Raw genomic sequence first — 72,089 nt, forward strand, 5'->3', positions numbered from 1 at the left:
TGGCTCCACCAGAGAATACCTTCTTAACTACAAATGGCCCTTCGTATGTGGGAGTCCATTTGCCTCTAGAATCACCTTGTGGTAGAATGATACGCTTTATTACCAAGTCGCCACTTCGGAATTATGGTGTTTTATTTTGAACTGCGTGCAGAGTTCAGTAATCATCTTGTTGTTCAAATTAGCACCATTATCAGTGATAGCTCTTTCAGGAGACAGCAGGTTTCTCAAATGTGTATTTGATAAGATCCATCTTAGAAATCAATAAAGCGGTATGATTCAACATATACTGTCTTAGTCGGCGAGCAGCCCAAGCCAAAGCACAGCAAGCTTTCTCGAGCTGTGAGTATCTTGTTTCACAGTCGGTACCTTTTGCTAAGGTAGTATATTGCATGCTCTTTTCGACCAGACTCGTCATGTTGCCCCAGCACACGCCCCATTGCATTTTCTAACACGGTCAAGTACATGATTAGAGGTCCTCCTTCAACTGGTGGCATCAGAATTGAAGGTTCTTGGAGATACTTCTTGATTTTGTCTCAGTAATTTGGAGACGGATTTGCAAGTAGCGGTCAAATGGGAGCTAAATCGGGCGACGCGGTCCAGATTTATGATTTCGATCGATGCCCCATGCGGCTGAATAGCCTTTTCTTCTTACAGTAGTCTGGCAAGCTCTCCAGGTACTTCACAATCTTCCTCACTTCCATCCTCGGCTTGGTAGATCGGATTTTCAAAGTCATAATGAACAGTAGTAGAATTATTATCAACAGGATCCATAGTGGATATGGGTCTGCGAATTGTTACGTGAGTGTGTGCAAGAAAGCATAGCTTGTTTGAAAAATGACAAGAAAGATAAGGAGCGCAATATTTGAATGCAAAAAGGTCCATTGATTTATTGAATGTGAATATGCTTATGAAAATGACAAAACCTTTAACAAAATTTAATACATTAAAATAAGCAATAACAATTACTCCTGACTAGAGGAAATCAGGATAGTGTCTTTAGCCTTCCAATTGTCGAGTCCGTCACCAATTGTTGGGAAGATCCAGCTATCCAAGTCATAATCGTTATCAGTATCTTCCACAGCATTGACAGTCTCGTCATGATTAGGCAGAGGAGCAATGATGACATTAGGAGTCTCCGGAGGATCAGAGGTAGCCGCCTGTATCTTTCCACTTCGAATGCCGCTTTCAACATGTTCACCTGTTAATATAAGTTCAGTGAAACCCAATGAGGAACTCCTCAATAGATGGCTGTAGAATGGGCCAGTCAGTGTGCTCATGAACATGTCCACTAACTCTCTGTCAGTCAGAGGAGGTTTGACTCTGCCAGCCAAATCTCCATTTTTGAGCATATTCTTTGAAGCTTTCTTTAGATCCCATAGTCATATTCTGCAACTGTAACCGAGTAGGTGCTAATTCAGAATTATACTGGTAATGCTTGTAGAAAGCTGTCGCTAAGTCAGTCCAGGTGTGGATGTCAGAGCTCTCGAGATGATAGTACTATTCTAACTGTGTGCCAGACAGACTCTCTTGGAAGAAATGGATCCATAGTTTCCTATTAGTGGTATACGGCTGAATCTTTCTCACATAAGCTCTCAGATGCATCTGAGGACAAGATGCCCCATCATACTTAGTGAAAGCAGGGACCTTGAATTTGCGGGGAATGACCACATCAGAGACCAGACCTAAGCTTTCGAAATCCATTTGACCCTCCATAGCTAGCATGCGTTCTTCCAGCAAGTTATACTTATCATCTTTTGGAGAGTACTGTTCATTTTCATAATCTCCATCGTCGTCCTCATGGTTGAAGAGATCAACACTCTTCTCCTCCGAATCATTCTCTGTCTCCTCTTCTTGATCCTTCGGAATTCTAATCTTGACTCCTGCAGCCTGTCCCTTAAGCCTTCTTCCCGGGTTAATGTAACTCACAGGTTTCTTGTCTTTTTTCTTCTCGAGCAAGAGAGCCTTCCGTTCCTCCTGCCCCTTGGATAAGCTCAAGATCATCTCCTGGAATTGAGCACTCTGAGCCTGGAGATCTTTGACAGTTTGTTTGAGGTCCATTTTTCTGTTTGGAGGAAAACCGTGAGAACACTGATCCCTTAGAATACCTGTTATGCAATGTTATGCTATGCAATGTATGAAATGTTTTCAATGTTTAAAGTCCTTGAAATGGTTAGTACAATGCCATGATGTCATGATGTTATGATGTTATGATGTTAAGTAAGTAACAAGCACAAACAAGTCACACCACAATCATTCCTAGGTTTTAAGGCTTGCATGAGTTCCATAGGTAAGTACCCTCCCCACTGAAGTTTGGTTGGTTCAACCTGTCCTAGAATAGTAACCGGGTTCTAGAAGGATCTCAAATCATTGACCTTCCTTTAAGTCCACTTCAGTGCAACACCAAGTGGTTGACCGAAGCTTCCCTAAAGTCCAATCTCAAAGAGTGTAGTATCGAGTCTCAACCAACCTCAGTCGGAACCGAAGTCAGTTATCTCACTACTTTCTAATGGCTAGGATGAGTCAATTAGGGTTCTAAAGGTCTGGTTAATGCTTTGATGACACCACGCGGAAGCCAAATTTTTCCTCAAGTAAACATGAGGAACATCAGGACATCCAAAGTGTCACATTAACCGTAGCCATCATTTTAACCATTCCAGTATACGCCGGATAGTCGCGATGATCTATTGCTACTTACCTAAGGTACACTAGATCCGGGTGTAGGATCTTTCACTCAAGAATACCCAAGCAATCCCTTAAAGTAAATCAGACAGTTTGAATAAGTGATCTTGTTTTTAAGGTAACCTCTCTTTAGTAGGATCCCCAGCAGAGTCGCCAGTTCTGTCATACGGTGAACTGACTTTGATGTGATTTTCTTTGGAAAGCAAATGTCGCGGTTAGCAAGAGTCGCCACCGACTTTTCTTTTATCCAATAAGGAAAGGTGGAAAAGAACAGGAAAGACCTTAATTAGATTTTGGGTTCGGGAGGTACATTATACAAAGGGAAGGTGTTAGCACCCTTTGTATCCATGGTTATCCATGGGCTCTTAATTGCTTGATCACTTATGTTTGTCTGGAAAAAGTGGTTGTGAATTGTTTAGAAAATATTTTGAAAGGAGAATTTAACTTTGTAATGATTCTTGTACGAATGTATACAAAGTGGTTATCTCGTTTAGTTTTGAAAGTGGTTTAGAAAAATATAACTCAGTAATGATTCTAGTATGAATGTATACCAAGTGGTGATTTTCCAGTATTTGTGAAGTGTGAAAAGTATTTTTAAATTGTGAGTAAGCAATTAAGAGTTATACCTACCCAAGGTCTTGATGGGCATTTCCTATCCTTGTGAGGGTAAAACCGTCCTTATTATTGAGAAATAAGTAGTTTTATCCTTTGGATGTGAAAGGGTCATCGTGGGGTCATCGATTGGTCATTGAAAGCAACGGTTGTAAGGATACCTTAGCATTCGAAGGGACTATCATCATTTAACCGTATGCTACACCGAAGGGTCATCGAGGGGCAAAATCATATATTCGAAGGCAACATCCGAGGGGCTATGGTTTATTTTAGAGGGACATGATGATTTAATCGAAGGGTCTTGGCTAAGGGTATCCCCACATTCGCGGGACATGACCGTAATACCGTAAGGCAACAAAGAGAGGTCCAAGATCACATATTCAAAGGCAATATTTTGCAATTAAGTATTTAAGATGAATTTCCACATTATGATCAATTAGGGTGAATCTCCACATTAAAATTAATTAAGTAATTAGGATGAATCTCCACATTAAAATTAATTAGGCAATTAGGATGAATCTCCACATTAAAATTAAGTAATTCAGAATCCATCTCCATAAGGGTATCCCACAAATAAAGTGGAATACCTAGTCGGCCGTTTCTTCGGGAATATGTAAGCCTTTACACAATTCAGCGCACGGGTTAGAACATCGAGATAAAGTACAATTGAAAATTGCACCACAAAATAAACACAACAGTCATAAGGTCAGGCCGAATAATGCAGAATTACAATAGATCTTGATTAGATAAACATAAGGCAGAACAGAAAAGAAACAAAACAGCCACTGTCCCGTTCGCTCCTGTTTCGCCTAGCGAAGGCTTAGCGAGTGCTCGCTACAGGCTCGCTTAGCGATGTGCTAGCGAGCGGCTACGGGTTTTGAGTTTGATAGCAGCATGATCTCCGGAACCCTGAACTCTATGGCATTTAATTACAGGAATAGAATGGACAAACATTCAGGATATTCAGGCATACTTAAACTCACATGTGAAATCAAATTACATATCCGAAAATTTAATCATGATGCCTTATGTATGTAGAGATTACCGATTAAAAGCATAGAACAGTAGTGATGCGCAAACCTGTTTGCAACTGAGATGTGATGTTGAAGGGACTGATCACTCTTGGTATCAGACGTAGTTGGGCGGAGGTAACTTCGGTGCGGATGAGCGGCCTTCAGGGTTTCTTTACTCGGACTTCTCTGAGTTAGTCTCCAGGGTTTCTATGCCAGGGTTTCTGTCCGTCTTCGTCTGTCCATTTTCGTGACTGAAGTGTCGGTATTTATAGTGATTGTGGTGACCTAATGGGCTCAGAATGAAGCCCAGAATTTCTGGTGTTCGCAAGCTTCGCTAGGCGAGCGTTGTAGCGAAGGGTTCGTTAGGCGAAGGATTTGCTCGCCTAGCGAGCATGCCAGTTTGGGCCATTTTCTGGATTGGGCCACTTGTGAGCTGGGCTTTTATTCCTTTGAGATCAGTGTCTTGAACAATGAGTTTGAGTGCCTTGAAGAATGCCTTGGAAGATTAACGGGCAAATTTTGGGGTATGACAGCTGCCCCTGTTCAATATTCTTGAACCGAGAGAGTTAGGATGGCAAGTATGCCATTCGTGGTCTGGAGGTGGAAGATTATTGAACACTAGAATGCCCCAAAAATTTGCACTTGTCAATTAGTCTTGATGGAGATGGGCTTAAAGATGCCATCCAGGAAGTTTGATGATGAGAGCTTCAGATTGTGTCGTACGTCCGACCAATTTGAAGACATGGGTGCCACACCGGGTCGTACGCTAGACCTGATGAGATAAGGATCCGAATGAGTTATACACCGCTGGAGATAAGCATCTGAATAGCAGAATGAGTTGTCCATTAGGCCGGCGATTTCGCTGGGGAGGAAAGATCAGAATGGATCGTCCGCTAGATCGTATCTGAGATGCAAGACCAGCCGTCCATTAGGCTGTATCTGAGGATGAAAGGGGAGTCGTACGCTAGACCATGCTTCAGAATGTACCGTACGCTAGGCAGCATATGAGGGGATGAACGTCCAAATGGGTCGTACGCTAGACCGTCTCTGAGCAGCAGAACGAGTCGTCCGTTAGGCCGTTTCTGATGATGAAAGGGGGGTAGTCATACGCCAGACTACACTTCAGAATGTACCGTATGCTAGGTAGCATCTGAGGGGATGAACATCCAAATGGGTCGTACGCTAGACCGTCTCTGAGCAGCAGAACGAGCCGTCCGTTAGGCCGTTTCTGATGATGAAGGGGGTAGTCATACGCCAGACTACACTTCAGAATGTACCGTATGCTAGGTAGCATCTGAGCAGCAGAATGAGCCGTCCGTTAGGCTGCATCTGATGATGAAAGGGGTAGTCATACGCTAGACTACACTTCAGAATGTACCGTACGCTAGGTAGCATCTGAGCAGCAGAATGAGCCGTCTGTTAGGCTGCATCTGATGATGAAAGGGGTAGTCGTACGCTAGACTACACTTCAGAATGTACCGTACGCTAGGTAGCATCTGAGAGGGTGAGTATCCAAATGGGTCGTATGCTAGACCGTCTCTGGATAGTTGAAGAAACCATACGTTAGGCTGAATCAGAATGAGCCGTACGTTAGGCTATATCCGATGATATTTGTTATATTTGTAGTACATGTCTGGGATGGGCTTAAAGATGCCATCGTTAAGAGGATGTCAGAGCTAGTCAGAATGAACGTTCATATAGACTATATCTGAGAGCTGTATTTGAATCTTGAGCATAATCGATAAAGATGTCCGTCTGAATGGACCTTTGTTTTGACGGTATCCGAAGGGTACTTAACCTGAAAGATAAAGTTAGCTTCATGCCATGTTATGATGCATGAGATGTTTTATGCTTATGAAGATGAATGCGAACAGTGTATGTATGCGTATGTTGTGAAATGATGTAATGAAGGAATTATGCGTCTGAAAAGTTCTTCTAGGGGAAAATAAATCCCGAGATTCCGGTCGGAGACATTTGTGTTGATGACCCTTGCTCAGCTGGGGGTATGTGATTTTTGTCTGATGGTAAAAATATTCACCAGAAGCCTGGCTGGGGATAGAAGAGATGACTAGTCTGTCTGGTGATGTCGACCTCTTCTGGGAAATGGCTGGTTTTTGTTGGGGAAAGGATTTGTAACCGGATTCATCGGAAAGCATGGTTCGACCTTATCCACGATCCTAAAGTCTTTTAGTAACTGCTATTGCTATTTTATGCATGCATTTTTGACAAACATCGATCATATTCAAATGCACATATTAATTCAAATTAACTCAATGGACGTTTACGCAAACAAAACAGAGAAAGTAAAACAAAAGCATTTTTTTTTTTGGAAACAAAATTGTATTGATTTTGAAAGAGGGCCTATAAACAGGCAATTTGTGTACAAGGAGACAGAAATCCTAGTAAGAGGAAATTGTCAAGGAAACAAAGAGAAAGCTATGCAGAAAAAGTCCCCTCGATTTTAATTCCACTACTGTCATTATGTCTTCAAGCCTCTCATCTCCTGCTGTCGGATAGAAGTGATCGGCTTGTTCAGTCCCTTGAACTTGGGTGAAGCTGACCGAGAATGGGACATAGTCATACACTTTAATCCCTAATTTTTGCCTGGACCGCCTTTTCAGGTTTTCAGTCCACCAGGATACCCTTTTTTGCCCAAGCCGCCTTTTCAGGTTTTCGACTTGCCGGGTGTACATGCATAGTATTTTTTAACTATGTCCGCGTTCACGGGATGCGGGGACTCTTCGTCATCCACTGTAGCAAGCATCATGGCTCCACCAGAGAATACCTTCTTAACTACAAATGGCCCTTCGTATGTGGGAGTCCATTTGCCTCTAGAATCACCTTGTGGTAGAATGATACGCTTTATTACCAAGTCGCCACTTCGGAATTATGGTGTTTTATTTTGAACTGCGTGCAGAGTTCAGTAATCATCTTGTTGTTCAAATTAGCACCATTATCAGTGATAGCTCTTTCAGGAGACAGCAGGTTTCTCAAATGTGTATTTGATAAGATCCATCTTAGAAATCAATAAAGCGGTATGATTCAACATATACTGTCTTAGTCGGCGAGCAGCCCAAGCCAAAGCACAGCAAGCTTTCTCGAGCTGTGAGTATCTTGTTTCACAGTCGGTACCTTTTGCTAAGGTAGTATATTGCATGCTCTTTTCGACCAGACTCGTCATGTTGCCCCAGCACACGCCCCATTGCATTTTCTAACACGGTCAAGTACATGATTAGAGGTCCTCCTTCAACTGGTGGCATCAGAATTGAAGGTTCTTGGAGATACTTCTTGATTTTGTCTCAGTAATTTGGAGACGGATTTGCAAGTAGCGGTCAAATGGGAGCTAAATCGGGCGACGCGGTCCAGATTTATGATTTCGATCGATGCCCCATGCGGCTGAATAGCCTTTTCTTCTTACAGTAGTCTGGCAAGCTCTCCAGGTACTTCACAATCTTCCTCACTTCCATCCTCGGCTTGGTAGATCGGATTTTCAAAGTCATAATGAACAGTAGTAGAATTATTATCAACAGGATCCATAGTGGATATGGGTCTGCGAATTGTTACGTGAGTGTGTGCAAGAAAGCATAGCTTGTTTGAAAAATGACAAGAAAGATAAGGAGCGCAATATTTGAATGCAAAAAGGTCCATTGATTTATTGAATGTGAATATGCTTATGAAAATGACAAAACCTTTAACAAAATTTAATACATTAAAATAAGCAATAACAATTACTCCTGACTAGAGGAAATCAGGATAGTGTCTTTAGCCTTCCAATTGTCGAGTCCGTCACCAATTGTTGGGAAGATCCAGCTATCCAAGTCATAATCGTTATCAGTATCTTCCACAGCATTGACAGTCTCGTCATGATTAGGCAGAGGAGCAATGATGACATTAGGAGTCTCCGGAGGATCAGAGGTAGCCGCCTGTATCTTTCCACTTCGAATGCCACTTTCAACATGTTCACCTGTTAATATAAGTTCAGTGAAACCCAATGAGGAACTCCTCAATAGATGGCTGTAGAATGGGCCAGTCAGTGTGCTCATGAACATGTCCACTAACTCTCTGTCAGTCAGAGGAGGTTTGACTCTGCCAGCCAAATCTCTCCATTTTTGAGCATATTCTTTGAAGCTTTCTTTAGATCCCATAGTCATATTCTGCAACTGTAACCGAGTAGGTGCTAATTCAGAATTATACTGGTAATGCTTGTAGAAAGCTGTCGCTAAGTCAGTCCAGGTGTGGATGTCAGAGCTCTCGAGATGATAGTACTATTCTAACTGTGTGCCAGACAGACTCTCTTGGAAGAAATGGATCCATAGTTTCCTATTAGTGGTATACGGCTGAATCTTTCTCACATAAGCTCTCAGATGCATCTGAGGACAAGATGCCCCATCATACTTAGTGAAAGCAGGGACCTTGAATTTGCGGGGAATGACCACATCAGAGACCAGACCTAAGCTTTCGAAATCCAGACTGGGCGTCTTTTGACCCTCCATAGCTAGCATGCGTTCTTCCAGCAAGTTATACTTATCATCTTTTGGAGAGTACTGTTCATTTTCATAATCTCCATCGTCGTCCTCATGGTTGAAGAGATCAACATTCTTCTCCTCCGAATCATTCTCTGTCTCCTCTTCTTGATCCTTCGGAATTCTAATCTTGACTCCTGCAGCCTGTCCCTTAAGCCTTCTTCCCGGGTTAATGTAACTCACAGGTTTCTTGTCTTTTTTCTTCTCGAGCAAGAGAGCCTTCCGTTCCTCCTGCCCCTTGGATAAGCTCAAGATCATCTCCTGGAATTGAGCACTCTGAGCCTGGAGATCTTTGACAGTTTGTTCGAGGTCCATTTTTCTGTTTGGAGGAAAACCGTGAGAACACTGATCCCTTAGAATACCTGTTATGCAATGTTATGCTATGCAATGTATGAAATGTTTTCAATGTTTAAAGTCCTTGAAATGGTTAGTACAATGCCATGATGTCATGATGTTATGATGTTATGATGTTAAGTAAGTAACAAGCACAAACAAGTCACACCACAATCATTCCTAGGTTTTAAGGCTTGCATGAGTTCCATAGGTAAGTACCCTCCCCACTGAAGTTTGGTTGGTTCAACCTGTCCTAGAATAGTAACCGGGTTCTAGAAGGATCTCAAATCATTGACCTTCCTTTAAGTCCACTTCAGTGCAACACCAAGTGGTTGACCGAAGCTTCCCTAAAGTCCAATCTCAAAGAGTGTAGTATCGAGTCTCAACCAACCTCAGTCGGAACCGAAGTCAGTTATCTCACTACTTTCTAATGGCTAGGATGAGTCAATTAGGGTTCTAAAGGTCTGGTTAATGCTTTGATGACACCACGCGGAAGCCAAATTTTTCCTCAAGTAAACATGAGGAACATCAGGACATCCAAAGTGTCACATTAACCGTAGCCATCATTTTAACCATTCCAGTATACGCCGGATAGTCGCGATGATCTATTGCTACTTACCTAAGGTACACTAGATCCGGGTGTAGGATCTTTCACTCAAGAATACCCAAGCAATCCCTTAAAGTAAATCAGACAGTTTGAATAAGTGATCTTGTTTTTAAGGTAACCTCTCTTTAGTAGGATCCCCAGCAGAGTCGCCAGTTCTGTCATACGGTGAACTGACTTTGATGTGATTTTCTTTGGAAAGCAAATGTCGCGGTTAGCAAGAGTCGCCACCGACTTTTCTTTTATCCAATAAGGAAAGGTGGAAAAGAACAGGAAAGACCTTAATTAGATTTTGGGTTCGGGAGGTACATTATACAAAGGGAAGGTGTTAGCACCCTTTGTATCCATGGTTATCCATGGGCTCTTAATTGCTTGATCACTTATGTTTGTCTGGAAAAAGTGGTTGTGAATTGTTTAGAAAATATTTTGAAAGGAGAATTTAACTTTGTAATGATTCTTGTACGAATGTATACAAAGTGGTTATCTCGTTTAGTTTTGAAAGTGGTTTAGAAAAATATAACTCAGTAATGATTCTAGTATGAATGTATACCAAGTGGTGATTTTCCAGTATTTGTGAAGTGTGAAAAGTATTTTTAAATTGTGAGTAAGCAATTAAGAGTTATACCTACCCAAGGTCTTGATGGGCATTTCCTATCCTTGTGAGGGTAAAACCGTCCTTATTATTGAGAAATAAGTAGTTTTATCCTTTGGATGTGAAAGGGTCATCGTGGGGTCATCGATTGGTCATTGAAAGCAACGGTTGTAAGGATACCTTAGCATTCGAAGGGACTATCATCATTTAACCGTATGCTACACCGAAGGGTCATCGAGGGGCAAAATCATATATTCGAAGGCAACATCCGAGGGGCTATGGTTTATTTTAGAGGGACATGATGATTTAATCGAAGGGTCTTGGCTAAGGGTATCCCCACATTCGCGGGACATGACCGTAATACCGTAAGGCAACAAAGAGAGGTCCAAGATCACATATTCAAAGGCAATATTTTGCAATTAAGTATTTAAGATGAATTTCCACATTATGATCAATTAGGGTGAATCTCCACATTAAAATTAATTAAGTAATTAGGATGAATCTCCACATTAAAATTAATTAGGCAATTAGGATGAATCTCCACATTAAAATTAAGTAATTCAGAATCCATCTCCATAAGGGTATCCCACAAATAAAGTGGAATACCTAGCCGGCCGTTTCTTCGGGAATATGTAAGCCTTTACACAATTCAGCGCACGGGTTAGAACATCGAGATAAAGTACAATTGAAAATTGCACCACAAAATAAACACAACAGTCATAAGGTCAGGCCGAATAATGCAGAATTACAATAGATCTTGATTAGATAAACATAAGGCAGAACAGAAAAGAAACAAAACAGCCACTGTCCCGTTCGCTCCTGTTTCGCCTAGCGAAGGCTTAGCGAGTGCTTGCTACAGGCTCGCTTAGCGATGTGCTAGCGAGCGGCTACGGGTTTTGAGTTTGATAGCAGCATGATCTCCGGAACCCTGAACTCTATGGCATTTAATTACAGGAATATCATGGACAAACATTCAGGATATTCAGGCATACTTAAACTCACATGTGAAATCAAATTACATATCCGAAAATTTAATCATGATGCCTTATGTATGTAGAGATTACCGATTAAAAGCATAGAACAGTAGTGATGCGCAAACCTGTTTGCAACTGAGCTGCGATGTTGAAGGGACTGATCACTCTTGGTATCGGACGTAGTTGGGCGGAGGTAACTTCGGTGCGGATGAGCGGCCTTCAGGGTTTCTTTACTCGGACTTCTCTGAGTTAGTCTCCAGGGTTTCTATGCCAGGGTTTCTGTCCGTCTTCGTCTGTCCATTTTCGTGACTGAAGTGTCGGTATTTATAGTGATTGTGGTGACCTAATGGGCTCAGAATGAAGCCCAGAATTTCTGGTGTTCGCAAGCTTCGCTAGGCGAGCGTTGTAGCGAAGGGTTCGTTAGGCGAAGGATTTGCTCGCCTAGCGAGCATGCCAGTTTGGGCCATTTTCTGGATTGGGCCACTTTTGAGTTGGGCTTTTATTCCTTTGAGATCAGTGTCTTGAACAATGAGTTGGAGTGCCTTGAAGAATGCCTTGGAAGATTAACGGGCAAATTTTGGGGTATGACAACTGATCTCTCATCTCGTCTAATTTGTCATACACATTCGGGTTCTCAGAGGCCTCGGAATGGTAGATAGTCTCGTCAACACGGACTTGAGGAATGGGAGCTGGAATAGGAACAGGTGGGTGGCACCACAGGGACCGGGCTAGATGCCGGCTGAGCTTGCACTTGCGGATGATATCCTTCGGGCATGAAATTATGGGGCATCCCCCAAGGGTAACCGGAAGGCATAACATTGACTGATCCCATAGCAGGGGCTGGTATAGAGGTAGGAGCTACTTCAGGTGCTTGATTGGACGCAGACTCTTGCACATTTACAGCTTGCTTTTGAGCTTGGAGCAGAGACTCCACTAGAGCAGATAACTAGCTGACTTCTTCTTTGAGTTCTCTGTTCTCATTCTCTAGTTGTTCGGCTATTACTTTGACATTTGCACGAGTGCGGTATGGATGCGTCAGCTTGTCTTCAAAATAAATGAAGAGCAAAGATTTAGACCACTGTATCAAGAGCTCGGAACTAAAACATGCTTATGCATATGATGCATGCAATGCTCGTGCATATGCTTTTGTTTTTTTATCAGAGAAACTTTATAAGGATCTATTTGCAAATATTTTGAAAATATTGAACTTTTTGAGACATGTGTGGAATACTCATAGCAATATAATATTTGGAAACTTTTTACACCAAATAAGTAGTACAGTTTCGGTAACCAAATACAATACAAGAGAAAAGGAGAATAAACATCCTATGGAGCCCTAGAAGCAGTCGTCTAAAGTCTTCGAGATTGGAAGATACTTCGCACGAAGCTTCTTCACCTCTCTCTCATAAGCTGCTTCCATGTCGGCCTTCTCCTTGGCGAGCTGATCATATCTCTTCTTCTAAAACCTAGACAAGTGAGGCAGAAGAGAAGTAACCATATCATCAGGCTCATCAATAACCTGATGTTATAGAAACTCGATCAATGCATCCTTATTCTTGAGTTGCTGAAGAAGCTCCCCACGCTCACGAACCCAAGCACGCGAACAGTCTTCGTCTCTCAACTGCTCTACTCCTTGATTAGGGAGGGTTGAAGGTCCAACCATAACCATAGGGGTAGGTCTCGGATACTCATACGGCATGCGGTACTCGAGGGCTCTCTTCCTTACCCAAGAGGTGTAAGGCTCCAAAGCAACACAGTTCCTCGGGCCAAGCTCATTCCTCCCTTTCCTATGAACCTTGTGCCAGGAGTGGACCATCTTATCCTTCAGGTTTTTGGGATCTTTACCCTCTTGAAAGAATAAGCCTTCCAACGAAGTGTTGTTAGGTTTATCCTTTAAGGGGAACCCAAGCTGACGGCAAGCCAAAGCAGGGTTGTAGTTAATTCCACCACATGTACCAAGAGGTACATTGGAGAACTCAACACAAGAATCAATAATCTTAATGCCATCATAAACATGATTATACCAAGAGATATCATCATTAGTGAGAGACATAAGTCTCGTGGACCACCGTAGATATCCCTTGTTCTCCTTGAAGGCAAGCGTCTGAGGCAAGTGCGAAATAAACCACTTGTACAACAGAGGCAGACAACATACAATGGAACCACCACCCTTTGCATTCCTCATATGCAAAGAGAAATAAGTGTCACCCAACAGAGTCGGAACGGGATTAAGTGAAGAGAAAATCCTAATAGTGTTCACATCCACGAAGTTGTCGATGTTGGGAAATAACACTAACCCATAGATGAGGAGTACAAATATGGCTTCAAAAGCTTCCTTACTCATGGCCTTCCCAAACAAGGTAGCTTTGGCAATCAGAAAATCAGACGGGAGACCTTGAATTCCACCCTTGGTAGTCATATTAGCAACAATGTCGGATACCTCCACGTGAAGCATGTCAGCAATCTCTTGAGAAGACGGAATCTTCTCCAAACCACTAAATGACAATCGATCAAGAATAGGTATACCAACATGATAAGCGTACTCCTCCAATGTAGGCAAAAGCTAGAAATCCGGAAAGTGAAGCATCGATACAGAGGATCGTAGAACTGCACCAACATACTCATCAGACCCTCATCCACCTTGGTAAAGAGAATAGCTAGAAGCTTCCCATGGCGAGCTTTGAACTCCAAGGGCTCTAATACATAAGATGTCAGACGCCTTAACTCTCTCAAGTCGGGTTGTCTGAAACTGTACTTCTTCGTAATCCTTCTTTGCTTATCCATGTCTAAAAATTTGCAAATAGACCTTTTAAGTTCCTTGCAAAAATCTTATTATCGATGACATGAATGCGGATGAATGCATGGATGCATGGATGCAACAAACACACTCAAGAATCAAGCAAGTCACACCACACAAAGGTCACGGGATGGCTCAAGTCATCGTCAATATCAATCATCTATCTTGGTGGATTAGATTTTACACCATATCAACACCCAAGATCCATTGATTTTGAGGATATACGAGAACGGATCGACCGCGAATCACGGGTTTGTTGTGAGTCACGAGCATGGAGTCTCGTTTAAGAACCACCCAACGGGAGTGTACTACGGTTAAACCTGACAATCATGTTCTAAAAGGTTCCCATAGTCATCATCCCATCTTTCGGATATTATCGGATAAAACGACTACTCGTCCTCCAAAAATATTCTCGAGAGGGACTCTTATGAGTGTAGTATCGTGTAACAATCGCATCAAGTCTTACACTTGAATGACCTTCGCACTACGTCTTAAAATAGGCCAAGATGGGCTAGGTATCTAAGGTCCTTGGTTTCTAGGGTTCATATTGGAAAGAGTAATGCCTAACCACGACTACTCGTGTGACACTAGTGATCCCAATAAGACCTCCACCAAGTGAATGGACTTGCAAGTTAACTTGTTAAGGACTAACTCCACACAAGTCAACAAGACTATGCCATTCTCTTATCATAAGTGCACTCGAGTTCGGGTATAGAACTCATCTCACAAGAAACCACCAAGCATACAAGCAATTAATATATCAAGCAATTCATACATTACAAACAATACATTCATCCCAAATTTGCATAAAAATATGCCATAAATAAATATAAACATACAACATATACAAGCAAAAAGTAGGCTAAACCCACAGGGCTTGGATCCCCAGCAGAGTCGCCATTTTTCGGTAGCGGGGTTTTTGTTACCTTTAGGTTAATTGACTAAACCAAAAGTCAACATACAATTCGAGTCGCCACCACACTTTTATTTATCCAAAGGAAAGGCTAAAAAGCAAACAAAAGCCAAGTAAGAAGTTTTTCAAATCAAAAACTAATAAAAATGTCAGAGATCTAGGTAAGGGGGTTGGTTATGGAATGGGAAGGTTTTACGCACCCAAAACATCCTCAGTACTCTAAGGGAACCCTTTTTGCAAATTTGTGTTGTATGTTGGTATTTGTGAAAAGATTTGTGCAAAAGATTAGAGGGATGAGAAGAGAATAGATTATATTTACAAATTTTATTGTTTGAATGGATGAACCCATTGCCTACGTACCATCACAAAGGAGGATCAAAACCTCGTAGTTTGTAGTAAAAATTTCAAAGATTGGTGAATTGATTTTAATCAAAATCCTTAAGGTCTTTTGTTATCAAAGGGAGAAAACTCAACCTAAACCAACAATCCAGCATGCGAGGAAGGCTTCAACATGCTAGTGAGGGGTTGACCCTATAATAAGCATGGAAGACTTATAATCCAACACTAAGGATGATGTGAGATTTACATCAACCACTATGATAACTCAAACCTATGACTAATGTTTTTTAAAAGAGTTTAACAAGTGGCCATTGGAACCACAAAACAACCTGAAATGGGTTATATTTACAAGTTGAATTTATTTACAAAATGAGGTCAAAGTTGGATTAAAGTTTATTTACAATGAGTATTTATGAAAATGGTTTTGAAAAGTCAAAGGCCTAAGGCCTAGGTTTCTAATTTGAAATAAAGTCAAAGTTTTGAAAATGATTTTTTGGCTTTGTTAGAGGGAGGAGAGGAGAGAAAGACTATTCCTAAAGTATACAAAGATGAGAGGGGAGAGATAAACCTTGGAGTTCCTTTTCTTGGAGTCATAGAGATGACTCAAGATATTCCTTTCCTTTGGATTTAGCACACAAGGCAAGCAATCAATAATTTAAATTCAAGCTCCTAGGATCTCCATTTGGCTTGGCTCTTAACTTGGCTACTCATGGCAATGGTCCTCTTTTCCCAATCTTAAGAAGAGATTCCTATCACACAAAAGCACACATTAAAAAGCTCACAACATAATAAAGGGAATGGACAAAGAATAAGTTTGAGGAGAAGTCCTTTGGGGTCAACTTTGAATTTTAGCATTCTAAAGGCATGAGGCCTAGTTGCTCTTCAACATATTTTGCATTCTAAAGGCATGAGGCCTAGTTGCTCTTGAACTCTTTTAAGCATGGGTGAATCCTAATTCTAAGTCCTTTCTCCTTTTGTATTTTGGTTCACATCAAAACAAACACAAAATAACATAAAATAGCAATATATTTATATACAATAGTGGGCTCAAATGAGCAAAAGAAGATGACATAAACATAAAATATGTGCTCAATTGAGCAAAATGAAAATCAAGATGAATAATGAGCAAGAAATAAATGACATTAAAAGTAAATGACAAGAATTTAAAAGCTCAAATTAAACTTAGTAGTTAGTAGAGTTATGTTAGCTTGTCATAAGACAATGTAGCGCTATGTTAAGCAATCGTAAGTGGACTAATATAGTAGTCACACCTATCTGAGGCCGGTCAATAAGAATATAGGCAAAGAACACAAGTTAGAGGTCATGACTAGTAAGCCAAGCTCCATAAACTTGCCATGCCAAACAAGAGGGGAATGGCCTTGTATTGTCTTTTGGTTATTTGCTTGACCAAGAAGTGACCTATCTTTGACACAAAAGAACTCACTTGATCATGGATCAAGTTGAGTTTGGTTTCGATCAAAGAAGATTAAACTTCTATTTGTCAAGACCAACCTCAAGACTTTAACTCATTGGCCATTGAGGGAAAGAAAAGGATGAAGATGAAAGGGAGGGGGGCAAGAAGACAACAACCAATCCCAATTGATCAAGGGATAACTCATCCTTGATCAAATTCATTCATCTCTCTAGGTGATGATCCTTAAGGATTCTCAAACCACAAGATCCAATGAATTTGATCAAAGTTTAATCAATTCAGCCTTGATCAACACCAAACAGAAAAGGAATGAATATAACAAGTCAAGAAGTCAATAATATTTTTTTGGTAATTTTTGAATTAAAAGAAAATACAAATAAAAAACAAACAAACAAAGTTGAACCTCAAATTCAATTCAAAACAACTTCAATAAGTCCAATTAAATTTTCATAGGTTCAACATAGTCAAACAAACTTTGACTAATTTTCTCATAAATTTTTCAAGCCAGAAAGCAATTAAAATCAATTAAAAATAACCAAAAATAGTTTAATATGAATTACAATCTCAAATAATCTCAAAACAAACAAGAAATTGTTGAGACTATTTTTCATTGACTTATCATGATCCATAGATGCTATGAAAATATTTTTTGTATTTTTCTAAAGTCAGAAAGTATTTTAAAATGAATTAAAATCATTAAAAACCAAATAATTCATGAAAAATATCAAATGAGGCCAAAAAAATAATTAAAAATCATAAGATGAAACTAGATTTTTCAAGAAAATTTGTTAAGTTGGTCTCATAAAATGAGGTGGCGTGTTACACGGCCTGGATCTGAGGGTGCATGATGTACTCAAGTCAGTAGCGAAACACAATGAATTAAAAAAGTAATTAGAATGGATGCACAAGATTAGATCGTGAGGGAGAGATCCAATGGCTGTGATCAGTACACATGGTGGTGGTGGTGGAAACCACCACCTTCTCCGACCAACCAAGCAGAATCCGGCCAGAAATTGCAGGAAAATGAATCTCATCAAAAATGAAAAACCAGGGCATGGAAATGAAGCTTATGTGATGTAGATCATCACTGTACCATTAGATTCCTCTCATTCTTCCTATATTGAGATAAAAATGAAGGAGAAAATCATGGTGTCCACACGGATTGATCTTGAAATGGAAAATTAAATGCACCAAAAGTTTGCCTCAAGTATGAGGACTTCAGAGAACCACAAAAACACAAGAATACTACATTGAATTGTGAGTTTCAGATCCAAACAGTTTGAGCTTATACCTTAAAAAATGGTGAGTTTCTGGCCACGAATCCTTCAAGCTTTTTACTCCTTTTTGATCTCTGAATATAGGGAAGATGATTGGCTAAGGAATCTAGCTTTGAAACTCAACTAATGTTGCGGAATTTCAAGCTCGAAAATATTGAAAAAATGGTGAGTGATTCCTTTGGTGAGGGTTGTGGTTTCAATTCCGCAGCATGTGGGATCTCCAAAGGGTTTTTAAATGAAGGAGAGGAAGCCCTTATTTATAGGTAAATACATTTGATCATCACACTTTGCTCATGTGCATGGAAATTGCAATTTTGAATGCATGGGCCTTTGTGGACGTGTGAGAGGCCCATGAATGGTTGAGGGGACTTGCTGAGCTCATATGGAAAGCATGTGGTCGTGCACATGGAATGGAAAAGGCTTGCATCTCAAGTTTTAACATAAAATGTCAAAAATACACATAAATGAAGAAAAATTCGAATCTCTCAAATGGTAGATCCAAATGACTATTGTGAACAATGGTTGGAAAGCTCTTGAAATAAGGAATAAAAGTCATGTTGGGAAAAAAAACATTTGACATGTGCAAATTGATCAAAACTGGCTTGGAAAGTTCAAGTGTAAAACACGTTCAAATCACTTTGAAAAAGTCAACCAAAAGTAAGCTTGGTTAAACCCCTATGACCTCATGATACAAGCTTCAAATGAACATATTTTCAAATATCAAAGTTGTAGATCTTTTCAATATAGTCAACTTAGACTCAAAGTTTGAATCATTTGGATTTTCTATGACAAAGTTATGGGCATTTGAAGTTGGGTAATGTTTCAAATTCAATGAATTAGGTCAAAGATGACCTATAATGTTTTGCAATGAAACATGTATTTACTTTAGGATTATGAAATTTTGTAAAACATAATATTTGAAGTAGACATCTAAATCTTTCCAATGCGTTGGTCCCAACTCAATATCTTAAAAATTGAGAAATATATGCCCTTGGCAAGTTGACCCAAAATTAGTGTTTCAGCCAAAATGACCTATAATGTTTTGAAATGAATGATGACCTTCCAAGATTCAAATGGATTTTTTATTAACATGAAATTTGTTTATATGGTTCTTAGGAACATCTTTACTTTTATGGTCATATTCATTTGACAAACACATCAAAAGTTATAGCTCATTGAACCTTAGCTTAGTCAGATGACTTGATTGGTCAACTTTTCAAAGTCAAACTTCCAATCTTGATGAATAAATGATTGAGGGGCCTCAAATAGGCTCATATATGCATAAAATGATAAATTAAAGAACTTCCCTTGATTAAATTTGATCATAGGTTGAGATTGCTTCATGGGCAAGGCACAGTCAAAGCACAGTGAAATTAAAGTTTCCTTGGGAAACAATCTCCAAGCCCTTTGGGTTGTCTTGATCAAATTGGCAAATTGAGATACTTGGGAGACATATATGATGATTAGGAACTTTGTAGACCATTGTCATGCTTTTTCTCATCTTCATCTAGCCATTGCATTGGGCTTAGGAGCCTCCTAGGAGCATTGTGGAGCACATGATCACTTGAGTTTCAAAACAAAAAGAGTTAGTAACATATTTTTGTGCTTTTGGTTAGTAATCAAATAAGAAAAGAAATAACATACAATAAAAGCATGCTTGGTGATCTCAAATCACTCAAACAAGTCCCAACCCTAGGGTTAAGGAGTCAAACATGCTATGATCCTTGAGGCAATGCACTTGTGCAATAACATGATGCCATGAGGGATCTTAGGGTCAAAATTAGGGTCTTACAGATGCGGGTTATATAACCAATCATCACCTTGAGGTGGTGTATTTTGATGTGTGTGGACCGATGTAAGTTGACTTAATTGGTGGCAATGGATATTTTGTCACATTCATCGATAATCATAGTAGAAAGTTATATACATACCTAATTAAGAGAAAGGATAAGTTATTCAAAGTTTTTAAGAATTTCAAGTCATGGTTGAGAGGCAAAGCGGTCACAAGCTCAAAGTTCTCAAAACGGATAATGGAGGCAAATATCTCTCAAATGACTTTGAGAGGTTTTGTGATAAAAAAGGGATAGTAATGAGGTTCTACCACCTTATACACCACAGTAAAATGGTGTTGCCTAAAGAAAGAATTGGTCGATCATGAACGTGATGAGAATCATGTTAAAGGGGAAGAACTTGCTGAAAGGGTCATTAGGAGAAATGGTATCCATGACTGCTTATTTGTTGAATAGGTGTCAAACAAAGAAGCTTGAGAAGATAACACCGAGGAAGCATGGTATGGATTTTAACCGAACCTGAATCACTTGAGAGTTTTCGGTTCCGTAGCGTATCGACATGTTCTGGGGAAGCTTAGAAAGAAGTTTGATGATAAGGGAGAGTTGATGATACTTGTAGGGTATCACTGCACCGGTGGTTACGATTTGAATGATGCAACGAATAAAAGCATTATGACCAGCCGATACGTCATTTTTGACAAAATTAAGGAGCTGCAACAACCTGTAACTAGTTACCAAAAATCTGTAACCAGTTACAACAATGTCAAATTAATTTCTCCAGAGTTTGATAGTGCAGCCCCCCCCCCCCCCCCCCCCCCCCCTCCATCTGTCGAAGCCCGAATTGAAGAGAATGTAAGAAGATCAACAAGGCAATGAGACTTGCCTCCAAGACTCCAAGATTGTGAGATGTTCCAAGACAACAAAGTCAATTATGATGATGATTTCATCCATTTTTCACTTATGACTGAATCCAAACCCGTTAAGACGGAAGATGCCTTGAGTGATCCAAAATAGATTTGTGCTACAAAGGAGGAGCTGGAACCCATTGAGAAGAACAAAACTTGGGAGTTGGTTGATCTACCAGACAGTAAGAAGCCAATTGGTGTAATATTGGTGTACAGAGCAAAGACAAATCCCATGGGTGAAATAATCAAGCATAAGGATCGATTAGTTGAAAGGGGAGTTTTGCAAAGAGAGGATGAGCAATATGTGAATCCAACTCAGTATAGGAGGATGATTGGATCCTTGTGTTACTTGTGCAATACGAGACCAGACTTGGTGCTTAATGTCGGTATTGTGAGTAGATTCATTGAGAGACCGAAGGTGTCTCACCTAGAAGCACTCAAGAGGATTCTAAGATACATCAAAGGATCTATTGGCTGCAAAAATCTCTTTCCTACAGCGGATACGAATAGAAAATGCATGCTCGGCTTTATCAATTCCAATTGGTACGGAGATAAATATGATCAAAAGTATACAACTGGATACATCTTTATGTTCGGTGAAACACCAATCTCATGGTGTTTGAATAAGGGACCGGTAGTAGCACTCTCTTCTTGTGAGGCCGAGTACATTATTGCTTCGTGTGTGTGTATGATAAGTAGTGTGTCTAATGAATCTATTGAAGGAGTTGAGCAATGATGAGGGTGGCGCTGTAACACTCGTGGTTGACAAAGTTTCCTCTATAAATCTTGCTAAGAATCCAATTTCACATGGGGGAGCAAACACGTTGATATGAGGTTTCACTACTTGAGGGAACTTGTTAGTGAAGGAAGGTTGGGATTGGGATATTGTAGAAGTGAAGACCAAGTGTCCGATTTGCAGACCAAGGGAGACACAATTGAAGTTTTCAAGAGGTTAAAGAAGAACATGGGAATGGAAGACTTGGATCACTTGAATTAAGGTGGTTTATTAAGTGAAAACAATAATTCAAGTGTTGTAAATGGTTACCATGGGTGTGTAACCGGTTATAGTTAGGCGAAATTCATTTCTCGACTGAAAATAGAAAGTTGACTCGAGGGTGTAATCGGTTACGCATTCGCAGTTGTGACTGGTGTCGTACCCCAAAATTTTCCCTCCCCTTTTCACTTTTCATCTGACCCGTGACTTCAGATTCATTTGCATTCATTCATATGCATCATGCATTCACGTTAATTAAAATCTCATTGATTCAAAGCTGGGAGTTAATTAAAACTAAGGTTTTGTTTAAGTATTGGAGTTTGGCTCATCATATAAGGGGAAACCCCAATGTCATTCCCTTTCAAATCTTGGTTCAAGAAGACTATAACCATGACATACCTTTATGCATTCAAAACCCTAGCCATGTAGGCTTGATTATTATCCATCTATCTAGGAGGTCATTCAATTTGCATCATTCATTCAATAGCCTAATCATTTGCATTGTACACTTAATCTCATTTCTTGGCTAAGCTGACTTTTGGTCAATTGACGACTTTGTGGTCAACCGGTTGACCAAAGTCAACCAATCAAATTTTGATTGTTTATATAGCATCATGTTAAACCATTTCATTATTATCATGTCACTTAGGACCATTTGTTAACTAACTTTTATTGTAATAACTTTTCCATTTGCAATGCAATTTGAGATAAGAAAGATTATTGCACTTTCATATGTAGACGTAGTGGAGCATTGCACGTCATAAGCCAATCACATTTCCATACAACTTTCACTCAAAACCAACACTACACTTCCGCAAATGAATCTTTTTATGACATAGAAGCCATAATCATTGATACAATTCATTGACTTTCCATGTTTACATTTCTAATTTATAACATTTCTAATTCCTCTTTCCAAGCATGCCAAGTCATTTACAAGTTAGAAACCAATAAACCTTGTAATGCATCATTTTCAATCAGCTTTGAAAACATCACAAATTACTCAAGATAGACCTTAGGAGCTCCATTGCAGGTTTTTGCTATTGTAGCTCATGTGCTTTTGTTGCTTGGGAAGAAACCAATTGTTGGTGTTAATCATTGTGTGGCTCATATAGAAATAGGTTGTAGTAGATGCTGATGACCCTGCAGTTTTGCATGTTAGTGTTGGTAATACTTAGATTGTTACTGGTAGTGAAGAGTGGTACCAGATTTTTTGGTGAAACTTTTGATATTATTGTTGGGATTTGTTTGGATCGGTTGGCAAAAGTGCTGACATTTTCTAATAATCCTAGCAGCAGTACAAAAATAAAAAGAAGAAATAATAATAAAGGTTGTAACTACATATTAACACGAGTAACACTTGTTCAAACCATTTGAATTCAATAAAGAAATTAGCAAAATCATAAGTCTCATTTGGCAACTCTAATACTGTAACAGACTAGTAAGATTTTGGAGCTTGTTCATGTCAATCTGATTATGCTCCTTTTACAACCAATGACTTCCCTTCTAATAATTCAAATTTAGGTTAAGCAGACCTATCTCAATGCTAACAGAATTTGTAACCAAATCTGACTGAGTTGTCATTAAAAGTCTTAACATTCACAATGAAGATCTTCAAGCCTTCCCAAGTCACAAACCAAGTCCTGGAACATGTTCATTCTTGTTAACATAACAATAGCAAGGCATATGAAAGCATGTTCTAACCAAGACAATTATCACAACAAACCTTTACAATCCAAAACGCATGTTGCAATATCTAGTATACTAAATCATAACAAAGTAAAACCATTATTTCCAATCTATTTCTACTTCATCCTTCACCCAATAACTAATTGTAAATTAACTTTAAACAATTTATAACGGCGGAGCTAACCCTTCAAACCCAAAACTAATAGAATGAAACTGATACAAACGCATAGCAACCAACCGCTCATACTAATCATAACAGAGTTGAAAGAACAGAACCGGTTCACAAAACCAAAACAAGTTTTTGTACTCACTTTTCCATTTAACGTTTAACTTTAAACCAATTAACAAAATAAAAGGATGTCAGCTAATCAATTTCAATTAATAATAGATGGAGCTCCACAGTGATTAATCTAACACAAACCAATTTTAACAGAATCTCTAATTAATGTCAGAATTTCGATACCCTAACTTCCATCCAAAAAAATTAACGGTTAACTGATTTCTAAATATAATTTCAAGTGAATTTGCATTTCATTTGGGATTGAATTTCTAACTAATTTATGCATTGCTAACTAACTCATATTCATTCTAACAGAATTGGCATTTTGCAACTAACTATTAATTTGACTCTAATTTCACATGAATTTGAATTTCATTTATAATTGAATCAAAAAATTTATAAATAGGATACCTGCACTGTGATTGAGGAGCTTCTTCATTTCTGCAACTTTCTCTTCTTCATTTCTGCAACTCTCTCTTCTTCACTCCGCTCCAAGAGCTTATTCAGTCTGCATCTCAAGATTCCTGATTCTGCATCAGTATTCTTCATTCTCTCAGTCTCGTCTTCTCCACCTTCCTGCAGCCGAATCTCAGCCATTATGCGAATCGAAATTCACCCTGCAAAGAATCAAACACGCTCGACGATCCATAATTCGCCTGCAGCAATCAACAAATGAGTCTTAGCATCAAAGGATTTGAAGGAAATAGAGGAGGAAGATGAGTCATAGACAACAATAACTAAAGAAGGAGAAGTGATACCTGGAGTTAAAAGCAACTTTGGTTCTCTCCCGCAGTCTCCGACAACAACGTTTCGAATGGACCGGAGGATATCTCCCCTCCGTTGGTAAGTCCCAATCTTCCCTTTCCATATATTTGTGTTCTCTCCTTAATATCGAAACCAAGTTCGAAGCCGAGACAGAAACGTTCTGAGTAAGGGGCGTCGTATCGCGGTGGTAAAATATTCGTTTATCGCCACTGAAGAGACTGCTTAGTCAAATAAGTGTTTTTTGTCAAGCTTCTTGATTCCGCCGTGCCTGAGATGCCGCGCAGTCGTTGAATTTGAATTAGAAACGAAGAAGTTTGCAAGAATTAATTCGGAGTTTCTGAGGTTCCATGGAACTTTGAGATTGGGAAACAATTACCGCGATGAGGTGTGCTCGAAGGTTAATGATAATGGAAAGATGAGGTTGCGTTGGAAGATTCGGTTTTGAGAGGATAGGGTGCTTGGAGTGTTCGCTTAAAGATTGGAAAGGGACAAACGGCGCTATTGTTCGGACGAGAAAGTTGGGGATTTTTGAATCCTACTTTGCATTTCACTATTTGAGGTTCCGGATCAGGTTTGTGTGGTTCCAAGCCCAGCACATTGCTATCCGCGCCTCACTTTCAGGGCCTGCACCCTTTCAGGCCCATGGTTTCCTTTTTTGATTGTTAGCTTCTAATCTATTTTTAATATATAAAAGTTAATTACCATCATAATTACTTAATTACCCTAATTACAATCCATAATACAGTTAATTTCATGTTCCTATAATCTACTTTTAATATATAAAAGTTAATTACCACCATAATTACTTAATTACCCTAATTACAATCCATAATACAGCTAATTTCATATTCCTATAAGTAATTATTTTATTGTTGTTGCAATCTTATCATTCCAAAATGAAATCAATATCATGAAATCAAATTAGTTATTATTGTAGTTTTTTTGTCAAATATTATCGTTGCTTGATTTTCTTTAAATGACAAAATGAATTTTTTTAATAATAAATATACTGATTTTTTAAGTGGTCTTTCTGAGATGTCAAACCGAGAATATGAAAAGAGGGAGAAGTAATATGAAACGGTTTGATGAAAATTAGGGTTTTATTTAATATTATTATTTATTAATATTTATTATCATCATTATTAATCTCATTTACCCACTTAATAACTCAAAATATTCCAAAACCACTATTCCAAAACCACGGACAATATTATACCATTTTAACTAACTCTACCATTTTACAATTTAATAAATTTGCCTCGACAACATAAAAAAACGCCTTTTCCTATTACTTGCACGCCGAAAATTTCCTTGGGAACACAACAGTCTTCACGCCTTCTTCTTCAAGAATGCTGCTAATCAATTCGATGTTATATATGTGTAACATCAAAGGTTGGATCCTTTTCAGTATTTTGCCACACACCTCTATCAAATTTATATACTCTTTTTTTTCCAGGTTATTAGGTTTGTAATTTTATAGTCATCTAAATTTGCAGTTAGATTAATTTTTGAATTTTTTTTCAGTGAAAATGAGTAGAAAGGTTGATTCTGTGAAAGACATCAATGACTCAAAAGAAACTTGGCGTCTTGCTGTTCAAATAATGGATGTTTGGAGTGTTGTGAATAATAAGGGTATTGAACATTTGGAGATGATTGTTATCGATTCCTTGGTAAATTGCTTTTCTTTTTTTAAGTATAGATTTTTGTATGATAGTTAGTAATTACAACAAAATGCTTTTTTGTATAACATATAAAAAGAAGATTATTTTTATTTTGTTAGGGTGATCGGATTCAGGTCCTTATTCGTCATGACCATTTACTGAAATGGAAAGAGGTCATTAAGGAGAATATGACCTGCATTATAAACAATGGCAGTGTCTATAACAATGATTTTCAGTGGAAGGTATGTGATCATTCAAAAAAAATTGTGTTTCTTGGTGGTACCACAATGAAGGCAATCGAACTTCAAAATATTCCACCTAAAGGATATTTCTTTAAAGATTTTGGTGAGATACTTCAAGGCAAATGCAAAACCGATAGACTGGAAGGTAATTTAAATTCTATTATAACTTATATAACTTATATATTTGCAAACACATTCAATAATGAACCTTACTTTAATGTAGATATTATTGGTGCTGTTAGTGAGATAAACCATATCCAATCCAACACTCCGGGGAAGAAAGTTGTTGTTTTTGTTGTGCTGAAAGATTTGAAGTAATGCGCATTGTTTTCATAACTTATGTGTTTGATAAATTTATATATTTTGCATCACTGAATCCCATCATATAATATTGTTTATTTATATTGCAAAATAGGGGTAATTGCATAAATTGCAATTTATGGGAAATCTATGGATCAAAAATTTTGGCTTACTACAATGATCCTAAAAACAATGGAGCTATTGTAATTTTGCTCACTCATGCAATGGTAAAAGATGGCCAAGGTATTACACTATCAGACTTTATAAATACATAGCTGATTTGTATTTTTCATTATACGTTCAATAATTTTTATATTAATTATACAATTTACAGTGTCAAATGCATGGAGTGGTTCCAAATTGTTGATAAATGAAGACATCCCTGAAATTCAAGATTTTATGTCTAAGTATGGATTTTATTTATTTATTTATATTCAGATTATTATACATAATTTTTAATTTCAAAAACAATCTTATTTCTATAGGTTGCCTACTAATGAACAGAAGGAGAAGCCTACTCAATCTGCAAAATCTCTTTCTAATTGGTCTGGTGGTTCTCAGTATTCGCCAGTAGAAAGGTTTGTTCATAATGCGAAATGTATGTCCTTAAGTCAGTTCTGCAAAATCAAACATGTAAGTTGAATACTATAGAGCCGAATTTATCTTTACTATTACAATTATATTGTTTGCTTTTTGAAATTAATATCATTTTTGATTTGCTTTTAGGAAACTTTATGTGTTACTGTAGCAACCACATTGAAATTTGTTGTCTCAAAGTATGGATGGTTTTATTATGGCTACACAAGGTGTTCTTCGAAGGCACCTAATCCTGAAAAAGCTTATGAATGTTCATGTGGGCAAAAAGTCGAACAGCCTATACCAAGGTACATATAATCTAGATGAATTGCAAATAAATTTGGTAATGGATTTGTTATTAATCATATTATTTTCTTTGTTTAAAATACTATAGGTACAAGATTGAGATATATGTTAGCAATGGTGAATCAAAATATCGATTTGTATTCTGGGATTCCGAATGTGCTGCTATACTTGGAATGACTGCTGAATTTATGCATAACTCTATGGTGGAGGTACATTGTTATACATAAGTTAAAATGTTAATAGTTTATCGAGTTGTAAAGTTCAGATTATCACTCATGGTTGATATTTTATTTTTCCATTAGAATGGAGAAGATGATCCAATGGTTTATCCTGATGAGCTTGAAATGCTGTTGAATAAGAAAATGGCTTTTAGAGTTAAGGTGCAGCCAACGTTTTCCCAAGCGTCTGTTTGGAAGCTTTGTGATGATGAAGCCTTTGTTAAAGAGATTGAAAATGACTACATAGTAGAAGACGTATAATATTCACTTAATTCATGTATTATTTAAACATTTAACAAATATAATAAATATTCGATGTTTCAATGTGCAGAATCAGTCTAAAACTGAATATGCAAAGTTGGTCCCTAACAAAGAAAATTTGGAAACTTCCGCAGTAAGTATCTTCATTTGTTAACATAATAATTTTCTATGATAAATATTGTATTATTATAATTCATTTTATATCTGACAATTAATTTTTTATATTGCAAGCAAACATTATCTGCATCTGGTGAAAATGATCCAGAATCAATCATTCTAATGACTCCGGCTAAGGATGTTGTAATTGCTGACAAGGGTGAAGAAGTTGATTTTGAAGCGTCTGGCGCTACGCAATTATCAGGCACCAAACCATCCAAGAAAGTAAAGATAGAACCATCTTCTTAATTAGAATTTTCGGAAATTTGATATTGAAATATATTTTATGAACTTTTTAGCACCAGAATGAGTTTAAGTATGAAGTTGTTAAGAACATGATATGTTTTGGTTGTAGGATGTGTTCTTACTTTTTGAAGTATTTATTTTGTGGGATTACAATTGACATTTATATTTCATGTATGGTTTAAAGGATGATAATGAGTATTTAATTCATGTGTGTGAAATTATTCAAAATCCTATGTTGTTATGTTGAACATTGTGTTTTGTGTGTTCTTTCAACTACAAAATTTATATGAGTATCATATCTTCAAATGTTAATAAGTATTTTAGATTGATAACAAAATACGTTGTCATCTTATGAAATATGTGTATACGACTAAATTATAAATAGATTATTGCATGTCATGTTTGGTTTCAGCATGCCTAATGGTGTTATAAATTAAAAAAACAATTACATAAAAATTTATTATGAAATCCTTCAAAACTATTGCAAGAATACAATAATTTGTTCTTAAATCTTACAGGTAAATATGTTAAATGTTTGTAAGTTTTGTCATAATTTTATAAAGTTAACTTTTAAAGTATGATTTTATCTTACAATTTTTTTTAATGTATAATTAATTTATTCACTGCATGTTTGCTATGTATTTTTTTAAAATTAGATGAGCAAAGAGGTGTATTCAAGCGAATAATGGAAGCAGTAAATAATCAACAAGGATGCGTATTTTTTTTGTATGGATACGATGGCACAGGGAAAACCTACATGTGGAGAACTCTAGCTTCCTACATAAGATCAAAGAAACAAATTTATTTAACTGTTGCTTCATCGGGCATAGCTTCACTACTACTTCCAGGAGGTCGAACGGCTCATTCAATGTTCAAGATTCCAATACCTACAATGGAGTCTTCTACATGTAATATCGACAAAGGTAGTGATCGTGCAGAGCTACTAAAAATGGCAAAGTTGATAATTTGGGATGAAGCTCCAATGGCACACAGATTTTGTTTTGAAGCGTTTGATAAAACCCTTAAAGACATAATGGGGCGTTCCAATTGTTCTGACAAATTATTCGGAGGGAAAGTAATTGTATTTGGTGGAGATTTTCGGCAAATATTACCAGTTGTACCAAGGGGTTGCCGTTCAGATATAATACATTCTACAATAAATTCATCATACATCTGGGATCATTGTGTTGTGCTGAAGCTTACAAAGAACATGCGACTCCAACAAGCCGGCAATACTTCAAGTACATCTGAATTAGAATTGTTTTCTAATTGGATATTAAAAGTTGGCGATGGGAAATTGGAAGAACCTAACGATGGTTACACGGATATTCCTATTCCAAATGATTTCTTAATTTCTAACTATGATGATCCACTAGAAGCCATTGTTAGTGAAACATATCCGAATTTTCTTAACAATTATAAGAATCCAGAATTTTTGCAATCAAGAGCTATATTGGCAGGAACAATTGAAACGGTTGACATCATAAATCAATACGTTTTGGGATTCATACCAGGTATGTGTTATCCATTGTAAACATATTTATAGATACATTCATATATTTATATGTACTAACATAGATTTATAATAATAAAATTTCAAAATTTTTCCCAAAGGTGAAGAAAAGGAATATTTAAGTTCAGATTCTGTAGACACTTTTGACGGTGAAGGAAATGAAGCTTTTGATGTTTTGACCCTGGAATTTTTGAATACACTTACAACTTCCGGTCTACCTAACCACAAGATTAAATTGAAGATTGGGACCCCTATTATGTTGCTTCGAAACATTGATCAACCTGAAGGTCTCTGCAATGGAACAAGGCTTATAGTTACAAGATTGGCAAACCACGTTATCGAGGCAAAGATTATATCTGGAAAGAATATTGGAGGGGTTATTTATATTCCAAGAATGGATATGACTCCAACACGATCTCCGTGGCCATTCAAAATGACTAGAAGGCAATTTCCCATAACTATATGTTATGTTATGACAATTAACAAATCTCAAGGTCAGTCATTGGATTATGTTGGATTGTATTTGCCTAGAAGTGTATTTAGTCATGGTCAACTATATGTTGCAATATCAAGGGTCAAAAGCAAAAAAGGGCTTAAGATATTAATCCATGACAAGGATAACCATCCATTGAATTCTACAACAAACGTCGTGTTCAAAGAAGTTTTTGAAAACTTATAGAACGTAAGTTTTTCATTAGTTATATTATATCAACAAATGTCGTTGTTTATTATTAGAATTTTATTGAATGAGTTGTATAAAATATACATTATGTTTTAACATTTGTTTATATGGATGTAATTGTTTTTTACAGGGTAATGAATCATCACTTCCTAAAAGGTTGCGGGCAGGTTTTGTATAAACCCAGTTTTTTAAGGACCAAAGAATTGTACGAAGTTAAATCATTTTTGTTGCTGAACTTATTTCTCACAATTTTAACTAAAATTGTGAACCTTTTGTTTCAATATCTTTTGTTGCATTAAACCTTACTGTATCAATTGCAATTAATTTCAACATTTGGTAGTATTCATTACTATATTTTAAAATAAATGAGGTTCTGGTATTTCTTTTACATGGTTTATGTATTTTGGTTAAATAATCATTTATTATGAAGGTTAATATTTGCGCTTTTATACCTCAAATTAGTAACAGATTGGAAAATTTCATCCATTACTAAATAAATATATTTTTATTTCTTATGTCCAAAATCTCAATGATAAATGGAATGTTTATTCATAACATTAACAATGGAATGTTTATTATATATCAATATACCAATAAATTGTAAAAATATTTTTGTATTATATTTTTTGATTATTTCCTTAATATTGTATACAAAAAAATTAAGCAAATTATATTACTATAAATTAATAATGTTTTACTTTATTATGTCCCAAACTGGAAAAAGTTATTTGTGGAAATTTTTTGAACCCATTTATTGATCATTTAACATCCATTACATTAAAAAAAAACTCTTATGCAATAAATTTGTGTACGTTGATCCAAATATATATATATATATATATATATATATATATATATATATATATATATATATATATATATATATATATATATATATATATATATATATATATATATATATATATATATATATATAAACAAAAAAATATTATATTTTAATTTTTTTTTAAATAAATTATTGCACTTGCGCGACCCGTGCGAACGCACGGGTCCTTTACTAGTTTTTTATTAGTAAGTTTTTACTTATGGAGTGGGATTGATTAAGTTTAGGTTAATTAGAGTTTCTATTAATTTAATTAGGTTCTACTCTTTGAAACAAATATTAATTAGATTTAAAATTTAGTTAATTAGGATATGTTCGAATAATTAAAAAACTCAGGATTTTACATGATTAGACGATTAGGATTAATTATTTTTTATTAGAATTTGTTTTAGATTCTATTTTCCTAATTAATCTGCTTTTGACATAATGACTATTTTACCCCTAGGTAGAAAAATCTTGATTTTAATACATGTTCCCTTAGTTTAGGGCCTTGATCAGATTTGTCTGATTTTATTTAGATAATCAATTCAATAGGTTTATTATTGTGCATAGTTCAACTAATATTTTCAATCTCATTGAGTAGTGTTGACCAAATGTCGCTTTGGTCAACCAAATCCTTTGTAATTGTGTTGTAAAAACCCCAAGCTTATTCAAGTGATCAAAAGACCCTTGATCACTAGATATGGCAAGTTCACGGCACTCAAGCTATTATGGATACGCTGAATCTCAGGAGCTCAAGACCTCAAGGTTCAAATGCAAGATCAAGACTTTGAGTTAACATCAATCAAGCATATCTAGCAAAGTGGCCTACTTCCCAAGCACTGCAAAGGTATCAATGTTTGTCGATCATAATTCAAAGTGTGTGGCACGAGCCTTAAGAAATAGAGAAGGAATGAGATTGGAGAATTCCATTAACTCGTTCTGAATATCTTTAGGTACATAACGTTTGACCTAGTTGCTCATTGTATTCACCTATATTCATAGACTTTAGCACAATTTGAATTACGTGATTGTCAAGTCTCATTCTACAACAAGTAACACTACATCAATAAGATCAACACGAAGGATCTCCTATCAGCAACTTGTTAATTTTGATTCGAGTTGTGCGCTATGAGCCTTAAGTGTGAAGGCAAATATGCCTAGCTCTTATTTTAATGATGTCAAACCTTTCTAGTCGCCCATAACGTGTACTTTGGACGGTGTCATCATATCATAGAATGCATTCATCCTCTAACATGTTCAAAATATAAGTTCAACGTGTCCAGACATATAGGAGCATATTATAGATGTGAATCATGCACTTGATCATCGTTAATACCCTAGGTTCATAAGAGATTGGTTTAAATTGATCAAAATACATATCAAAACTCATTTTTGAGAGTTTAAGAACTGTGAGTCGACTCATGACTCGGAGCGTAACTCTCGGGTCTGAACAGGTCGAGTCACAGGTCGACTCAATCCTAGGAAAACTGAATGAGTCGACTCATCCACATGTTGCATCGACTCATTGCCTATTTTCATTTGAACCATGTAGCCACGGGTCTGAGCAGGTCGAGTCATAGGTCGACTCAACCCTGGAAAAACTCTGTTTGAGTCGACTCATCCCCTATTTGAGTCGACTTATCGCCTGTGTTTACTTGAATAATTTTGCCTCCGGTCCATACAGGTCGAGTGACCTGTATGAACAGGTCGAGTGGTCGCTGCTTGGACTCAATTTTTTGATGTGTAATTTTGCAAAATAATTTTGTTATTTCTGTTATTTGGTTCATGCATCATATAAATATTCTAGAGTCTCTTATTCAACATTCAACAAGAAAAGTGAAAGATATACACCAAAGTGCTCTTCATCTTCATTCTTCATTGCATTTCTCAATAATCACACATAACAATATTTGTTGAGCATTGTGCATTGTTGTGGTGATAATGTCCAAATAGGATTGTGTAATCTTAGTTTGGGTTGAGGTTATGTGTGGGTTTTTCTTGAATAAAACCATTGGGGTTTCGTCCTCCAAGAATTGGAGGTTTTTGCACTAACTTTTGCTTCATAAATTCAGTCGAGTGAAAGGTTTGAAGAACGGTGGGTTCGGTCAAACAAGTAGCGGTAATCAGAGGATTGTGAAGAAAGCTTAGGGTTCAAGCGACTTGCGATCGAAATCAGTCGAGCTGAAGTTTTGGAGAGTGTGGAGTTCTTGTAACAAGGTAGCTGTAACCGGAGGTTTGTTCGAAGCGCTTGAAGGACTTGGTTCAACTTGAATCAAGGGGAGAGAAGCGAATAGGATCTGTAACAACACTAGAGGTTGATTGGTGATGATCATTTGTTCTCTTGTATTAACTTTGCAACTTGTTAATAAAAACATCTCAATTCTAGATTTAGAATTGAGGGCAGATGTACCCTAAGCGAGGACGATAGGGGAGCTGCCTCAACAAATCCGGTGTTGTTCTCTCTTTCTCTTAACTCTTTAAATTCTGCATTAATTACGTTTTGTGTGAAATTAATAGTAAAATCAATTTCGCTTGACTATTGTGCATAGTAGCTGTTCGATAAATTGGTGCAATCACTTTGATTACAACTGAGTAAAATTTTGCACATTCAATTTGAGTGAAATTGATACTCTGTGTGGAGTGCTCACCAAGTGTTCGATAAAATTAATCTCACACAAGTCTATTAATATTTTTCTTGCTCTCTTATTGTGTTAACGCATTATTAGAGATAAAGATATCAAGGATTGTGGTAGTTAATTGATTGATTTAGATAGTGGTTGATTATCTCTATCGGAGTTATTCCATTCGGTTTCACACATATCCGGTCTTTCCATTAATGGATCATTTAGACGATTATAATCTAGGGTGCTTCCGTAGCCGTTGAAAACATTTTTAAAAAGCACTAAATTTCAAAAATTTATCTATTCAACCCCCTTTCTAGATCGGTACTATCGTCTAACAAGTGGTATCACGAGCGCCGGTTTATCTAGTGCTTTGCATATAACTTTTTAGAAAATAAGTAACGATCCTAAAGGTCTGTACAATAGGGCGCCTATTTTTACCGGTGAAAATTATAGTTATTAGAAAGATTATATGCGTATCCATATCAACTCTATTGATAGGAAGGTACGGAAAGTCATCCAAGATGGTACTATGGAATAACCATGACCAATTTGGATGGTGTTGTTATACCTAAACCTGAAGCACAATGTAATGAAGAAGATGAGAAAAAGTACAGTTATGAATGGAAATCCAGAAACATACTCATTGTCGCCTTAGGTGTTGATGAGTATTATAGGGTTTCCCATTGTACTAGTGCTAAAGCTATGTGGGACTCATTGCAAATTACCCATGAGGGAACCAATGATGTCAAACTAGCTAGAATTAACACTTTAACTCAAGAATTTGACCTTTTTCATATGGAGGATGGTGAAACAATTGCCAATATGCAAAAGCAATTTTCTCATCTAATCAATCGGTTAAATGCTTTTGATAGAACTACCCCTAATGATGTTGCTACTAATAAAATCTTAAGATGTCTTAACAGGGATTGGCTACCAAAGGTCATCGCGATTAAGGAAGCCAATTATCTAAGAACATTGGACATGACAACATTGTTTGGTAAGCTTCAAGAGCATGAGAAAGAACTCATGAACCTTGAGAAACATGAGAAGAGTCAAAAGAAGGAAAAGAAGGAGAAATCTAAGATATAAGTCATCCACCAATGATGCATGTGAGAGTGAGTCAAGTGATGATGATAAAGATTCGAATGAAGACATGAGGTTGTTCGTAAGGAGGTATAACTGATACCTTAGAAAGAATGAAGTCCAACATTCGAATAAAAATCTTGTCAACTATAGAAGACAATCAAAATTCCCGAATCGAGAGGAAGGTAAGACAACTAAGTCAAAAGGATCATGCTTTAATTGCAGAAAGGTCGGTTACTATAAGTCGGACTGTCCCCTGTTGAAGAAAGACAAAGGAAGAGAAAAACGTCACAATAAATATAGCAAAGCTAGAAGAGCATACATTGCATGGGAGAGAGATAGTGAGTCCTTAAGCAATGGCAACTCAAGTGATGGAGAAGAAAATGCCAATCTTTGTCTTACAACTCATCAAAAGAAGAAAAAGAATGTAAGTCATTTTAAATATGATCATGTTGATAAAATTTCTTATTGTGATTTGCAAAATGTCTTTAGTACTCTACGCAATTAGGCCAAGGATGCTTTCAAACGCCTAGCCTCAAATAAGAAAATTTTCTGTTATTTAGAAAAGAAGATTTCTGATTCCGAAAAGGAATTAGAAACTCTTAAGAAATCTATGATAGAGGTTACTAAAGGCAAAACTGAAGATGATAAGAGATTTTGGTTTAGATGGTCTGGATGTGAAACTTGTCACATTTGGCAAAGAGAAGTTAGAACTCTTCAAGCTAAATTAGACAAGGCTTTACAACCTAAAGTTACCTTTGCTATTGATCAATCACATTTTAGAAGTAACGTGAATAATCCTTATCAAAAGTACACTTATGTGGTAAATGATCAAGTTAGCAAAAGCAACTCTCATCCGAACTTAAATTGTCTATATTATTGCAAAAGGGTACATACTATTGCTAAATGTCGATTTAGGAGATTCTTAGTTCCTAAAGGCATTTTTCAATGGTTGCCCAAATGCAACCAAAGTTTCACTCACACACTAGGACCCAATAAAATTGGGTACCTCCTTCCCTTGTTTAAATTTGTATGTGGAATGTCTTGAGGATACAGAGAGAACATGGGTTCTCGATAGTGGATACTCAAGACACATGACGGGTGGCATCTCCTTGTTCTTTGACTTTGTGGCTAAGAAGAAAGGGTTTGTAACCTATAGTGATAATAACAAGGGAGTTATACTCGGAAAAGGTAATGTAGGTAATCCCCCATCTACTACTATCTCAGACGTCCTCTTAGTTAAAGGCCTTAAGCACAATCTCATTAGTATTAGTCAATTATGTGACAAAGGATATATAAAGTATCATTTTCAAAAGATTGTTGCATGATTGAACATAATGATAATAAGAATGATGTGATTAAGGGATGGAGGGAAAATAATGTATACATGCTTGGCTTGAATGAAGTATCTTTGACTAGCGTTAAATGTCTCATATCCGTGAGTCAAGACTCGTGGCTTTGGCATTGGCGATTAGCGCATGTCAACTTTGACTTTCCAAATAAAGTTGTTGCAAAAGATCTAGTAGTTGGTCTTCCCAAAATTAAAGTTTCAAAAGATCACTTATGTGATGCATGCCAAATGGGAAAGCAAACAAGGATCTCTTTTAAATTTAAACATATTGTTTCAACAACGAGCCCCCTTGAACTTCTCCATATGGGCCTTTTTGGGCCATCTAGAATTTAAAGTCTAGGTGGAAACTACTATGGTTTTGTTATAGTAGATGACTACTCTAGATTTTGTTGGACTATCTTCTTAGCAAGTAAAAGTGACACTTTTTCTGCTTTTGAAAAGTTTGCCAAGATGTCTTAAAACAAATTGAACACTAGCATAGTTACTATTCGAAGTGATCACGGAGGTGAATTTGAAAACCACCTCTTTGAGGAATTTTGTGAAACAAACGACATTGATCATAATTTTTCTGCTCCAAGAACTCCACAATAAAATGGAGTAGTGGAACGTAAAAACCGAATTTTAGAAGAGCTTGGAAGGACTATGATCAATGAAAACGACCTTCCTAAATATTTTTGGGCCGATGCCATAAATACGGCTTGTTATGTATTGAATAGGATACTCATTCGTCCTATTCTAAACAAAACCCCTTATGAATTGCTAAATGGAAGGAAGCCTAATGTTTCACATCTTCATATCTTCGGATGTAAATGCTTTGTATTAAACAATGGTAAAGAAAACCTTGGTAAATTTGACTCAAAAGCCGATGAAGGTATCTTTCTCAGATACTCTCAATCTAGTAAAGCATATAGAGTATACAACAAAAGGTTACTTATTATTGAAGAATTCGTGCATGTTTCCTTTGATGAATCTTATCCGAAAACTGTAGGAGAAGGTATTATTATTGATGATGCGGGTGTTCCTTCGGAAGACATAATAAAAGATCAAGAAGAAAAGCGTGTTGAACCCCATCCGAAAAAAGCTGAGGAGGAGCCGAATCAAATTTCCAAAAAGAAAGAGGAGGATCATTTGATTAATAACAATGATCTTCCTTTGGAATGGAAATCTTCTAAGGATTATCCCATCGATAATATTCTAGGAGATATCTCAAAGGGAGTTACCACACGGTAAAAGATAAGTAACTTTTGTTATCATTTCGCTTCCGTCTCTCAAAATGAGCCTAAAAACTCCAAAGATGCATTACTCGATGAACATTGCTTTTTAACAATGCAAGAGGAACTTAATCAATTCAAAAGAAATGAGGTGTGGGATCTTGTTCTCCCTCCGCGAGACCATCGAGTAATCGACACTAAATGGGTGTTTAGAAATAAGTTAGACGAAAACTGAGTCATAACTCACAACAAGGCTTGCCTTATTGCTCAAGGGTATAACCAAGAGGAAGACATCGACTATGAGGAAACTTATGCTCCGGTTGCCCGACTCGAGGCTATACGCCTTTTGCTTGCCTATGCTTGTTCTCGAAATTTCAAATCATTTCAAATGGATGTTAAGAGAGCTTTCCAAAACGGTCACATTAATGAAGAGGTCTATGTATCTCAACCTCCCGATTTTGAAAACTATGAGCATCCTAACTATGTTTATAAGCTTAAACATGCTTTGTACGGTCTCAAACAAGCCCCTAAGGCATGGTATGAGCGTCTTAGCAAATTTCTACTAGAACAAGGATTCTCAAGAGGGAAGGTTGATACAACCTTTTTTATTAAGCGTCAAGGAAAACGCTACATTTTAGTTCAAGTCTATGTAGATGACATTATTTTTGGATCTACTAACATAAAATTGGTCAAGGAATTCTCTAAGTTGATGCAAGGAGAATTTGAAATGAGCATGATGGGGGAGCTAAATTAATTCCTCGGACTTCAAATCAAGCAACTTGAAGAAGGAACTTTGTGAGTTAAATGAAGTATTGTAATAAGCTACCCAAGCGCTTCGATATGGCAAACTCCAAAGTAATCAACACTCCAATGCCTACTGCTGGTAATATGGATTGGGATGAAAATGGTAAGGTCGTAGATATAAAAAGGTATACAGGTATGATCAGATCTCTCCTCTATCTTACCGCATCTCGACCAGACATTATGTTTAGTGTATGTATGTGTGCTAGGTATCAATCATGTCCCAAAGAATCACATTTAAAGGCCGTCAAGCGCATACTTAGATACCTCTGTGGTACTTCAAAGTATGAACTTTGTTTTTCTAAGGGAAGTGATTGCTCTTTGGTTGGCTACTCCAATTCCGACTTTATAGGTTGCAAATCGGATAGGAAAATCACTAGTGGCACTTGTCATTTTTATTCAAGTTCCTTAGTGAGTTGGCACAGCAAAAAGCAAGTTTCAGTTACTTTGTCAACAGTCGAGGCAGAATATGTTGTTGCGGGTAATTGTTGCGCTCAAATTTTATGGCTCAAATAACAATTACTTGACTTCAATGTTCAACTTGAACGTATTCCCATTTTTTGTGACAACACAAGCGCCATCAATTTAACCAAAAATCCTATACTACATTTGCGCACTAAACATATTGAAATTCGACATCACTTCCTTAGGGATCATATTGAGAAAGGTGATGTTGTCTTCAAGCATGTTGATAGCAAAAATCAACTTGCCGATATTTTCACAAAACCACTTGCGACAGAGCCTTTCTTCCACATCCGTAGGGAATTTGGTGTTCTCGATATCTCGGATCGCATTTAAACACATATATTATGCCTGTCTATTCCTTGATTTATAAGTGCGGCTATGTGAGGGCACTCGTCGTCTATCACCATTGGAGGTAATATCGTTCCTATCCATTTGACCTATATTGATAAACTATGTATGTATATACTTGATTTATGTAATTCTTGATGTTCATTTTATGGCTTGATCTAAGTTTGATTAATTTCTATGTTTGAATTATACTTGAACTTGCTTAGGTATCATATTTAACATGCATGTTACTGTATTTAGTTATTTGTCTTAAAGTTTATGCTAAACGAATGTGGCATTGTTATTTACTTTTTTTCTTTTGCTCTGTGTAATATTCATGCCTATACTTCTTCCATTGACTTCATGTTATGTGCATGGTTGTTAATGTTTATATGTTGCAAAGCCGTTGACTAAGTGCTTATGAATATCTTTGTTTCATGTTGACCATTTCATTGTTTCTTTTTGATGTTGTCAAAGGGGCAGAAGAAATGGAAACACAATAGCTGATTTAGCAGATTTATAATAGTAAAATGTTTGAAGGCATGCATAAAATCAGGGGGAGGGTGTATATCAAAGTACGCGATTGTGCCATAGTTTGCCATCATCAAAAAGGGGGGGTATCTGAGGGAAAATATGCTTAGCTCTTATTTTAATGATGTCAAACCTTTCTAGTCGTCCATAACGTTTACTTTGGACGGTGTCATCATATCATAGAATGCATTCATCCTCTAACATGTTCAAAATATAAGTTCAATGTCTCCAAACATATATGACCATATCATATATGTGAATCATGCACTTGATCATCGTTAATACCCTAGGTTCATAAGAGATTGGTTTAAATTGATCAAAATACATCTCAAAACTCATTTTTGAGAGTTTAAGAAGTGGGAGTTGACTCATGACTCGGAGCGTAACTCTCGGGTCTGGACAGGTCGAGTCACAGGTCGACTCAATCCTGGGAAAACTGAATTAGTTGACTCATCCACATGTTGCATCGACTCATTGCCTATTTTCATTTGAACCATGTAGCCACGGGTCTGAATAGGTCGAGTCATAGGTCGACTCAACCTTGGAAAAACTCTGTTTGAGTCGACTCATCCCCTGTTTGAGTCGACTCATCGCCTGTTTTACTTAAATAATTTTGCCTCGGGTCTATACAGGTCGAGTGATTTGTATGAACAAGTCGAGTGGTCGCTGCTTGGACTTAATTTTCTGTTGTGTAATTTTGCAAAATAATTCAGTTATGTCTGTTATTTGGTCCATGCATCATATAAATATTCTAGAGTCTCTTTGTCAACATTCAACAAGAAAAGTGAAAGATATACACCAAAGTGCTCTTCATCTTCATTCTTCATTGTATTTCTCAATAATCACACATAACAATCTTTGTTAAGCATTGTGAATTGTTGTGGTGATAACGTCCAAATAGGATTGTGTAATCTTAGTTTAGGTTAAGGCTTTGTGTGGGTTTTTCTTGAATAAAACCATTGGGGTTTTGTCCTTCAAGAGTTGGGGGTTTTTGCACTAACCTTTGCTTTACAGATTCAACCGAGTGAAAGGTTTGAAGAACGGTGGATTCGGTCAAACAAGTAGCGGTAACCGGAGGATTATGGAGAAAACATAGGGTTCAAGCGACTTGCGATCGAAATCAGCCGAGCTGAACTTTTAGAGAACGTGGAGTTCTTGCAATAAGGTAGTTGTAACTAAAGGTTTGTTCGAAGCGCTTGAAGGACTTGGTTCAACTCGAATCAAGGGGAGAGAAGCGAATAGGATCTGCAACAACCCTAGGGGTTGATTGGTGGTGATAATTTGTTCTCTTGTATTAAATTTGCAACTTGTTAATAAAAACATCTCAATTCTAGATTTAGAATTGAGGGCAGACGTACCCTAAGTGAGGACGATAGGGGAACTGCCTCAACAAATTCGGTGTTGTTCTCTCTTTCTCTTAACTCTTTAAATTCTGCATTAATTATGTTTTGTGTGAAATTAATAGTAAAATCAATCTCGCTTTACTGTTGTGCATAGTAGCTGTACGATAAATTGGTGAAATCACTTTGATTGCAACTGAGTAAAATTCTGCATATTTAATTTGAGTGAAATTGATACTAGGTGTGGAGTGCTCACCAAGTGTTCGATAAAATTAATCTCACACAAATCTATTAATATTTGTCTTGCTCTCTTATTGTGTTAATGCAATATTAGAGGTAATGATATCAAGGATTGTGGTAGTTAATCAATTGATTTAGATAGTGGTTGATTATCTCTATCGTAGTTATTCCATTCGGTTTCATGCATATCCGGTCTTTCCATTAACGAATCATTTAGACGATTATAATCTAGGGTGCTTCCGCAACCGTTGAAAACATTTTTAAAAAGCACTAAATTTCAAAAACTGATCTATTCGACCCCCCTTCTAGATCGGTACTATCGTCTAACATTAAGAAACAAAGAATGATGAGAGTGAAGAATTCTTATCCTTGTCTAGAATATCCTTGGGTACGGGACGCTTGACCTAGTTGCTCAAGGTATTCACCTTTGTTCATATACTTTAGTTCAATTTGAATCACACAATTAACAAGTCTTCTTCTTCGAACAAGAATCAGCCTTTCAACACTCAAATGGTAGAGCATCTTTTGCTATTAGCAACTTGTGGTTGTACACCCTCAGTCAATTCAATCCTTTACCTTGAGAGGTGATAAACCTTGGTAATTCAGTGCTTTGCCTTGTAAGGTGATAAACCATGGCACTTGTTCCTAACCTTGTAAGGTGATAAACCTTGGCACTTTCCCTATGAGGTGTTAAACCTATGTTATTTGATTCAGTTATTTTCCCTAAGAGTCATGGACTTTGGCATTTGATTCTATTCTCCCTGTAGGTGATAAACCTTGGCAATTCAGTTCCTTAACATCATCAGTTTTAAACTATGGTAGTGATACCTTGCCTAGAAGGTGGTGAACATTGGCACTCCTTTTCAGCCTTGAAGGGTTATTTACCCTGGAAAATCAATCTCGTTCCCTTTTGTTTCAACCGTAGTAGGGGCTAAACTACGATTGCTCTAATTTTTTGATTGCACAAAGAAAATGCGTAGCCACGAGGGTTCGAATCATCCGCGAGCATACTTATTTATTATTATTCTTTCTACCCTATGACATCATTCATATCTTTCTTGATTCATTATCTACCTTCGATCATAAACCGTTCTCCCTAGTGACGTGTTATTTCTTTGACACCGAAATACACTTCCTTGGAATTCCATATACACCCTTTTAGGACCATATAGTGACGAATCTGCATTTGTGCCTAGAGTTGTTTGGATCGTCCCCAGACATTTAATTCCTTCTTTTTCGGCCTGACCATATAGTGATACCATGCCATAGGCCCCTCACTTGTGGTTTGTGCCACTGTCATACCCCAAAATTTGCCTGTTAATTTTTATGATAAATTGATTCATGCATGGCATTCATTTCACATTTGCATTCATTCATTAGCATACATTCTCATATAAATTATAAATTATAATTTATTCATTATGTGATACAAATATAAAAAATAATAATAATTTTGGTTATCTGTATGATATAAATAAATTATATATATATAAATAAAATAGTTTTAATTTAATGATAAATAAAAATAGATTTGAATTTTAATTGTATAATTAAAATTTTAAATTAATTTTATTTGTTAAAGCTCATTAAATTATAATAACTATTTTTTATAATTTAGTGACTCATGTTCCATTTATTCATTATTTATAAATAGTATTTATTTAATAATTCACGTTTTTTACTTAATAAAATTTATTTATAAGAGTAACATTTTTTTAAGCCCATAAATTATAAAATAATTTTGGTTGATATAAGTAAGAATAATTTTGATTTTTTTTAAATGATGAAAGTAAAAATAGAAATAGGTTTAAATTTTAATTCAATTATGTAACTAAAATTTAAATTAATTTTTATTTAAATTATTCATTATTTATAATAATATTTGTATTTAATAAATATTTAGCAAGGTTAAACCCTAACTCTCCTAAAGTATAGGAAGGGATCCAAATATTTAGCAAGGTTAAACCCTAACTCTCCTAAAGTATAGGAAGGGATCCAAATATTTAGCAAGGTTAAACCCTAAAGTATAGGAAGTGATCCAAATATTTAGCAAGGTTAAACCCTAATCCACACCATTATAAATACTTCATATGGCTGCAGCGAGAGGGAGGAGACGGAAAAGAGGAGAGATACAGCATAAGAAGACACATAAGGCAAGGCAGAAGCAAGAAGATTCACGGGAAGGGAAAAGAGAAGCAACCATAAAGCACTCATAGCCTGAATAAGAACAACACACATACAGTGAGCAAGCTAGAAGAATCAAATCCCAAGTAAGTGTTCATTATGGAATTTGCATCCAGCATGATTACCTTGCAATACTCCTTAATTCATGCATGAATAATATTGGTTTAATATATATATTGAGATGATGTATTCATGGTTTGGTGGATGTTGATATTGCTTTATTCAAGTATGCATCTGTTCTTGATATGTCATAGCATGTTGGAGAAATTCTGTTTGCATGATTAAAGAATTATATCTGCCATTTAATTATTATTATATGAGTGTTGTTTCTTGCATGATTATGTTTATTCCACATGCTGTTATTACATAATAATGATGATGATGATATAATGGTGATAATATAAATCCTTATCACTTGTAGTAAAGAGAACTAATACATGAGTAAAATAATATAAGCTTCTTGATTTGTGCATGGCTATTTTTATTATTGCATGATGATTACATATGATCTTATTTTATGTGTGTGGTTTGATATAAGATGAAGTTACAGGTTTGTTGTATTCACATGAAAGGAACAACATGAGAAAAAATAAAGTAGCTTGCCGTAAGAGAGAAAGCTGTAACATGCATGGTGGTGTTGTGTCAAAATGGAAAAATCCATGTAGAATTAATATATATTTTAATGAAGGCGAATAAATAACGAATGGACCAACATGGCTCGTTGGTAGCTCCCCCCTCACTGCAACGTAGAGGTGCTTTTCAGTGTTTTACTATGTTTATTCCCTTTCCACTATAATTAATTCATCACTATTTTTCTATTATTAAAATAAAACCCATTAATTAATTTTCTAATTAATATATTATATTAGTTATTTAAACTAGGATATAATTTAATCTAGTTTATTAATTAAATTTTCATATATCACTTAATTAATTAAAATGGGCTATTTTGAATAATAAAAATCTAATTTTTTTTTCTCTTTTCTTTTAAAATTTCTATCAATTTAGTCTAAGTTTTTCCATAAATTGATAAAAAAAAAGTTTCTATTATTATAGACTAAAAATATTCTTAATTCATTCTTAAATTTAGTTTATTTATTTCATTTGTCATGAACTTTCTATGCCCTTTTAATTTTGTACTCGTTAATTAAGATTTAGATATTTTATATCCCCTTTTAAATTATGTACCCCCCATCCCGAAGTCATCTAATAGCGTAGTCTTATTTTCCGCACTTTAATTTTTCCATACTGTGATAATAACTGTCTAGATGTATGCTAATAGGATTGCATGGAAAGATAAATAATCGAACTTAGATAAATTAATTCAAGATAATATATCATTTTCACACTTGCACCTCTAGGGTAACCCTCTCTTTGTTGCCTTACGATATTACGGTCATGTCCAGCGAATGTGGGGATACCCTTAGCAAAGACCCTTTCGATTAAATCATCATCATCCCTAAACAAATAAGTCATAGTCCCTTCGATCAAAAGGTCAATGTCCCTACAAGATAAATCATAGTCCCTCGAACGTTGCCTTCGAATATATGACCTTGTCCCTCGAACGTTGCCTTTGAATATATGACTTTGTCCCTCGATGACCCTTCGTTGTAGCCTACGATTAAATGATGATCGTCTCTTCGAATGCTAAGGTATCCTTACAAATGTTGCCTTCAATGACCAATCGACGACCCCACGATGTCCCTTTACATCCAAAGGATAAGACTACTTACTTCTCAATAGTAAGGACAGTTTTACCCTCCTAAGGATAGGAAATACCTATAAAGACCTTGGTTAGGTATAACTCTTAAATGCTTGCTCACAGCTTAAAATACTTTTCACACATCACACTTTTCAAAACATCTTTTAGAAAATCACCACTTGGTATACATTCGCACCAGAATCGTCGCCGCGTTATATTTTTCTAACGTACCAATCCTGGGGATAAGAGGAGGTATTACTTATAATCCTGCTTTAGCCCTACGTCAGTTTGGTTATGCTCGAAGAGATGGTCCACATGAAATAATTATCCAAGGCACTGTGTTTGACTATGACAACGATTCTCAAGGTCTCCGTCAAAGGTTTGTACGAGCTTGGGGCATGGTGAAAAGAAGTACTTTAAGACAGAAAAACTCTATTCCTATGGAACCTTATCTCAGATGGGTACGCGCCAGAGCTCGTGAGCTTATCATGCCATATCTTGCAATCAGACCTCTGATTGTTGAACCAAAAGTTGAAGGAGGTACCCCTCAGATCATTCCTTATCCAGATATGCCTACCAATGTTGAAGAATTGAAGAAATCTTGGATCCAGTTGAGAGAGGAAAGGGATACTTTTGAAGCTCAGTTCTGTGCTGAAAGGAAGAAAGTATTAGAGCTCACCAGCCAGCTTAATGAGGAACGAAGTCTCAATGCATATCTCCGCCCAAAAAGAAGCCGTCCCTGGAAGACTTGAGCTTTCATTTTTTCTTGTAATGAACATTGATTAAAGAAATTATTAATATAAGTTCCCCTTTTTGGTGGTTTACGCAAAGTTAAATTCCAAAAGTCCTTGAAAACATTTCATACATTGCATAGCATAACATAACATTGCATAACAGGTACTCTAAAGGATCATTGTTCTCACGGTCTTCCTCTCAAACAGAAAAATGGCCCTCGAACAAATTGTCAAGGATCTCCAGGCTCAGAATGCTCAATTCCAGGAGATGATCTTGAACTTATCCAAGGGGCAAGAGGAACTGAAGACTCTATTGCTCGAGAAGAAGAAAGATAAGAAATTTGTGAGTTACATTAACCCGGGAAGAAGGCTTAAAGGACAGGCTCCAGGAGTCAAGATTGGAATTCCGAAAGATAAAGAAGATGAGACAGAAAATGATTTGGAAGATGAGAATGCTGATCCCTTCAACCCTGAGAACGACTATGAAAATTATGAAAATGAACAGTACTCTCCGAAAGATGATAAGTATAAGTTGCTGGAAGAACGTATGCTAGCTATGGAGGGTCAGAAGGCGTCTGGTCTGGATTTCGAAAGCTTAGGTCCGGTCTCTGATGTGGTCATTCCTCGCAAATTCAAGGTCCCCACTTTCACTAAGTATGATGGTGCGTCTTGTCCTCAGATGCATCTGAGAGCTTATGTGAGAAAGATCCAGCCGTATACCACTGATAGAAAGCTATGGATCCATTTCTTCCAAGAGAGTCTGTCTGGCACACAGTTAGGATGGTATTATTAGCTCGAGAGCTCTAACATCCGCACCTGGACTGATTTAGCGACAGCTTTCTACAAGCACTACCAGTATAATTCTGAATTAGCGCCTACTCGGCTACAGCTGCAGAATATGACTATGGGCTCTAAAGAAAGCTTCAAAGAATATGCTAAAAAATGGAGAGACTTGGCTGGCAGAGTCAAACCCCCTATGATTGATCGAGAATTAGGGGACATGTTCATGGGTACACTGACTGGCCCGTTCTACAGCCATCTATTGGGAAGTTCCTCATCGGGTTTCATTGAACTTATATTGACGGGTGAACGTGTTGAAAGTGGCATTCGAAGTGGAAAGATACAGGCGGCTACCTCTGCAAACACCAAAAAGTCCTATCAGGGGAAGAATGAATCAAATGCTGTGTACGGTCAAAGGGGTCATAACAAGAAAAATCGTGACCATACTGTTGGAGTAGTTACGATTGCAGCACCGCCATCTCAAAACTTCCAACACAGACAAGACAGACCAAGAAGGCAGTTTACCAAGATCAATATGACTTTAGCACAAGCACTGCAGGGTATGCTAAAAGCAAATTTAATTACCCTCAGAGATCCTCCTGCAAATCCCAACACTACTTCTCCTCGTTATAATCCCAATACCAGGTGTGCATATCACTCCGATAGCCCCGGGCATGATACAAACGATTGTTGGTTGTTGAAGAATAAGATTCAGGATATGATCGACGCTGGAGAAATTGAATTTGATCCTCCGGAGACTCCTAATGTCATCACTGCTCCTATGCCTAATCATGACAAGACTGTTAATGCTGTGGATGACAATTCTCACATTACTAATGTAGCTGACTTAGCATCTCCTCTCCTGATCATCAAGAATAATTTATTGCAAGCTGGTTTATTTCCAGGTTGTGCTGAAAATTGCGATCTCTGTATACTCCGACCCAATGATTGCTTGAAGTTGAGGAATGATATTCAACGGCTGATGGATGATCGTACAATTCTCTTTGAAAAGATTCCTAAGGTGGAAAACCCTATTAAAGAAATATATGTGATTGCTAGGTCCAAAGTTCCAGTGAAGATTACCGCTACTAGAGTGGCTGTGAAGATTACTGCTGAGCCCAAGGTAGCTCCCCTAATTATTACTGCACCTGGCCCAGTACCGTATTCCTCAAGCAAAGCCATTCCGTGGAATTATGGAGGTGATGTTTACATCCACGACATAAAGCAAGATGATAATTCTGCCAATCCTAATGACGTTGACATTGTTGGGACTAGTAAAATTACTCGAAGTGGAAGGATCTTCTCTCCAGAAATCTCACCTCCCGCCCCTGAAACTCGAGGAAAGGGACCAGTAATCAATCCTTCTCAGTCAAAGACACCAGTCGAAGTTACTACCGAAGATGTTGTCAAGTAGGAAATGGAAGAAATGCTGAAAATCATCCATAAGAGTGATTTTGATGTGGTAGAACAGCTGGGGCATACTCCGTCTAAAATTTCGATGTTATCCTTGTTGTTATCTTCTGAATCTCATGCCAATGCGTTGATAAAATTCTTGAAGACCGCTCATGTACCTCAGGAGACATCTGTCAATCAGTTAGAAAATTATGTTGCTAACTTGGCTGTTGATAATGGCGTAGGCTTTTCTGATGCTGACCTGACACCAGCAGGAAAGAATCACAATAAAGCTCTGCATATCTCCATTGAGTGTAAGGGGATCACCTTGTCTCATGTGTTGATCGACAATGGCTCTTCTTTGAATGTGCTACCGAAAGCTGTGCTCGATAAGCTTGACTGTAAAAGCATTGAACTGAAACCTAGTGACGTTGTGGTGCGTGCTTACGATGGTGCGAAGAGTGTTGTCCATGGTGAAGTGGTTCTCCCTATCAAGATAGGACCTCAAGTCTTCAACACTACCTGTTACGTAATGAACATCCGTCCTGCCTATTCCTGCTTGCTGGGACGCCCTTGGATCCATGGGGCAAGTGTTGTAGCTTCGTCTCTCCATCAAAAGCTGAGGTATCCAATAGAGGGCAAGATTCTCACTGTGTGTGGAGAAGAAGAGTATATTGTCAGTAGTGTGCATACCTTCAGATACGTCGAGATGGATGGTGAATTCTTTGAGACTCCTTCTCAGTCATTTGAAGTAGTTCCTCCGACCAGTCCTGTCCTTAAGCCAACTTCCCGTGTGCCCAAGGTTATTCGTGCTCCTCCTGCTATGATTTCTCTGAAAGATGCTCAAGCCGTGGTTGAAGGTGGTGGTCGTACTGGCTGGGGTCAACTGATCGATGTACCGTACAAGTATGATAAATTTGGCCTGGGGTTTAGCTCTGAAAAGATAGTCAAAGATCAGATTAATGCTGTAGAAGATGTTGATAGCGATTGCGACTTGGATAGCTGGATTTTCCCAACAATTGGTGACAGACTCAATAATTGGAAGGCTGAAGACACTATCCCGATTTCCTTTAGTCAGGAGTAATTGTTATTGCTTATTTTAGTGTTTCAAATTTTGTAATTTTTATTATGAACAATTGAACTTCTTAAAGCATTGTGTCTATGCCCGGGGCACAATAGCTAATTTGTTAAGGGTTTTGTCATTTTCATAAGCATATTCACATTCAATAAATCAATGGACTTTTTGCATTCAAATATTGCGCTCTTTATCTTTCCTGTCATCTTTCAAATAAGCTATGTTTTCTTACACACACTCACGTAACAAATTGCAGATCCATATCCACTCTGGATCCTATTGATAATAATTCTGCTACTGTTAATTATGGCTTTAAAAATCCGATCTACCAAGCCGAGGATGGAAGTGAGGAAGATTGCGAAGTGCCTGGAGAGCTTGCCAGACTGTTACTGCAAGAAGAAAAGACTATACAGCCGCATGAGGAATCAATTGAAATTGTAAATCTGGGTACTGAAGTAGACAAGAAAGAAGTCAAAATAGGAGCAGGCTTGGAAAACAGTGTCAAAGAAAGATTGATTCAGATGTTACATGACTATGTAGAGATTTTTGCTTGGTCTTATGAAGACATGCCAGAACTGGATACTGATATAGTAGTACATCGTTTGCCGATGAAGGAAGATTGTCATCCTGTTAAGCAAAAGGTTCGTCGCATGCGTCCTGAAATGTCTGAGAAAATCAAAGCCGAGGTTATGAAACAATTTAATGCAGGTTTTCTAGCTGTTACTTCTTATCCTCAATGGGTTGCTAATTTGGTACCAGTGCTAAAGAAGGATGGTAAGGTGCGAATGTGTGTAGATTACAAAGATTTGAATAAAGCAAGTCCCAAAGATGACTTTCCACTTCCGCACATTGATGTTCTGGTAGATAACACCGCTCAACACAAGGTATTCTCATTCATGGATGGATTCTCAGGTTACAACCAGATTAAGATGGCACCTGAAGACATGGAGAAAACTACGTTTGTGACGCAATGGGGCACTTTCTATTACAAAGTTATGCCATTCGGTTTAAAGAATGCAGGGGCAACATACCAGCGTGCTATGGTGGTTTTGTTCCATGATATGATCCATCATGAAATAGAGGTATATGTGGATGACATGATAGCCAGATCTCATACTGAAGAAGAACATCTCGATCATTTATACAATCTGTTTGAGAGGTTGAAGAAATACAAGTTGAGATTGAACCCGAACAAATGCACCTTTGGAGTAAGATCCGGTAAACTCTTGGGCTTTATTGTCAGTGGTAAAGGAATTGAGGTTGACCCGGCTAAGGTGAGAGCTATTCAAGAAATGCCAGTTCCCCGTACAGATAAAGAAGTCAGAGGTTTCTTGGGACGCTTGAATTACATTGCCCGATTTATCTCCCATTTGACTGCTACTTGCAAACCCATCTTCAAATTACTAAGGAAAATCAAGAGATAATATGGAATGATGAATGTCAAGAAGCTTTTGACAAAATCAAGAAGTATCTCCAAGAACCTCCAATTCTGATGCCACTAGTTGAAGGAAGACCTCTAATCATGTATTTGACCGTGTTAGAAAATTCAATGGGGTGTGTGCTGGGGCAACACGACGAGTCTGGTCGAAAAGAGCATGCAATATACTACCTTAGCAAAAAGTTTACCGACTATGAAACAAGATACTCACTGCTTGAGAAAACTTGTTGTGCTTTGGCTTGGGCTGCTCGCCGACTAAGACAGTATATGTTGAATCATACCACTTTATTGATTTCTAAGATGGATCCTATCAAATATATATTTGAGAAACCTGCTCTCTCCGGAAGAATAGCAAGATGGCAGATGATTTTAACAGAGTATGATATCCAGTATACTAGCCAGAAAGCAATCAAAGGAAGCGTGTTAGCTGATCATTTGGCTCATCAAGCAGTTGATGATTACCAATCTATGAATTTTGAGTTCCCTGATGAGGATGTTATGCTTGTTACTGATTATGAAGAACCTGGACCGGATGAAGGACCCGAACTGGGATCCCGATGGACTATGGTTTTTGATGGATCTTCTAATGCATTGGGCAATGGTGTTGGTGTTGTAATTATTTCTCCCAAGGGTTGCCATACGCCTTTCACTGCTAGACTATTTTTGATTGTACCAATAATATGGCTGAGTATGAAGCATGTATTTTGGGACTCAGAGCTACTATAGACATGGGAATCAAGTTTTTGAGTGTGTACGGAGACTCAGCCTTAGTAATCAGTCAGATCAAAGGAGAATGGGACACTAAACATTCGAATCTCATCCCTTATCGAGAGTGGGTGTTGACATTAATCCCATACTTTGAAGAGATTACATTCGAACATATTCCACGAGAAGAGAATCAGTTGGCAGACACATTGGCTACCATGTCATCTATGTTCAGAGTCAGATGGGACAATGAAGCTCCCATGATCACCATTGAACGATTAGATGAACCAGCATATTGTTATGAACTTAATGCTGATGAAGTAGAAGAGAAACCTTGGTTCCACGAAGTAAAAAGATATTTAGAAACTCAGGAATACCCTGAAGGGGCATCCATCAATGACAGAAAATTTCTGAGGAAGTTCTCCGCTAAATTCTTTTTGAGTAATGGAGTATTATACAAACGTAATCATAATTCGACTTTGCTTCGTTGTGTGGATAAAAAGGAAGCAAAAAAGATTATGGAAGACATGCATGACGGTATTTTTGGGACTCATTCTAGTGGACATACGATGGCCAAGAAGATTCTGAGATCAGGGTATTATTGGTCTACCATGGAAGCTGATTGCCACCATCACTCTAGAACTTGTCACAAGTGCCAGATCTATGCGGACAAAGTACATGTACCTCCTGCTCCATTGAACGTGTTGACAGCCTCTTGGCCCTTTGCAATGTGGGGCATTGATATGATTGGAGAGATTAAACCTACTGCTTCTAATGGACATCGTTTCATTCTTGTTGCTATTGATTACTTTACGAAGTGGGTAGAGGCAGCCTCATTTGCTTTTGTCACCAAGAATGTGGTGGCACGGTTCATCAAGAATAGTCTTATTTGTCGGTATGGCATCCCTGAAAGAGTTATCACTGATAATGGTACTAATTTAAACAACAAGATGATTACTGAACGTTGCACGCAGTTCAAAATAAAACACCATAACTCTTCTCCGTACCGGCCAAAGATGAATGGCGCCGTAGAAGCTGCTAATAAGAATATTAAGAAGATTATACAAAAGATGACAGTAACATACAAAGACTGGCATGAGATGTTACCATTTGCTCTTCATGGTTATCGCACTTCAGTACGCACTTCGACAGGGGCAACTCCTTTCTCTTTAGTCTACGGAATGGAAGCCGTTTTGCCAGTGGAAGTTCAGATTCCCTCTCTAAGAATTATGAAAGATGCAGGCTTAGATGAAGATGAATGGATTCAGACTCGACTCGATCAGATAAATTTGATTGATGAAAAGAGACTTGCGGCTGTTTGTCATGGGCAGATATATCAGAAGTGAATGACCCAGGCATTTAATAAAAAAGTCAAGAGACAGGTGTATCAAATTGGCGACTTGGTGATAAAGCGTATCATTCTACCACAAGGTGATCCTAGAGGAAAATGGACTCCCACATACGAAGGGCCATTTGTAGTTAAGAAGGTATTCTCTAGTGGAGCCATGATGCTTGCTACAATGGATGACGAAGATTTCCCGCATCCCGTGAACGCGGACATAGTTAAAAAATACTATGCATAAAAAGAGACCCGCTAGGTCGACATATCTAGGCAAAAGTAAGGGCATCCCGGCGAACCAAAAGGGTTCGGGAAAAAATTAGGGATAAACATATAAAAATGTACACCCGGCAAGTCGAAAACCTGAAAAGGCGACTTGGGCAAAAAAGGGTATCCTGGTGGACTGAAAACCTGAAAAGGCGGTCCAGACAAAAATTAGCGATTAAAGCGTATGACTATGTCCCGTTCTCGGTCAGCTTCACCAAAGTCAAAGAGACTGAACAAGCCAATCACTTCTATCCGACAGAAAGAGATGAGATGCTTGAAGACATAATAGCAGTAGTAGAACTAAAATCAATAGGACTTTTTTTTCATAGCTGTTTTTTCTTTGCTTTCTTGACAATTTCCTCTTACTAGGATTTCTGTCTCCTTGTATTAAAATTGCTTGTTTATAGGCCCTCTTTCAAAATCAATACAATTTTATTTCCAAAAAGATACTTTTGTTTTACTTTCTCCGTTTTGTTTGCATAAACGTCCATTGATTTAATTCGAATCAATATATGCATTTGAATATGATTGATGTTTACCGAAAATACATGCATAAAATAGAAATAGCAATTACTAAAAGACTTTAGGATCAAGGATAAGGTTTAACCATGCGTTTTAACAAATCCGGTTGCAAATCCTATTCCCCAGCAAAACCAGTTATTCCCAGAAGAAATTGGCACTACTAGACAGACTAGTCATCTCTTTTATCCCCAGTCAGGTTCTGTTGAATATTTCTACCATCAGACAGAAATCAAATATCTCCAGCTAAGAAAGGGTCATCAATACAAATATCTCCAACCAGAATATCGGGATTTATTCTCCCATGGAAAAAAAATTCAGACGCATAATTCATTCATGCATCATTTCACAGCATATACATGCATGTAATGTTTGCATTTATTTTCAAGAGCATAAAACATCTCATGCATCATGACATGGCATGAGGCTAACTTTTTTTTTCCAGTTAATTATCCTCCTGATACAGTCAAAATAAAGATTCATTCAGACGGATATCTTTATCGATTACATTCAAGATTCATATGAATATTCATTATGACAAGCATTCTGATATCTTCCTAATGATGGCATCTTTAAGCCCATCCCAGACATTTATTGCAAATACAACATATACAAATATTATCAGATATAGCCTAACGTACGGCTCATTCTGATTCAGCCTAACGTATGGTTCTTTCAACTGTTCCAATACGGTCTAGCGTACGATCCATTTGGATATTCATCCCCTCAGATACTACCTAGCGTACGGTACATTCTGAAATGTAGTCTAGCGTATGACTACCCTTTTTATCATTAGATACAGCCTAAAGGACGACTCATTCTGCTACTCAGATACGATCTAGCGTATGATCCATTCTGATCTTTTATCCTCAGATACAGCCTAATGGACGGCTCATTCTGCAACTCAGATACGGTCTAGTGTACGACCCAGTCTGGCTCTTCTCGTCAGATACTACCTAGCGTACGGTACATTCTGAAATGTAGTCTAGCGAACGACTACTTTTTATCGCCAGATACAGCCTAACGGACAGCTCATTCTACTACTCAGATACGATCTAGCGTACGATCCATTCTGATATTTATTTCTCCAAATACAGCCTAACGGACGGCTCACTCTGCTACTCAGATACGGTCTAACGTATGACCCATTCTGATCCTTATCTCATCAGGTTCAACTCACCCTAATATCACCTAATGGATGACTCATTATACGGTCTAGCGTACGACCCAGTGTGACACCCATGTCTTCAGATATGGTCTAATGTACGATGCACTCTGAAGCTCTCATCATCAAACTTTCTGGATGGCATCTTTAAGCCCATCTCCATCAAGACTATCTTTTAATTAACAAGTGCAAATTTTTGGGGCATTCTAAGTGTTCAATAATCTTCCACCTCCAGATCACGAATGGCGTACATACCATTCTAATTCTCTCGGTTTAAGAATATTGAACAGGGGCAGCTGTCATACCCCAAAATTTGCCTGTTAATTTTTATGATAAATTGATTCATGCATGGCATTCATTTCACATTTGCATTCATTCATTAGCATACATTCTCATATAAATTATAAATTTTAATTTATTTATTATGTGATACAGATATAAAAAATAATAATAATTTTGGTTATCTGTATGATATAAATAAATTTTATATATATAAATAAAATAGTTTTAATTTAATGATAAATAAAAATAGATTTGAATTTTAATTGTAGAATTAAAAATTTTAATTAATTTTATTTGTTAAAGCTCATTAAATTATAATAACTATTTTTTATAATTTAGTGACTCAAGTTCCATTTATTCATTATTTATAAATAGTATTTATTTAGTAATTCATGTTTTTTACTTAATAAAATTTATTTATAAGAGTAACATTTTTTTAAGCCCATAAATTATAAAATAATTTTGGTTGATATAAGTAAGAATAATTTTGATTTTTTTTTAAATGATGAAAGTAAAAATAGAAATAGGTTTAAATTTTAATTCAATTATGTAACTAAAATTTAAATTATTTTTTATTTAAATTATTCATTATTTATAATAATATTTGTATTTAATAAATATTTAGCAAGGTTAAACCCTAACTCTCCTAAAGTATAGGAAGGGATCCAAATATTTAGCAAGGTTAAACCCTAACTCTCCTAAAGTATAGGAAGGGATCCAAATATTTAGCAAGGTTAAACCCTAAAGTATAGGAAGGGATCCAAATATTTAGCAAGGTTAAACCCTAATCCACACCATTATAAATACTTCATATGGCTGCAGCGAGAGGGAGGAGACGGAAAAGAGGAGAGATACAGCAGAAGAAGACACACAAGGCAAGGCAGAAGCAAGAAGATTAACGGGCAGAGAAAAGAGAAGCAACCATAAAGCACTCATAGCCTGAATAAGAACAACACACATACATTGAGCAAGCTAGAAGAATCAAATCCCCCAGTAAGTGTTCATTATGGAATTTGCATCCAGCATGATTACCTTGCAATACTCCTTAATTCATGCATGAATAATATTGGTTTAATATATATATTGAGATGATGTATTCATGGTTTGGTGGATGTTGATATTGCTTTATTCAAGTATGCATCTGTTCTTGATATGTCATAGCATGTTGGAGAAATTCTGTTTGCATGATTAAAGAATTATATCTGCCATTTAATTATTATTATATGAGTGTTGTTTCTAGCATGATTATGTTTATTCCACATGTTGTTATTACATAATAATTATGATGATGATATAATGGTGATAATATAAATCCTTATCACTTGCAGTAAAGAGAACTAATACATGAGTAAAATAATATAAGCTTCTTGATTTGTGCATGACTATTTTTATTATTGCATGATGATTACATATGATCTTATTTTATGTGTGTGGTTTGATATAAGATGAAGTTACAGGTTTGTTGTATTCACATGAAAGGAACAGCATGAGAAAAAATAAAGTAGCTTGTCGTAAGAGAGAAAGCTGTAACATGCATGGTGGTGTTGTGTCAAAATGGAAAAATCCATGTAGAATTAATATATATTTTAATGAAGGCGAATAAATAACGAATGGACCAACATGGCTCGTTGGTAGCTCCCCCCTCACTGCAACGTAGAGGTGCTTTTCAGTGTTTTACTATGTTTATTCTCTTTCCACTATAATTAATTCACCACTATTTTTCTATTATTAAAATAAAACCCATTAATTAATTTTCTAATTAATATATTATATTAGTTATTTAAACTAGGATATAATTTAATCTAGTTTATTAATTAAATTTTCATATATCACTTAATTAATTAAAATGGGCTATTTTGAATAATAAAAATCTAATTATATATATTTTTTTCTCTTTTCTTTTAAAATTTCTATCAATTTAGTCTAAGTTTTTCCATAATGTGATAAAAAAAAAAGTTTCTATTATTATAGACTAAAAATATTCTTAATTCATTCTTAAATTTAGTTTATTTATTTCATTTGTCATGAACTTTCTATGCCCTTTTAATTTTGTACTCGTTAATTAAGATTTAGATATTTTATATCCCCTTTTAAATTATATACCCCCATCCCGAAGTCATGTAATAGCGTAGTCTTATTTTCCGCACTTTAATTTTTCCATACTGTGAATATAACTGTCTAGATGTATGCTAATAGGATTGCATGGAAAGATAAATAATCGAACTTAGATAAATTAATTCAAGATAATATATCATTTCCACACTTGCACCTCTAGGGTAACCCTCTCTTTGTTGCCTTACGATATTACGGTCATGTCCCGCGAATGTGGGGATACCCTTAGCAAAGACCCTTTCGATTAAATCATCATCATCCCTAAACAGATAAGTCATAGTCCCTTCGATCAAAAGGTCAATGTCCCTACAAGATAAATCATAGTCCCTCGAACGTTGCCTTCGGATATATGACCTTGTCCCTCGAACGTTGCCTTCGAATATATGACTTTGTCCCTCGATGACCCTTCGTTGTAGCCTACGATTAAATGATGATCGTCTCTTCGAATGCTAAGGTATCCTTATAAATGTTGCCTTCAATGACCAATCGACAACCCCCCGATGTCCCTTTACATCCAAAGGATAAGACTACTTACTTCTCAATAGTAAGGATAATTTTACCCTCCTAAGGATAGGAAATACCTATAAAGACCTTGGTTAGGTATAACTCTTAAATGCTTGCTCACAGCTTAAAATATTTTTCACACCTCACACTTTTCAAAACATCTTTTAGAAAATCACCACTTGGTATACATTCGCACCAGAATCGTCGCCGAGTTATATTTTTCTAAACATCTTTCAAAATCAAACGAGATAAACACTTTGCATACATTCGTACAAGAATCATTACAAAGTTAAACTCTCCTTTCAAAATATTTTCTAAACACACCACATTTCTCAAACACTTTCTCAAACAAGGAAAACATAAGTGAGTTAAGCAATTAAGAGCCCATGGATAACCATGGATACAAAGGGTGCTAACACCTTCCCTTTGTATAATGTACCTCCCGAACTCAAAATTTAATCAAGGTCTTTCCTGTTCTTTTCCGCCTTTCCTTATTGGATAAAAGAAAAGTCGGTGGCGACTCTTGCTATCCGCAACATTGCTTTTCAAAGCAAAAACACAAAGTCAGTTCACCGTATCACAACCACCTTCCCTCTATGGTACAAATTCCATTTCTCTTATGGATTCCGATGTATATCTGACCTTTGGTTTCAAATTATACCTCTAAGTCATTTGATACCGAACCCCCTCGATCTTGTGACTTTGGTCAATTCACTCCATTAATTTCCATTATACCACCTTCATTCACTTCATGTGATATATCAGTTATCTTTGAGCCAAATACAGTATCTCTTTGAGCTCCATCTTGTACCTCTTTGTGAACCAAGAGATGTTTGTGTTGTAAAACCAAACAATTAATTCCTTCTTTTTCAATTACTCCAATACAATGATACCATGTCGTAGGCCCCTCACTTGTTGGTGTTACTAGTTTTACTCTTGGGTTTATATTTCACCCCTTGATTGGAGTTTAAATAACATAATTCTTTGGTTTAGACCATAATTTAATCACAAACTCCTTTCATCTCCCACCACTAGTTCTACGAACTACAAAGCTCTGAATTCCTCATTGCATTATGAGGATACATAGGCATGAGGGCCCCAATCCTCACCGAGCACTTTATCTATTTCTCATTCCTTTTCCCATTCTTTTGCAAGTAATATTTAGATATAACACCTATTCGAGCAAGAACAATCAAAACGGTTCCCATGGAGTACCATGGATGTTAGGGGTGCTAATACCTTCCCCTTGAATAACCGACTTCCTTACCCAACATATCTCTTTCCCCCGGGTTTTATGGATGTTTTCTCTTTCCTTCGAGAATAAATAAAGTTCGATGGCGACTCCGTTGTATGTTCGAGTGTGCGATGCATTCGGGTATATTTCCGCTAGCTTCAACTGGTTACAGATTTTGTGTAACCGGTTACAAGCAGTTAGTTTTCAGATTTTCAATTATGTTAGGTTGTTACTTTCCATGTTTTTTTATCCATTGACATGAGGAAAGAAACCATGTAGGCTTTATAATAATCATAGTTTGCACCATCTAGAATATGTGGACGATTTATAGATCATCGTTCTTTAGCATTGTCTATTTTAATTGAATGTATATATGTCCCCTAGAGCTCACCAAACAAAAATAGGGTGTCTGCTTTAATACCAATTGAAATATGTTCTTCGTATGCAAAGATGTCAAACACAATGTTGTAACAATGTGTATGACAAGATTTGTATGTAAACAGAAAAATAATAATGATAAGAAAAATGACACAAGGAATTATTAACCCAACTCGATGCAAAGTCGCATGCATTTGGAAGAAGTTAATCGAAGAAAGGAAATTCACTCATAATAGTCAAAAGTACAAATTGGTATTAGTTGAACTTTCCATGTTCAATTCCTCATTTACTAGTACTACTCATGAGTTCCTATTCAAGACTCTCTCTGAATATGAGACCCCTGTCACTTTCTTTCAAACACTCTCCTAAGTGTTTGGACAGTTACAATATCTTAATTGATGGAATGAATTACAACTCAAAACAGTCTATTCCTTAACATATGAATGTGACTTACAAATAAAGTATGACAACATAAAATAATACAACTAAAACAAAAGACTAAAACAACTAAACCACACCCTATTTCATTCTCCAAGGTCGGGGTATTTCACAATGGAGAGCTCTTCCTTAAGTAACAACAAGGTCCAACTTCAAAGTCCATTAAGGTTTGTATACTTAGGGAGTGGCTAAATCAATCCCACAAGCGCAAGAAAATAATTTTCATTAAGATAATTTGAAATCTTTGATTTAATACATACTTATCATATCATACTTATTCTTTCTAATTCTTGGTGAATGATCTTTGAGAAAATTTTCCATATTCCAAAAAGCGCATAAAACATTTAAACAAAATTGGACAAGAATGGAAATAAATCCTCAATCAGTTGCGAGATTTACTCACTGCATAAACTGGCTTCTAGGTGAGACAAAATGTCTCACAGTCTGTGGGACATTATGCATACATGTTGCTTCCTGGTTTTAGCTCATAGAGATAGAATGTCTCACACAATGTCATGACATCTCGCTCCACATGTTGCCTATAAAATGATGATAATCAGATATAACAACAAGATTACTATTTATATATTTTGAGTAAGTGACATTTTTCCAAGCAAAATGCATGCTCGCCTCACGAGCAAAACCTCTTTTACTCTAAAGTATCTTCTAGATTATCACATGGCTCACTAAACTACCATGAATTATCTATGTGATTTGTCTTTCTCTTCTCACAAGTTTTATCTTGTAGAAACATTGGAACTTTGTGATGATGACCTAGCCTTTCGAGCTTCTTTATTCACTAAAGAGGAAGATGAATAAGCCCATGGAAACTCTCGTTCTCTCAATGCTATTTTCAATGGAGCTGACATAAATATCTTTAGACTCATCAATATGTGTTCAAATGCTAAAGAAGACTGGGAGACACTCAAGACTGCGCATGAAGGCACTTCAAAAGTATGCATGTCAATACTTGAACTACTCACTACCTAATTTGAAAACCTAAGGATGAAAGAAGATGAAACAATAATTGATTTCAATGTTCGACTTTGTGACATAATCAACAACTCATTTTCTCTTTGTGAAAAAGTTTCTGAAGAGAAATTGGCCAGAAATATTCTTATATCTTTTCCAGAGATGTTTGACTTAAAATTTACAGCAATTGAAGAAGATCGGGACATTGACACTATCAAAGTGGATGAACTCATAAGCTCATAACTCACCTTTGATATGGACATCAACAACAAGTCAGAGAAAATAAACAAAGGTGTTACCTTCAAAGTTGAAGCTGAAAATGATGAGGAATGGGTAGAAGAAGATACTCATGATAACCTATTTGATTATATTATTTTACTTACAAAAAAAATTGGTAAGGTCACAAGAAGACTTAACACAAGATTAAGGAATAATGTCACAAATAATTTCAAAGACAATCTACTTCCCAACTCAAGGGTTTTGGCTCTCATTGCAAAGGTAGATAAAGAGACAAACCAAACAAAGGTAAAGGAGTCTAGTTCCATGAATGAAAAGGATTTGGACACACTCAGGCGGAATATACCACTTTCCTTAGGAAACAAAATAAGGGATACACTACCACAATGTCAGATGAAGAATCAGAAGAGGGGAGTGAAGAAGAAAAGGCAAATAATGTGGTTTCCTTCACAACTCGTGTGAGATTCACGTCAAATGTTCAAGATGATGGTGAATCTAGTGATGAGGATCTCTCAGGTGAAGATGTTATTTAAGCATACAGACTATTAAGAAGTCAATCACCTGAACTCCAAGCTTGAACGTATGACCAACTCATTTCGCATGCTAAAATTTGGTTATGATGCTCTTAATGAAACCCTAAGGGTACGCAAGACTGATAAAGATATGTATATAATGATGCTATTAAGGTCTTATGTTGTGTTAGTACCAAAAATTAACACTTATATGATATTATTATAGATATATATTATACGGGTTGTTACAGTTGGTATTAGAGCAGGTCGATTCTTGACTCAACCTTGAAACACCATAAGTAAATATGTTCCTGCCTCATATGTGTGTTTAGCCAACATGATTCTTAATATCACTGTATGTAGTGTTGGGCCTGATCATCCTAATTCTATGTATGTGGTAGGTAGGATCATGGTTGAGCGACCACGAGGTCTTCGAAGGTTCGTAGAGCTTGTACTTTGGGAGTAGGCTCAAGCCAAGAGTTTGAAAGTAAGGAGAATCAATTAGCTTAGTTGAAGTCTTAGTAGGAGTTATGATTCTGGTAATGTAAAATTGAAGGGAGGTGTATGATTCAAGCAAAATATGTAATGCTAAAGGAGTTGGAAAGTGAGGATTTCTATTGGATGAATTTATCGAAGTTTTGAGAGATATATGAATCTGCTAGTAGAACAAGGTTGACCCACTCGTATGGAATAAGTATTGTAGGTAATTCCATACAGTGAATGAGGAAGGATGGTTTTGTTCTAAGTATGACATAAGGTCTGGAAGTGAGGTAGTGCATCGGTGTTTCAAATTCTAAGGTCATTAGAGCATCTTGGAAGAACGAGAGTACTTTAGGGAGTATATTTAGAAGGGTACCTTCCAAGTGGTCGAGGGCTCGAGAGATAAGGACATTCAACTTTGTTAAGGGTCTAAGGTAGTGGTGAAGTCTAAGTAGAGACTCGAGAACATAACGACTTATTCTAAGTGAAGCAAGTATGCTCCAAATGAAGGGTAGAAGATAAGCCAAGTATATCCACTCCTAGAATAGAGATCGAGTTCAAGATAGTTCGTCAGAGATTTCGTGTTAGTAAGGAAACATTATGGAAATGTTGAGTGGCCCAAGGATCAGCTAAAAGAGATTTAGATCGGAGATAGAACAAGCATTATATAACAATGGAAGCTCTAGAGGGATTGGTTGAAGGAGATCTATGTTGAGGAAAATAGAAAGTAATTTGTATTTTAAGGAGTTCTAGTAGAATGGTTCAGTAATTGGAGTTGAGAGAATTACCATATGAAGAGAAGTGAATGTAGAGTTTGGAAGCAGTGTGAATGTTGCAATATAACTATCCTAATAGGGTTTGTAAGACCATAAATCCTGCATACAATTTTAACGCATAATTTAATAAAATTGCAACCACAAAGGGTGTCACTCACATCAAACATATCATGCTCTGTAACACGGGTTATAAAATTTCACCTAAAAACCTGTCATTGCATGCTCACCTTCACTTAGGGTATCATTGCACCGAAATTATAATTAAAGCCATTAAAAACCAAATTGCACTCATACCATTTAGTCTCAATTTCAATTTCCATAACAAATAAAAGAGTTTAAATAAATCATCTTAACAACCACATCAGTTATAATACTTCAACTATATCTACACGAAAAATACCCTGACGTAAGGAACACTCAAAATATAAGAAAAACAGAGTCGCGATCAAACTTATTTATTCCAATAGAGTGAAAGGGAAAATATCGATAAAACCCACAAAAAACAAAAAGAAATGGTCGTCGCAACCAAATCGGGTTCGGGAGTCGGTTATGCAAAGGGAAGATATTAACACCCCTCACATCCATCATACTCAATGGGACCCATTTAGTTAGTTTCATGCAAGAGTGTTAGCGTGATATCATTTGCGATCTTCTACCTATCGAGTGAGAATAGAGAAAGAAAGAAAGGAAAGACTTAGGTTTTTTTTAATATTAATGTGTCTGACAAGATTTTACAATCCTGCTCATACGTATCTTCAGGTGCTATGAAGAACTCAAGGCATACGTAGTTCTACTCAAAGTGAACTACTGAATAAATTGTTGTTAAAGAGAGTGATGCTTGGATCATATTTGAGTGATTAAACCTTTACTTGTTGCTCACTCTTGGATGCTGAAGTATTTGTTTGTTTTACGTCAAAATGGATGTAACATACTTTTTTCTAAAAATCTTTTCAAGGTCGCACAAGGGTGAAAAACAAGTTTGATGAGTTTGAGTTAATTTTAAACGGAGGCAGACATCCAAGCAGAGAGTTTTACTGCAGTGCTCAAATTCCTGAAAAGGAAGAGGCCTAAGCCCAATCACTCTTTTTTTATCCAAAATTTTGTTATGAAAATGTATGGCAAATTAGGTCAAACTTCATAAATGGAAGACAATTATTTAGACAGAGAGCTATACTGCAGTGTCCAAATAATCGGGAAAGAGAATGTTGATACCCAATCAATCTTTTTCTTCTATAAGAGACACAACCTAATTCTGGTAGTTATTGTGTTTTAATATGGAAGACGAATGTTTGAACATGGAGCTCTACATCAGTATCCTAACCATTCGGATAAAAAAGAAAGTCTAAACCTACTCAGTTCCTTCCATTTTTATTGTAAAAGCTTTTAAAAACAGGGGGACAACTTGACGTTGGATCAAGTGTCACAAGTTAATTTATGAAAATAATTTGGATGTGGCGAGGGCTATACCCGACTCTGCATTCAATTTGGATTTGATTTGGGAAAAAGACTCGACGTTGGACTGATTATTTGTTGTTTTTTGTTCTTTTCTGAAACGGTTGATTTTAATCTCTTGTTAACAATCAACTGACATAATAAAAATAAATGAAAGCGATAAATTTATTACACATTTCGAGAATGGGGGTACAGTTTATCGAATGGGGATACAACATAATAATTAAATTATACAAGTTTTGAATGACAATTGAAGAAATAAAAGAATCTCGTTGTAAGAAGACCCAAGAGAAAACCAAGGGACTCGAAATAAAATAAAAAATTGAACTACATAATTTAGCGCAATGTTAAGCAATCGTAAAATAATACATGTAGGAATCACTCTATCTGAGAAAGGTTAACAAAACGTTATGCAATTAAGCAATTTCTGAATTTAAATTGAATACCTAACTCTGAAATTGCTAGGCATCTGTGAAAAACCGATTTTAAGCGATAAATGAAAAATAAAATTTAAACTAAAGGAATTTAGCACTATGTTAAACAATCATAAAACAATTCATGTAGAAATCACCGTATCTAAGGCCGATCAAGAAAACTCTACGCGTGTAAGCATTTTCTGAAGTTAAATTGAATTTTTAACTTCGGAATTACAATACATCTGTGAAAAATCGACGAGTCAATAAATTGATTTTTTTTTACAATTAAAAAATAATTAACTAATAAATAAATAATAATAACAATAATGATAAAGAAATAAATAAATAATAATTAAAACAATAATAATAATAATCAATAAATAACAAAATAATTATAATGACAATAATAAATTAGTAATAACAAATAAAAAACAAATAATAGTCAATAATAAAATCAACAATAATAATAAACAATAATAATTATAATTAATAAACAATAATAATCAAAATAATTAATAATAACAATAATAATAATTAAAAAAATGTTACCATTAATATGAATCAAGAATAATGATAATAATTAATAATCAATAATAAAATTAACAATAATAATAATAAACAAATAATAATAATAATAATAATAATAATAATAATAATAATAATAATAATGATAACAAATAGGATAATGATGATAATAATAGTAAAAAATGTAAATAATAATAATAATAAAGGATAATAAATACAAAACCAAGTATATAAAAAAAATTAAAATTTAAAAGAAAAGAAAACAAAGACAAACAAACAAGTGGGGATCGGTTTTTTCTAGCAAGGAGGAAGAGATATTTTAAAAAAGAAACATCAAACCCTTCCTGACACGTGGCAGGGGAAAGAGTCAAAAGTTTAAAAGGCTTCCCCTTCCCCTCTCATGCACTTTGTTGACTCTGCTCTAATAAACAAACAAATAACACAATTTTTTTCCAGAAGAAACTTACTCTCTCCTCGTGAATCTGCTTCAAACAACAACAAAAAGTCAAAAAATCACAAGGCCTTCTCCCTCAAGACTCTCATATCACCTCTCTCTCACTCACACTCAGCGGCTTTGTTATGGTCGTGGTGTGGATCGGAGAGGAGTGTTTTGTGGTGTCGCGTTTGCACGGTTGCAGGAAGGGTGGTAAATGGTTTCGGCACGGTTTTTCTTTGTCGATGTTGGTGGTTCGAGGATGGTGATATTGTTGTTGTTTTGAAGGTTGTGTATGGTTCAACATCATGGTGATGCGGTGGTGGTTTAACGGTGCAAATTGATTTTTGTGAGATGAAGAGGTTGCGATTTATTGCGTTGACTGTAGGTGATGTTCGTATGGTGAGAGGAGCTTGGTGTGGTGTGAATGATGGTGGTTGAGTGGAGGACAAGGTTGGGGATGATGATGAGGGTGATACAGTGTCCGCACGATGAAGGGTGATGCGTCGGAGATGAGAGTTATTTGTTCAAGGTGATGACGCGATGTTGTTGGAGGTGGAGCGTTCGAAGTTGTGGAAGCATGTGGCTGAACGACGAAAATGGAAAGGTGGTGGGGGATGTTTGTTGTAGTTTGTTCCTGTTAAAAAATCATAAGATGATGATGTGATTTGTTTGTAGTTTGAAGGTGATGTATGGTAGAGGGAGTTTTGGATTGTGGTTGCTTTGAGTGGTATGGTTTATGGTGGATATGAAGTGAGCACCATAGGTTGAAGAGAAAAGTGAGAGGTGGATTTATGTTGTATTATGGATTCAGTTTGTGTTGTTTTGTGTAACAATGTAAGATGAAGTGAATAAAAAAGAAGAAAAAGCAATTTCAATGAGAGAGAAGGTTTTGTTATCGATGAACAATAATGATAGAGAGAGTTTTTTTGCCTTGTTCTGTTAGCAGAGAGTTTTGTTTATGAGGAAGAAGGGATTTCATTTTTTTCTTTTCTTTTTCACGCGAGATGCTATGTATTTTTAGTGTGGTAGCAGGCTATTGAAAGAAGAGGCTATTGAAAGAAAATGGATATGTCTAATGAGTGTGTAAAAGATGGAAGACGTGGCTGCATTTGGATGGTATAAAATGGGAACACGTGTCCCGCTGTGAGTGGAGAGTTCAAGACTTTTTTTTCTTTTTTAATTTTTAAATATTAAAACTAAGATGTTAACAATTTAAAATTAAATTGAAAACATAAAAATAAAATCGAAATAAAAACATGGAAAAATATATTTAATTCCAATGATTATTTTGGTTAAAAAACAAAAATAATCGGATAAAAAATAATAAAAATCAGGCAAAAATGCCCCAAAAGATAAACTGAACACACCAAAATGATCAACGCGAAATAAACTCCTTGGAAACATACATGTTTTGATCAAATTTTGAAATAAAAATTGACTGATTAAAAGGCTTAGACTGATTAATATGCGACCAAAAAAGTAGTCGAAGAATTAAAACGAGCAAGCCAGGTTAAACTACATGAACCGTAGATTAATAAAACTGACGTCTGCAAGTTCAATTTTGAAATTTTTTGCCCATTAATTCGACGCACATTTGAAAATTGATTCAAACGATTTGTTTGTAGATTCAAAAAATTATTTCGATTGATATTTTAAGCAATATGCGTAATAAAATGCAAGTTGTGACAAGTATGGATTGCAAAGTCTCGGTAATGCACTGAATTGCTTAACGAATAATCATGAACAAACAATCAGATGCAAGTGAGTCGCCCTTGGACCATTTACATCTGATTCTCAATCATAATTAAAACCCTACAAAGATTCAGATGATGATAATATTCTTGACTGTCATCTTCTGAACCTTTGAAACATGATGCAATGTAGATAAACGATGCATTGGCATTGAGAAATCAAAGTCTTTCAACTTCTCAATCAATATATGATTGAATGAATGTCATCGAGAGATAAAATGTTAGAACAACTGACTTTCCATCAAAACCCTGATGAAATGCATGATAAAATGGATCAATTATGTTATGCTGATACGAGTGGGGTAAAATTTAGGGTATGACAGCTGACCCTATTTAAACATATTTAATTGGAGGATATGAAGATCTCTTGTCTCCAAATCATCATGGTGAAAGATAGTTTAAATACCAAACATACCCAAATTTTGCCCTTCTATGCAAAAGAATGATATGTTTGTGATTACGAATGAAAGCACAGGGATGAAGAAATACTCCCAATTTATTAATCATTAAATGGTAATGCCAATGGATGCAATGAGACTTAGAAAATACTCTTGATTTCCTAATCGTCGGGTGATATGAATGCAATGAAAGTTTAAGAAGTACTCCCGACTCCTTAAATATGAATGCGAATGAATTAAGAAATACTCTTGATTTCTCAACTATATGAATGACAAATTATATGGATGCTAAGAAGTACTCTTGACTCCTTAGAGATGAATGAATTAAGAAATACTCTTGATCTCTTAATCATCATATGATGAAATGCACATGAATTAAGAAATACTCTTGATTTCCTAATCATGAATGTAAATGAAATGTGTATGAGTTAAGAAAAACTCTTGATTTCTTAATCATGAGAATGCAGGTGAATTAAGAAATACTCTTGGTTCCTTAATCATGAATGTAAATGAATTATGTATGAGTTAAGAAATATTCTTAGTTTCTTAATCATGAGGATGCAGATGAATAAAGAAATACTCTTGATTCCTTAATAATGAATGTAAATGAACTGAGAAATACTCTTGATTTCTTAAATGCTATGTAGGTTAAGAAGTACTCTTGACTTCTTAAATATGAAATGGTATGAGTTAAGAAATGCTCTTGATTTCTTAATCATGAATGTAAATGAAATGTGTATGAGTTAAGAAATACTCTTGATTCCTTAATCATGAATGTAAATAAATTGAGAAATACTCTTGATTTCTTATATGATATGCAGATGAGTTAAGAAATACTCTTGATTTTTTAATCATGAATGTAAATGAATTGAGAAATACTATTGATTTCTCATATGTTATGAAAATGACTAGGGTTTATAGAATCATGTTCAGCTACTCTTAATTGACGGTAGATCTCTGGGATGGATTTGTTACAAAGTAACCTTCTTGACTGGTCTTTAGACGTTCTTCATTTAAGGCAGACACTCTCGGGGGAACAAGTGATCATATTCAATAACTCTTGGCTGAAATAGATTGTATCCAACTGCCTTTGGTTGAAGACAAATTTGTGCAAAATATAATAGTATCCAACTGCTCTTGGTTGAAGCAAACTATATAAAATAAAATAGTATCCGGATGCTCTTGGCTGAAACTATTGCATTCAACTACTCTTGGTTGATGCAAAACTGAAAAATAAAATGATGTCCAACTTCTCTTGGTTGAAACTACTGCATTCAACTGCTCTTTCTTTGAAGTAAACTTTATAAAATAAAATAGTGTTCAACTGCTCTTGGCTGAAACCACTGCATCCAACTGCTATTGGTTAAAGCAAAATCATACAATAAAACGGTGTTCATCTACTCTTGGTTGAAACCACTATATCCAACTTCTCTTGGTTGAAGCAAAATCATAAAATAAAATGCTATCAGCTGCTCTTGGCTGAAACTATTGTATTCAACTGCTCTTGGTTGATGCAAAACTGAAAAATAAAACGGTGTTCAACTGCTCTTCGCTGAAACTACCACATCCAGCTGCTCTTGGTTGATGCAAACTCTATAAAATAAAATGGTGTCCAACTGCTCTTGTATAAAATAAAATAAACAGTATAAAATATATTAATGGAACTTGTGACTATGTAATTTTGAACTCACATGATCCCAACTGTATCTTAGTGAGATATTTTGATGTTGATTAGGCAGGTAATGCTAAAGATAGAAATAGTACCTCTAGTGGATGCTTCTTCTTGGGAAACAACCTTATTTCATGGATTAGAAAAATGCATAATTGTGTCTCTTTATCCATTGTTGAAGATGAAGACACTACTGCTAGAAACAATTGCACTCAAATCTTATAGATGAAGAAAATGTTGAAGGTGTGCAATATCAAGCAAGATGTTATGATATTATATTATGACAACACGAGTGCCATTAATATTTCCAAAAATATACTCCAACCTAGTCATACCAAACATATTGACATCCTTCACCACTTTATTAGATAACTTGTGGAAGGAAAGGTAATCAATCACTCAGGATAATGTGTTAATTGAAAACCAACTAGCTAACATCTTTAGAAGGCTCTAGATGTCACACAATTAAAAAAAAAATTAGAAGTGCCTTATGTATTTGAATAATTGAGAATTTATAGCAATTAATGCCGAGATGGAACGAGAGTTATTGGGCCCTATTTTTGTCTCTCAAGTCCATCAATTCTAAGACACGTGCCTTGCAAATTGGTTTGGCCAATAGTGTTCCGAAAATAATTCACATTCAAATTTATTTCCTTCTTTACATTATGTGCCTCAAGTTTAATAAACACTCATCATTGTTATTTCACTCTAAGCCTATCTATCATATTCTCACTTTAACCCTAAGTACATCCATTAATCTTCATCCCATAAATTGTGCAACCATGGTAGGCAACATACAAGAGACAAATACCTTGGGCAAAGATAAGAAAATGGTTGAGAAAGACATGTAATCATCCATGTAGGACAATCCTATGGTTAACATTCATGGAGTCAAAATGAAAGTAGTGGTCCTCAAAGGGAAAGCCATGGTCCGACCGGAGTTCCTCCCACCATAGAACCACCGATGGAATTGTTTAGAAGAAAAAGTTGAAAAAGGTGGGTGACCGCATTACTCGAGTGCCCTTAACAATGTTTTATCTTACTGGACAATGGAAAGAAGATGTCACTAAATATTCGAATGAAAACAAGGATCTTAGTACTCAAGTAAATGCTGCAGAACATCCAACAAAAGAAGTTCTTGAGATTGCGCCTCTTCAAATCATCTTTCTAGAAACCGGTAAAGGTAATACTTCTAAAACCGTCAAACCTTTTAAAGGCAATATTATTAAAAATGTGCCTAAAAATATTACTGAAGTTCCTAAACCTAGAACAAGACTCAGGATATTAATTCAAACAACATGAATCAAACCCTAGAATCAATGCATGCATGTGACAAACACCCTAGAGAAGATAGAATTGAGAAGATACTAGGAGAAAAACCAGTAGAAGAACCGATTATTGATGTCCCTATGTCAGACACCTTTATTGATAACATTTTGAATGCAAATGACTCAGAGATTGAGGGTTCAAGTGACGAAGCACCTATATAAAAACAAGAAAATGTTATGGAGGATGTCGTCAACATTGGTAACGATATTCCTCAAAATGAAGGAGAAAAATACGTGGGCACTAATGTTGAGAATATAAGTGGTGAGAATGATGGTGAAGAAACCGGTTCAGAAGAAAGGGAAGTGGTGAGGATGATGGTTAAAAAATGTATATTTCAAGATTAGGCAATAAAACCTTTATATTTTTCTATTTTACTTTGGAAGCAAAATATTATATCCAACTATACAATATAAATATGTGTTAATTCTTATTTGAGTAGTGCAATTGTTTAGTAAATTTTGTTAAATTTTAGTCTCGAGTTTGAACCCCCTCACCTTAACTATCTAATTTTATAAATTATATGTATAATTAAATGACCAAGTGGAAAACATAGATTATGTTAGCAACGCTCCTCCTGGAAGTGACATTTCTGTATGGGTGGGATAGTTCAACTACTATATGTTAGTTTAGTTAAATGGGTACAAGTTGCTTCTTTAAGGTTCAATTTGCTCAGTCCATAATGACATCATTAATTTATATTTAGGTTTTATTGTAAACAAGATGTTTATATTTATATATCTAATAGTTTTTTAAATTTATTTAAAATATAATTAATTAATTTCTTAAAAAAGTTGATAAATAATTGATATGTTTTATTTATTCCAAAAAATATATAATTTAAAACTACATGATAGTTTAATTTAGATTACTTTTTTTTCTTTTTATTTCAAATATAACAACTATATTATTATTAAAATAAAAAATAGTTATAAATGACCCGAAAATTTATCTTTGCCATTTAGGTAATGTCACATCATTAGTTCAAGTATCATATCATAAAAAATGACACCCAAATATGATTAGGGAAAAAAATTTGTAAATATTGAAATGCGGAACCAAATATTTGGTTTTTAAAAAGAGGTGATCACAAGTTAAAAAATTTAAATGAACAAAAAAATAAAAATGAATTTAAGGCTTATCATTTAATAAGTATTGTGTAATCCTCGTTGTTTTAGTTTAAAAGTACATAAACATAGTTTTATCTGAAATTTTAAAATAATTTATTTTTATAATTTAAAATCAAAGACATGAAATTTTAAATCAATATTAAATTGTTCAAAATTAAATAACAAAGTATTTATGTAATTTTTAAGAAAAATAAGAACATGTTTTCCTTGAATAATAATCGGGACACAATATGTTGTTAAATGAGATGGTGAAATTTTTGGTTATTTTATAGCTCCAATTTATTTCTATA

The 72,089-nt window shown here is 36.1% G+C and overlaps 1 protein-coding gene and 2 long non-coding RNA genes across 3 annotated transcripts; 2 read left to right on the plus strand and 1 right to left on the minus strand.

The window, feature by feature from the left end:
* Nucleotides 1–23,096: 23,096 nt before the first annotated feature.
* On the minus strand, nucleotides 23,097–25,033 carry LOC127129839 (uncharacterized). Its single transcript, XR_007806391.1, has 3 exons — nucleotides 24,505–25,033; nucleotides 24,158–24,402; nucleotides 23,097–23,420 (listed from the first exon to the last, which is right to left on the minus strand). It is a non-coding gene; the product is annotated as an uncharacterized LOC127129839 (long non-coding RNA).
* A 2,197-nt stretch (nucleotides 25,034–27,230) lies between these two features.
* On the plus strand, nucleotides 27,231–28,521 carry LOC127115645 (uncharacterized). The gene is made up of 3 exons (XR_007800825.1): nucleotides 27,231–27,598; nucleotides 27,685–28,208; nucleotides 28,307–28,521. It is a non-coding gene; the product is annotated as an uncharacterized LOC127115645 (long non-coding RNA).
* Nucleotides 28,522–29,162: 641 nt separating this feature from the next.
* Nucleotides 29,163–30,669, plus strand: LOC127102113 (uncharacterized). Its single transcript, XM_051039529.1, has 2 exons — nucleotides 29,163–29,991; nucleotides 30,092–30,669. Exons 1-2 carry the CDS (start codon nucleotides 29,163–29,165, stop codon nucleotides 30,667–30,669), a joined length of 1,407 nt encoding a protein of 468 aa, XP_050895486.1.
* The last annotated feature ends 41,420 nt before the right edge of the window (nucleotides 30,670–72,089 follow it).

Source organism: Lathyrus oleraceus, chromosome 1 (genome assembly GCF_024323335.1).
Source record: "Lathyrus oleraceus cultivar Zhongwan6 chromosome 1, CAAS_Psat_ZW6_1.0, whole genome shotgun sequence".
NCBI lineage: Eukaryota > Viridiplantae > Streptophyta > Magnoliopsida > Fabales > Fabaceae > Lathyrus > Lathyrus oleraceus.

Coding starts and splice junctions, on each gene's coding strand:
- LOC127102113 (XM_051039529.1), top strand. CDS start 29,163: ATGGAAGCAGTAAATAATCAACAAGGATGCGTATTTTTTTTGTATGGA. Junction 29,992..30,091: donor CGTTTTGGGATTCATACCAG/GTATGTGTTATC, acceptor TTTTTCCCAAAG/GTGAAGAAAAGGAATATTTA.